The following is a 72,089-nucleotide window of genomic DNA, read 5'->3' as shown; positions in this document are numbered from 1 at the left end:
ATCCATATCAAGGCATTAATTTTCTGTATCAACACTTTCTTTCAGCAGCATATTTAGATGGCACAGAATCATTTCAGAGCTGCATTTCAGAAGTACTTCAGTCCCAGTGCTACTATAGAAGAGATATACTATATAGCTAGATATCTGCAACTTCGCGATTGGGATCCCATTCGCGATAGGTTCATGACCATGCCCATCAAAAATTTTTTTTTTACTTTCTTTTTTTGGAAATGATTTGTACGTTTTTTGCTAGCAAACACAAAAAAGCAAAATTAACTCTACTACTACAATTACACTACCACCACCACCACTACTACTACTTTTCATAAAGTGAATTTACATGTGCAATTGTACAGACAATAAGAGAAATGTCTTGTTTAAAATACATTCAAAAATTTACAAATTAAGTGTGCGTAAGGTATGCCTAATAGTGCAGCTTTTTGAAGATGGCACAGTAGACTGACAGTCATTGGCGGTGGAGATGGGGGGGGCCAGGGGGGCCATGCCCCCCCACCACCACTTTTTGGGACACTGTTTGCAAGAAAAGATTGAGATACTCTAATAGAACAGTCAGGATCTGGATACTCTAATAGAGCAATCACAGTATTCAGAGAAGTAGTGTAGCAAATTCCTTAGCTACGTATGTGTAGTTATAAATAAGGAGATGTAATTGGTGGAGAGTAGCTATTGTCAGTAGGCTGTGATTTTTTTTTTCTTTTGTCGTCAACTTACAGCTGGCCTGGCCCCCTCACTCTTTGGCCTGCTCCACCGCCCCTGCTGACAGTAAAATCTGGGATATTCTTCAAAAACTGTTTAGACTTAGTAGACATCACTCCTGTTTTACCAATCACAATAGGAACTATTACAACATTCATTTGATACATAGAGTGAAAGTCTTTAGCAAAAGGCTGATACTTGTGTAGTTTCTCACTTTCCTTCAATGACACATTGATGTCAGCCGGACATGATACTTCAATAAATAAGATGGTCTTCATAGTATAATTAAACAAAACAATATCGGGATGGTTGCTAAGATGATGACCCTCTGAAACTAAACTAAAGTCCCACAAATTTTTTGCTGCTGCATTTTCAATTACTGGTGGAGGGCAATGAGTGAACCATGAAGATGATGACAACGGCAGGGAACTTTAGCAATTAAGTTGCGATGATATAAATAAGCACTGGAGGCTAGGTGAGGGCAAGGCAACAAAAGGTGAACAATCATCTCCTCAGACCCGCTACACAAATGACAATTTAATGATGGTACATATTTATGTATCAAGACACACGGTAGTGTGTCTATTTATTTATTTATTTATTCATTTTCCAAAAATGTGCAGCCTCAGTTTGAGGATTAACGCACATATGAAACATGAATACAAAATGTTTTACAATATGATTGATTATGGGATTACTGATTGGTAGGGGAAAGCAATAATGATTTCAGTTGGTACTTAAAATGTCATGCGGCCCAAGAAGCCGACGCGCAACACCCGTGAGTATATTGACAGGAAAGAAAACGCAATTTTCGCACCTCCGTAGCTCTGTGTTGCCTTGATGAAACAAAACGATTTTTGCTGTGGCCACGCCCACCAACTTCAGTACTCCACATTCCAGATTTGAGCGAGATCGCTTCAAGCGTTCCCAAGATATGCGACTTCACAAATTGGCTTAGTTTCTTCGTTTCTTGTTTTTCTTTTTATTTTTCTTCCTCTTTTCGTACACTTACAAAAACCGCTATAAAACGCGAACGCCTTATCTGATTGCCTTGAAATTTGGCACACTGAAGAAGGGTATAAAGGCACATCTCGGTACCAACTTTGGCTGGAATACGATAAACCGGCAAAGAGTTATGAGCGATTATTCACGTAAATAACACCAATATGTTGTCACGCCTACAGGGTAAACCGCTTATGGGAAGAAGCTGAAAATCGGTGGGTGAATAGGTTAACTATTGAACCTCAAACCTTTTGTGGTTGAAAGAAATCGAGCTAAAAACCAGGACGATACAACGAAAAAACCAACAGTGTGTAACAATTACACAATCGAGATTAGCTAATATAAAAACAACTGCTCGCCACACCTACCAGATAAACCGCTTGGGGTAATGCTTTGAAAATCGTTGCACAGGTAGAGTAATCATCTTAGAAAGGCTCTTCAATGGTGTAGAAGAATCAGACTTAAAGCCACGGAGTTATAACTCGAAATCCAACTTGGTACAGCAAGTGCAAGATCGAGATACTCTAATAGAGCAGTCATCCTAGTAGAGCAGTCACCCTGAAGAGAATTCAAGAGATCAGCTAGAAACAAGTAACCTGTATATAGAGATCAGCTACAAACAAGTCACCCTGTAGAGAGATCAGCTAGAGTAGGGAGTTCATGCAACTACGGAAAGAGATAGTTCAGCTGGAAGAAATACCTTGTAGAGTTCAGCTACAAAGAAACCACCATGTAGAGAGTTCTGCTACAAAAAATTCGCCCTGTAGAGAGATCAATAGAAGAAATTACCTTGCAGAGAGTTCAGCTACAAAGAAACCATTATGTAGAGAGTTCAGCTGCAAACAAATCACTTGTAGAGAGTTCAGCTACAAACAAACCTCCCTGTAGAGAGATCAGCTAGAAGAAATTTCCTTGTAGAGAGTTCAGCTACAAACAAATCACCCTGTAGAAAGATCAGCTACAAGAAGTCACCTTGTAGAGAGTTCAGTTACAAAGAAACCACCATGTAGAGAGTTCAGCTACAAATATATCGCCCTGTAGAGAGATCAATAGAAGAAGTTACCTTGGAAAGAGTTTAGCTACAAAGAAACCATTCTGTAAAGAGCTCAGCTGCTAACAAATCACCTGTACAGAATTCAGCTACAAACAAATCACCCTGTAGAAAGATCAGCTAGAAGAAGTTATCTTGTAGATAGTTCAGCTACAAACAAATCACCCTGTAGAGAGATCAGCTGGAAGAAGTTACCTTGTAGATAGTTCAGCTACAAGCAAATCACCCTGTAGAAAGATCAGCTACAAGAAGTCACCTTGTAGAGAGTTCAGTTACAAAGAAACCACCATGTAGAGAGTTCAGCTACAAATATATCGCCCTGTAGAGAGATCAATAGAAGAAGTTACCTTGGAAAGAGTTCAGCTACAAAGAAACCATTCTGTAAAGAGCTCAGCTGCTAACAAATCACCTGTACAGAATTCAGCTACAAACAAATCACCCTGTAGAAAGATCAGCTAGAAGAAGTTATCTTGTAGATAGTTCAGCTACAAACAAATCACCCTGTAGAGAGATCAGCTGGAAGAAGTTACCTTGTAGATAGTTCAGCTACAAGCAAATCACCCTGTAGAAAGATCAGCTAGAAGAAGTCACCTTGTAGAGAGTTCAGCTACAAAGAAACCACCATGTAGAGAGTTCAGCTGCAAACAAATCACCCAGTAAAAAAATCAGCTACAAACAAATCACCCTGTAGTAAGTTCAGCTAGAAGAAGTCACCTTGTACAGAGATCAGCTACAAAGAAACCATCATTTAGAGAGTTCAGCTGCAAACAATCACCTGCAGAGAGTTCAGCTACAAACAAATCTCCCTGTAGAGAGATCAGTTAGAAGAAGTTACCTTGTAGAGAGTTCAGCTACAAAGAAACCATTCTGTAAAGAGCTCAGCTACAAACAGATCACCCTGTAGAGAGATCAGCTAGAAGAAATTACCTTGTAGATAGTTCAGCTACAAACACATCACCCTGTTGAAAGGTCAGTTTTAAAAAGTTACCTTGTGGAGTGTTCCAGCTACAAAGAAACCATTCTGTAAAGAGCTCAGCTGCAAACAAATCACCCTGTAGAAAAAAATCAGCTACAAACAAATCACCCTGTAGTAAGATCAGCTAGAAGAAGTCACCTTGTAGAGAGTTCAGCTACAAGGAAACCACCATGTAGAGAGTTCAGCTAGAAGAAGTTACCTTGTAGAGAGTTCAGCTACAAAGAAATCATCATGTAGAGAGTTCAGCTGCAAACAAATCACCTGTAGAGAGTTCAGCTACAAACAAATCTCCCTGTAGAGAGTTCAGCTAGAAGAAATCACCTTGTAGAGAGTTCAGCTACAAAGAAACCACCATATAGAGAACTCAACTTCAAAGAAATCACACTGTAGAAAATTCAGCCACAAACAAATTGCCCTGTAGAAAGATCAGTTAGAAGAATTTACCTTGTAGAAAGCTCAGCCACAAAGAAACCATTCTGTAAAGAGCTCAGCTGCAAACAAATCACCCTGTAAAAAAAAATCAGCTACAAACAAATCACCCTGTAGTAAGATCAGCTAGAAGAAGTCACCTTGTAGAGAGTTCAGCTACAAAGAAACCACCATGTAGAGAGTTCAGCTAGAAGAAGTTACCTTGTAGAGAGTTCAGCTACAAAGAAATCATCATGTAGAGAGTTCAGTTGCAAACAAATCACCTGTAGAGAGTTCAGCTACAAACAAATCTCCCTGTAGAGAGATCAGCTAGAAGAAATCACCTTGTAGAGAGTTCAGCTACAAAGAAACCACCATGTAGAGAGTTCAGCTGCAAACAAATCACCCTGTAGAAAATTCAGCCACAAACAAATTACCCTGTAGAAAGATCAGTTAGAAGAAGTTACATTGTAAAGAGTTCAGCTACAAAGAAACCATTCTGTAAAGAGCTCAGCTGCAAACAAATCACCTGTACAGAATTCAGCTACAAACAAATCACCCTGTAGAGAGATCAGCTAGAAGAAGTTACCTTGTAGATAGTTCAGCTACACACTAATCACCCTGTAGAGAGATCAGCTAGAAGAAGTTACCTTGTACTACAAACAATTCAACCTGTAGAGAGAGCAGCTAGAAGAAGTCACCTTGTAGAGTGTTCAGTTACAAAGAAACCACCATGGAGAGTTCTGTAATAAATATATGTATTCTATATTTATTTTGTAAATTTACTGATAAAATCAGAAATATTTAAAGTACATCTGCTTCTTCTTTTCTTTTTCCTGTGGTAAAGAAAAAAAGATAGGTTAAAAAGTCCCAAAGCCGGCCATAGACCGGCTTTGGGGTATACAAATACAAAAAGAAACGAAATCTAATCCAAAACAGCCAAGCTGTATGAAAAGAGTGCGGCCCTCAAAAAGGCTATGATGAAAAAAGATTTGAAATCTAAGGTGGCGGCCAAGAAATGGCTGTGATGGTAGGTCAATGGTAAAAATTTTATAACGACAATTCAGGTGAATTTTGGTGCCGCTTGGTCAATTGGCACAAAATTCACCTGAATTGTCGTTATTAAAATTTTTACCAATAACCTACCATCACAGCCATTTCTTGGCCGCCACCTTGGATTTCAAATCTTTTTTCACCATAGCCTTTTTGAGGGCCACACTCTTTTTTTACAGCTTGGCTGTTTTGGATTAGATAATCTTAGCTTCATAAACTCTAGTAGCAATGACCTGATCTTGTATAGCTAGGATGGTAGACTCTGTTTCTGAATGTAGATGTTGCTGCAACCATCTAGTACTAGCCACCTTGTCAACATCACTGGAAGCCAAAAGTGAGAAATACTTTCCATGAAGAGGTGTGGCAGACAAAGAATTAATCAGCAAACTTAGCTGCCTCTCACAAAGGACAAGAAGCAACATCAACATCAATTGACAAGGATAAAGAGTAGGCCTTAGCTCTTGATAGAATGGAGACACGAGGAGGAACAACTGGTCCAAATCTGAACACAGTTGAACCAAACTATCAGTGGAGGAAGAGAGATGGCGTGCTATTAAAATTAGCTTCCGATAAAACAGGTTCTCAATATGGGTAAGCCCATAACCTACCTCGCAGCGGGGTAAATACAGACGTTCTACAGAGGAATGTGGATGGTGGCTATTGTACCCTGTGAGAAATTTTCTTGTCATAACATCAAAGTGTTCAACTTCTTTCTTAGACCATGTTATGATGCCAAAGCCATACGTCAAAACTGGAACACAAAAAGAGTTGGTTGCTCTCACCTTACATGGGCCACTCAGTAGGGATTTCCATATTAATCGTAATCAGTGTGAATAAATATCTAAAATAAGCTTCTTACTACTGGCACAATCCACACCTCCAGATTCATGGAACCCCAAATACTTATAGGTCTCACCAACGTTCAATTCACAGATGCAGGAGTGATCACAAAGCAGAGCCTCACCCTTCTGAGAGACCATTCCTCTAGTTACCGAGAGCTTGGAACATTTGTCCAGACCAAAATTAAGGCCAACATCATCTCAGAACATCTTTACAGTCTGAAGCAAAGTATCTATTTGAGCATCACTTTTAGCAAATAATTTCAAGTAATCCATGTACAACAGATGATTTAGAATCTTAGCCTGATATCCACTAATACGATCCAACAACAGACTCAGAGGATTCAATGAAATACAGAACAATAAAGGGCTCAGTGTGTCACCCTGAAATATTCCACAATTTACTGATACACTCAATAATTTTGTGGCAATCTTATTTGATAATTGGTGATACAAAGTAGTTTTCCACAAAGCAACCAATTTTTCAATACATTCAACGATTGTCGGGTGAAAATGAAACATCTTTAAACAATGAATAATCCAGTTGTGTGGGTGGAACTGAACTGTAAGCATTTTTATAATCCAGCCAGGCGACAGACATTGAATGGTTCTTTAATTTTACTTGATGCCAGATGCAGTTGTTGAGCAGTAAATGATCGGTGCACCCGAGCTGACCACGAGAACAACCCTTCTGAGCAGGGTGTAACACATCATTAACAGAACAGTGGTACATCAGTAGCTGGGTTAAACAACTTGTCTACAATTTATAAACAGTATTCAAATATGTAATAGGCTTGTAATTCTTTGCAGAATCTGAGTTTCGATTCTTGGGAATCAACATTGTTCTACCAGTAGGAAGCCATGATGGAATGGTAGAACTATCACTCAACATATCATTAAAACACCTTACCAGACCTTCATGCAAAGATGGAAACCTTTTTATCCAGAAGTCCTGAACTCCATCAGGCCCAGGAGCAGCCCAATTATGCATCTTCTTCAAGCATCTAATAAAACAATAAGTATCCATACTGGGAGGCTCTACCACAAAACTCTTATCAGAATTCACATATGATTATAACTCTTTAAGCCACACAGTTTGCAGTGTGGCCATGGACTTCTTCTCAAAAATATCCTTCCAAAATCTTTGTAATTCTAAATCATCGGGATCTGGATAACTGACAGATTTATCATCTGTTAGACTGTAATAAAACTTCTTCTCATTTCTACGAAATAAAGAATTTTGCCAGTACCTTAACAAGTGGGTCTTATACTTTTTTAAGTGAGCTGCATAACTGGCAATCTTTTGCTTCAACATTTCCACAGCTACTTGATAATCATGCAAGGAGAATATCTTGTACTGAGAAAACAAATGACACATATGGTGATGTAACCAGCCGGTGCTACAGTGAAAAGGGTATTCAATAGCAACCAGCCTTGAGAGATCCTTTCTCAATTGAACTATTCTTGACTCTAATCTGGATCTCCATGAACCATTGCAAGTGTGACCATGGTGAGTATACAAAAGCCCACATACCGTATTTGTAGCAGCATATAGATTGATACACCAAATAAATGAAGGTGGCATCTCGTTGGACAGTGCAGATTCAATGCACTGATCAACTGCACCGCAAAGTTCTTGAAGCTTCTTATTGGAGGTTACTCTAGGTAAGTGTTCTCTGGAACACAGATCCATAATAGCCACTTCAGCAAATGTTTCTACAAATTGCCTAACAATATCATCACTAACCATGTTGCTACCCAAATTGAGATTGAATGAAGACTGAGTAGGGTTTCAGACACTGGTGAAATTTGCTGCGGGTGAGCAGGCACTGAGGGTGGAGTTGTGCCACTCTGAACTTGCAAAACACGGTGAGAGTCATCACTGCCATCTGACAAGGTGGAATCTTGAAGTATTTTCATGTCAAATTCTGCTAGCATTCAAGCAGTTTGTACGTTGCGGGCGTGACAACACAGAGTGTTAATAGATATACGGACTTACTTGGATTTCTAGTATCCCACAAGTGTTTCAAGCGTTCATGATATCCTTTACCATCTTTCTTAGTGAGAAAATAGCAGTACATCAACTCCTTGTTCTCACTGTAAGATCACTTGCATCACCCACAGTTCGTAGAAGACATGCACTCGGCACTCAACAAATCACTGGCAGCACTCTCACAAGGAAGATGTATAGAAGGCACGTCACCTGTGTCTGTAGACAACAAGCAATGAGCGTCTTCTCCATCCCGGCGAGCCTAAATGGAATCGGAGGTGAAATTGACAAACTGTCACTTGATATACCAGTCACGTTTTGGTTTCTCAACTTCATACTAATGGTGTCTTGTAAATTTCTCGCAAAAGCACACTGGAACTAAGCTGAAGCCAGCAGCAAAATTCAGTACCTCCACAATGCTGCTACTACTACTACTACTACTACTACTTTTGATGATTAAACTCACATGTACACACAGTTGTACAGAACATTTAAGAGTGGGTCATGTACAAATACATAAGACACACAATTACAAATTTAGTGTGTGAATTGTTCCATTTAAGGTTGCTTTTTGGAGGTGGTGAAACAAACTCTCATGACATTCTGGAATTTTCTTCAGAAAATGTTTACATTGTGAAGTCACTACGTCAGTGTGGCCAATAACAACAGGTACAGTTTCAACAGACATCCCTTTATAGAGCTGGTGTAAATCATTCACAAGAGGCCAATACTTCTGGATCTTTTCCGTTTCTTTAGAAATAACATTTATGTCTGCTGGACAAGATACCTCAAAACACTGTATAACTGATCTCCTACAATTGAATAGCACAATGTCAGGATGATTAGAAGGATGGTGGCTCTCTGTTACTAGACCAAAATCCCAGAGCAATTTTGTTGCCGAATTCTCACAGACTGGCATGGGTGAGTGGGTGTACCATATGATTGCGATGAAAGTGGTAGAGAGTACACTTGCGACAAATGCCAATGGAGAACTTGTGCCACCAAACTGTGCCGATATAAATAAACAGAAACCAAACAGGAGCAGGCACACAGTAAATGTACTAATGTCTCTTCAGCCTGCCCACACATTCTACATGAAAGAGTACCAACTGTTTTCTTCATAATTTTGGCTTCATAAATCCTTGTAGCAATAACTTGGTCCTGTACAGCACACAATGAAGATTCAGACGCAGAATGTAAATGCTGGCGTAGCCAACATGTACTTCCACTGGCATCTATTTCCTCAGAAAAGAAAACACATGTACATTGTACAGAACAATAATGGCAATACAAGCAAAAACTTAAGTACAACCGATGTTAACAGATGTTAAAATGTTAATGGTCCCCAAAATAGCTGCCTTCTGGAGGTTATTGAACAAGTACCACCACCACCACCACCACCACCACCACCACTACTAAACTAAGGCTAAATGGGGATTGTTAGTATGTTACTGTGATCATTCTAGCATTGTTAGTTTATTAGGTAACAGACAGTTGCTGGAGGAGATTTCTCTTGCTAACTTGGGAGCAACACCACTACAGGGGGTGGTTCGGTCAGCAGTGATGCTTAAAGATCGCAAAGCAAATGGGGTCCAGACTATAAAGTTTCCACTACTAAGGGAATAAAATCTGCTCCCACATTCACTACAGCTGCCAGATGTTTCTCGTCCTTGGCCAACTCTCCAGCTGTAGCAGCCACCCCAGCACAAGAAGTAGATGAGGAAATATAAGCAGGATAAGTATACTGCATATGGAAACATCAAAATAGGTAGAGCGACCATGCTGGAAGTTGCTGGAGGTCAGGATGGAAGATATTCCCCCGGCATAAGCCATCATTATAGGAAACACGCTGCTCCTTTAGAACACCAGGGTAATCTTGTCATAGAGCATTATAAGGATTTTGACCAGGGAATCATGACAACGGATTCTCATTGGACCATGAGAACAGCCTAACAAATGATCACCAAAGCAATCTATAGGTGAGAGGCAAGTACACAGTGGAAAATAAGAAAATAAAGCAACTCCTAGCCACAGGTGCAGGCCCACAACAAATTCAGGTCCAGGGATGACTAATCCAAGACAGGCTCGAGGAATATCCTTAAGTAAACCATTACTGGTACCAGAGGAATGTGCCAGGGCAGTCAAACGAGTTTGATCCCAAATACTGAAAGATGCATACAAATCACCAAATAAACGTTGATCTAAAAATGCTTGCAAATCTTGCTGAGATGCTGATGATGTGGAACAATCACTGGGAAAGTCAGAGAAAACAGCGGCAGCAGCCCATTCATCAGGGAAACTAAACTGGTTTGCATCAATAGAAAGAAGGGTTGAAGCTAAATCATGGTTACTGTTACACGAGCCTAAAAAACTGCCAAAGCAGAAAGGACAGATTTTCATAAACCTAACCCACCTAGGCAAAAAGGTAGATTGGCTAGGCACCAAAAGTGATCGGAGCATTACACTGCATGATATGACTAAGACAAGTGCAAAGATTATGATCAAAATGACAAAGAAAAGGCCTCATAACAGTTCAGAACAAGTGAATAATTTTACAGCAACTAAGGCAACTACATAAGTGATGGAGTTCTACTTGAGGGTCATCTAACACAGCCAATTTATCCTGAGTTACAGCCACCTTATCCAAACAAGAGGAAAGAAACTCCTTGAAGAAGTTATCATCACCCAAAAGTGAAGAACCCAATAGTTCCAAGCCAGTAACCCACTTAAAATTGGGAGGAAATTCAGGGTCAGCTGAAGGCCAAAACAGCTCACATTTGGACAGATTCAAATGAAGCCCAAAATCAGGTCCATGAGATGCGAAGAAAGACAAAAAGGAAAGTAAAGAGGACCGTGTACCCACAAAGGTATCAAAGTACCAAAGATTTAGCTTAACAAGGTCACAAAGGTGAACAGCTGTAGAGAATAGTAGGGGGCCTAGAGGATCACCCCAGAGGAAGCTAAAACACGTCTGCTACCAAAGTGTCTGAGAATAACACCACTTCAGCCAGACACTGATCTCTGGAAAATCCTTAGATACACAAACAAAAAAGGCAGGGCAATCACATTCATTAAATAAAGGGCAATCACATTCATTAAATAAAGGGCAATCACATCCAGAAATAAAGATCTAAATAGGTGGACTAATAGTGATAGAGTGAAGACTGCATGTATCTATTAACAATATAGATATTTACTTATCAGACAAGATGACCTCACCCCAGCCCTTATTGGTCTAGCTAGCTGCATACCCTTTGGCTGACTCAAGATATACTCTAATACAACATAATTCTAATAGAACAATCACAAGTTACATTGTAGCTAGCTGTGCTACAACAAAATACTAAACAAACTAGTATTTTAAAAGTTGTTAATTTAAAAATGTGACTGGATTTTGGAAAAACGATCCAAATCGCACATTAGAAGTTCCGAGATAAACGGTTTTAAAGAATTGAAGCCAGCATAACTCTCCAAGGATGGCAAGCACGCGTATGAAATTTACACAAAAGATGCATCAATCTGTTACCTTTCAAGCCACTTCCAGTACTTGTAGCTGCTTGTACAGTTTCCCGCCAAATAAGATAGAAAATCTGAGCAGTTGGACGAGCGAAGTAGTATCACGAGTGCTCACAAAGGGGTGGAGGCTGGGGGGTGGCGGGGAGGGCAAGAGATAGACCTCAAAATGGAGGCAGACCACGATTGGAGTCCAGACACGAGATTACAGGGCTGTGCTGGCTCCTTATAGTGGCTGATATGTAGCAAAATCAACAGAGAACACGTCTGGCCAACATTATAAGGCTGTCCACCAGTAAACCACTGACTCTTGCCAAGCCAGGTCCTTCACAAGGCCTGAAACCGCCATCTGAGCACTCCACACCACCCAGAAAAGACGTGTGTGAAAACCAGCCTCGTGTAGTTTGAGTAGTGCTGAGGGTCAAAACTTGTAGTACGATAGTGTAGCTATCCACTGGTGGTGTTAGTTTGATTTTGCCTGATGTGCGATTTGGATCGGTTCTGTAAAATCTGGTCACAAATGAAGTAGGGATCTGTGCAACAAAAATAGTGAAATAAGAGATGAATAATGCATGCTATTATAGCATAACTTGATAGGAAAGTCCCTACTTTGGCACATTAGCTATAACAACTATTTTGTTCAGTGCCAAAGTAGTGACTTTGCTATAATAGCATGCATCATTCATCTCTTGTTTCACTACTATTACTACATAGAACCCTACTTCATTGTTAAATTAACATTTTTTAAATACTAGCACTTGTATTATTATTCCTGATTTCGTTGTGTAAGATGATGATCCCTACTTAAACAGTATTATATACCACACCACACTGTTTGATGCATGTCTGTGGAGTACACTTACTACCTCTTCTCAGTTGCTTGTTGAGATCAGCTGCAACAGCGTTCATACCAATCCTTGTAAGTGCAGTAACTAGTTGACTCCAAGTGGCATCAGGTTTCATCAATAACCACTTAATAAACATCTTATTACAACAAGCGTTAACATCATTTGGATGGTCAGCCTTTATGGCATCCAGTACACCAGTACCATCTTCATCATCTAGTAGTTGTATTCCAAGATCATACCACTGTACAACTACTCCACTAGCTTCAGGTTTTAAAATGTTGCGTATTTGTTTTGTAGTAGGATAATCTTGACCTGTGTATAGCATAGACGATTTCAACTAACCAATTGAGCACTTCACTGTTGCAAATAATGACCTCACCTCTTGGTATTGGAAGTTTACCCATTACAGATTCTCAAGGACTAAATAAAGCTGTCTGTAGCTGTAAAGAAGTGAGACATCAAATACAAATGAATTTATTTCCAAACAATACAGCAACAGTACCAACTATATTAATATTTTCCAAAGAATTGAAGGCAAACCTTTTTTTATACAGTACAGAGGTACTGTACTGTATAGTAGTGACCATGAAATATTGTGTTTCCTACAAATACTATTGATCAGATACTTGTTACTCTCTTAGCAATATTATAGTTTGGGACCTAAGTTCCCCTTATGAGAGTTTCTACAGTATTCTTCTTTAAAAATTAAAATGGAATATTTTACTACTTAAATACATAAAATTCATTCCTATGTGTCCCAATGGCAAATTAAACTAAGTGTCATGCTTGTTCCAACACCACCTGTGCATGTATAAACTGTTTGTTGCAATAGACTAGCTAAATTCTTTATACTACATAGTTGAAGCACTCTCAGTCAGTACCATTCATAAATATATCATTCAAAGGATGGTCTCAACATAAAAAGCACTCTGAATGACTATTTTATCATACAGTACAATAGTAGTGTATATATTTGGGATCATGAAGGTTCTGGCCAAAAATATCATGCTTCATGGTGCCTGGGCAGTATTGTTCAGGCACAAAAGTGCCTTCAGTAGAATCAGTACAACCTGAAACAATCCCTACAGTATAAATTGCTCAAAATTTAAATTTTTTGATCTAGTGGAATTCATTTTACCGCTGACTGACTGATGTCTTCACACAAACATAACTCAATAACGACTCAGTATACTAAATGATAGCTACAAGCTTGATTTTTTCACTGTTTGATGTTGCTTCAGCCTGATAGGTACCTTTTGGCATACCTCAGTATGTACAATGCATTCTTCATGGACTTACCTGTGTCCTCCTTTGTGTCCCATTCATCTTTGCTGACAGCACAAGGTGTCAAACTCATGATAGTGCCTTGTGATGACTTTAATGGGAATTGCCCAACTTTCCGTTGTGACTAGATTGCTTGCAGATGTCCTTGCTTGTAGTGTTCTTCATTTGTAATGCTGTGTAACAGGCTGAACATAGCTGAAAACAAAGCATACCCTTTTCCAGTAATTGATGGTTGGGGAGAGCATTCAAACGCAATGGTGCCTTTCTTACTTCTAATGTGGTACAATGTTGCAAAAAGTAAACAAATTAGCACAAATAACAATCAGAAATTTATTAGGGATCACATAATTAGTCAACAAAGGAGATCACCTACACCTGAAGAGGATATTTAATCCCAATTCAGACATGAGTTAAAGGGATTAAATGTCCACTAGTATATCTTCAGATGTAGGCAATCTCACTTGTTCCAATACTTTTTTTATTTCTTTGATCCCTAATTTTTCCTTGTATTTTTTATCAGCAACACAATACTGCAACTGTACAGTATATAAAGGCACAATTCTATTATTGTCTGGATGAGGTTACAACTAAAATGAGCTACACACAATGTCAGAGTATAAGCTTGCCCAAAAGCTGTCGTAGAAAGCTGTCATGTCTGATGCTACTATTTAAGTACATAATGGTTAGATTCAGACCACAGGGGTCTATGTTATTTAGTTACTTAATGGCCCTGTGTCGTGGCACCTGAGCAAAGCAAATACTACAGGGCCTGAGGGTTACTAAATGATGTAGACCCCTGTGGTCTGAAGTCTAACTTATTATGTAGTTGTTTTATCTTAACACTGTTGACAGCTGCTTGTAAGAGAGAAATGCATTATAAACAAGCCCATTACTACATCTGTAACTTTTTTTACAAGTAAAATCAATCCACACAAAAACAGCCAAGCTGTGAAAAAAGGTGCGGCCTTTAAAAGCCTGGGTGAAAAAAGTTGTGAAATCAAAGGTGGTGACCAACAAATGGCTGCAATGATGCTAATATTAATAAATTTTAACAATGCACAGTCATTATTAAATTTAGCATTAAAATCGTTGCAGTCATTAGTTGGCTGCCACCTTTTTCACAACTTTTTTCACCCAGGCTTTTTAAGGCCGCACCTTTTTCACAGATTGGCTGTTTTTGTGCGGGTATCACTTGTTTTGTAATTGCAAGTTCCAAGGCCAGCCTCTGGTTGACCTTGATAATTTCTTTTAACTTTATTTCCCTTTGCTACAGGAATCATCGAAGACTGCATGGCTATATTATGTAGAACTGAAATAAGATGAATTTTGAAGGTGCGTATACCCCAATGATAGCTGGGCAGATTGGACTCAAACTGGGAATGGGAGATGCCTTACCCTGAGGAAGTTTCCATTGCAGAAATGGTTAATTATACCGTTCAAACACTATGGAGCTACAGATACATGAAACTTTTTATTTAGATCTTTTACTATTATTTCCAGGGTTACCAGCACCCCTTACCACCACCCTGACATCACAGAACTATATGACACTACTCCTTCTGAAGAGAGACAAGGAGAGCAAGTCTTCTGTAAAATACAGCACTGAACAGCATGACCCATACCACCCCTTAATGTTGAAAATACAAGTGGGGTAAAAGAACCCATCTCAATTTTGTTGTTCATACTTCTGTTGTTTCGCACATTCAAAACATCGATAAAATACGGTGAGGATAGCTACTTGGGTAGCTACCACGATATGAAGGTGCAATAGCCTTAACTTTGACATTAAAAAAAATGCCTTCAAATATTTGCTTACCTCCTCAGAGTCCTGAAGCACAAACATCTACACAAGCTTCATCCTCATTATTAGCTGTTGCATATCGAAGGCTGGGTCTCACCTGTAAGAGGCTGCAACGGATGCATGAAAATGGCATTTCCTGGATTTCGTAAAACAAGTATGTAGCTCACCCACACTGGCTGTACTTGGCCACACGACATGGCTATATCCTTTCATAATTTTTGTAGAATGTTCTACAACAATCTAGATTTTTTCCATTCGTAGATCAATGAAATTATGAACTTGACTACTGAGTAGATTTTAGCTAGAAATTTCATTTATAAAGTAGAAATAAAGTGAGCCATGATAGCGACGGCTCAGTGGCTAAGGATTTGGGAATTCAGTATGGAGGTCCCTGGTTCGAATGCTGGTCAGTAACCTTTTTCGACATTTTTATGCACTTTTTTTTACCCCACGGTGACTGTTCTATTAGAGTATTTCGAGACCGTATGATTTACAGTTGTTTGATTTTTGCCTTGTAACTCTGTAGCTGTCAATGCGATTTCTTTTAAACTACAAAAGGTTTGAGCTATGATGGTTAACCTATATGCATACCGATTTTAAAGTTATTCCCATAAGTGGTTTACCCTGTAGGCATGACAATAAGTCGGCCTTTTTTAACACAAATATAACTGTCCATAGCCCTATGAATATTAATCAAATTTGCACCAAACGTGATAAGTGATTGTGCCACAATACATTCTTAAAGTGTACCAAAGATCAAGACAATTGAGCTACACATTTACATTTTATAATAGTTTTTTACAATAGTTTTTGTAAAGTGTGTGAAAAGAATAATCTAAGCCCCCTGAGTCCCCTAAACAAAGAAGGGGAAAAACTGAAGAAATTAAGTCGAATTTTGAAGGCTTATATATATTTCACGATTGCGTTAAGCAATCTTGCTCAAATTTGGTATGTGAGGTCCTAAAGGTGGAGGGCATTTGCAGTATAAAAATGATTCCAATTCGAGAAGGGAACACAGAGCTACATATGCGTGAAAACCACGTTTTGTTTCTTCCTGTAAATATACTCACAGTGTGGCACGCCGGCTTTCTTGGCCGCATCAAACACTACCGTGTGTCTTGATTTTCAGGTGGTGATGCATTGCCAGTGTTACCAGTGTTGGCATGTTATCATAAAAAAGGTTTAAGTAAGCATGAAAAGGGTCTATGTAACTTATAAACCTCCAAAATTCACCACAAAAGGGTCTAAAGTTTTAAGAATTTAATATACATTCCCACTCAATATCTGCCAGTACTATCTCCCTCAGGAACTACAACTCTTCTGCAATTGTATGCCAGAATTGTATGCAATTGTATACCTTTTGATGGTTTGAAAAGCAACAGTGTTACAGCTACAAATTTATAAAGCAAAAACCAAATAAGTGTATATAAAATTGAGGGATCGAAATACTCTAATATAAAGGTCACCGCTGGGAAAAAGGTGCACAAAAATGTTGAAAAGAAAACTTACCAGAGTTCAAATTAGGGTCCACCATACCTAGCATCTGCATCCTTAACCACTGAGCCACGATCACCTCACTTAATTTCTGCTTTATAAATGAAAATTTAAATTTAAATTTGCTTATAAACTAGTATACTAAAAATTAAATGAATCAAGCAAGAGTTCATAATAATGCAAAAGGAGGGAGAGTATCCAATGCTCAATTGCCCCTTCATAACACACTGCATTATATTATTATTATGCAATAGTGATCGTGTTAACTTGTCTCAAAGGGCTATAAGCGCACAATATTGTGGTTAAAGATGCCTGTTACGCAGGCACAATTAATTTTATTTTTCAGTGCGTTAGAAAAGATGTAGGGACCTTGGAAAATGCTCAATGAAGAAAAGGACAGTGAAGACAGTTTTAGCACAGACACCAGTAAAAAAGTGAAGAATACTACCGATGACCCTGTCGGTGAAGGAGACACCAAAACAACCACCAGGACAAAACTTGCATGGGAGAACAAAGCAGGTGATTTCTTTTTTTGGGGTGGTTTCTCATAAGATACCATGATCCACAAGCTCGTCTGCAAGCACTGCTGACAACACAGCTAGCAGAACTCTAATCCAACCAGGCTCCATTTAATTCATGCAAGCTGGAAGGTTACGAAGGAAACCTGAGTAACGGTGGTTAAATAACATGCCCTATGAACAAGCGCAGTGGGTAATACCATACACTTTCAAGTGATTGCAGGTCTTTTCTTTGATATATCAATGGTTCTTTCGTGGCAAAGTCTTGTGATGCAGTTTACTGAAATTATACTGAAATATTCAGATATGATGCAACTATGATGCAACTATGATGTAACATTATAATGCAGTGTGTTTTTAAAGGGCAATACAGGCATTGGATACTCTCCCTCCCTTTATATTATTATGAACTCTTGGCTAGACCAATAATAAGGCGGGGTGTCATCATAATCAAGTAAATAGATTTTTGAGAGGTGTGGTCTTGGTGCTCAATCTTTTACTGATCAACTAAGATCGTGTTAATATAGATGTGGTATTGAACCTGTTGGGAAGTTACAAGTATGTATCTACTGCACATAAGCACTTAAATAAGTTTGCAGCATCCAAACATGCAGCTCAAGGAAAGTGTTGAAAACAACCCTTAAGACGGAGCCAATCTAAGGAAGTGCTAGCAATTGGCAAACACCTGCATAAAGTCGACATTTCAATAATGAGAGAATTTGTTGTCTGAATATCATGTTTGATATCTTTTATGCCTAGCACTTTGGTGCCAACCTTCTTCTAGGTGTGAAATTCTACACTTTGGACTGCCAGTAGCTCAAAATTTCCCATCTGTGATGCCATGCATGGATCAATATTTTTGGCCCATTAGCTAGTTGGTTGGTTAGCAACATTTGTCCTCTTGGTACCAGCACTCGCTGTCTCGCATGCTAATTCTATCGGTGCCTCCTATAACCCCCATTGCTACAGTTATCGATACAAGAGGCAGCTGCATTGCAGATGCTTTTTACTAACTGCTTATGTAACAAGACCACAAACAGGTGGCCTGTGGATTTGTGGTGTTCGAAATAAGGCAATGTTTCACCGTAGAAGTCTTATATAGTTAGTTTCATGCTCCTTGAGCCTTCGGCACTTAGAAGCTTCTGATATCAGGTAGTTAATATACACTACTTTGTGCCAGGACCTATTTGCAGGCTAATAACCTGCATTGAGTGAACAATCACCCATTCTAGCCCATACAACCAATCAACCAAGCCAGTCTAGACTAATTGTCTGCACCAGTCAACCCAACCAGTATGACTAGAAACACAGAATTGAATCTATAGACATACTTAAAAATCCAATGATGGCTGCTTGTGGTTAACAGCAGTGAACATTCTCACATTTTGTTTACATAAACAGATGAGTCCTAGTAATATGGAATATGCTCATTAAGTTTCACAATAGAAAACTTTTAGCTGACAGACTAGTCTCATCCAAGTCCAGAACAAGACCAATGCAGCTGTAACAAGGTTGCAATGCCAAAGATAATCGGATTTCAAGACTACTCCATGAGTTTCTAATTGCTTTATGTAAACTTATACCTCACATTACGTTAAAGCACTGCCTAGGCTCATGCTATACGTACATAAATATAGCACTCAAAGTGATCTTAAGACAAAATATAGCAGTCAGCAAAGCCTCATGCTATATTTGTCTCTCGCCCACTCTTTTCCATGCCATATTTGGCATATAGCACTCCCACTCACTGTATATCACTTTGGATGAATGGTGACATATTAACCACAACCCATGGAGGCATTGTTCTCACTAAGAGCTATCAACAACATACACTATTCCACCCTATAAACATAAACTAATCTGTAGAAAGGAATCAACAATGTAACCATAGAAGTTTGATTAAAGGCACTATGATGCTTTGAAGTCATACAATCAACCATACACTGATAAATCACAAGTTAGTTAGATATTACAGTATCAAGACACATGGTAGAGTGTCATGTAGCCCAAGAAGCTGGCATATCACACCATGGATACATGTATATACATTGACAGGAAGAAAACAGAATTTCAAACATCTGTAGTTATGTGATCCGGAACCAAATTTGCTGTAGACTTGTCTGCCAGGCAGGGGAGTACACATACCAAACTTGAAGGAAATTTTCCTGACATAACAGTGGCCTTTCCATTTTTTCTTCATTTTTACTTCTTTTTTGCACGCTTCGTAAAATCTGCCATACCATAAAACACAATGCATACACTAATAAAGCTGAAATTTGGTTAACTTAAGGGAGTTAATAAAGTGAATCTCATTACCAATTTTAGTGGAAATTCGATCAAGATTCACGGAGTTATGGCCAATAATTATTATTATTCTCATAAAATACTGTCATGCCTAAAAGTAAACTACTTTGAGGAATCAGTTGAGAATTGGTCTGTGGATAGATTAACCATTGCAGGGGTGCTTTTTGGTGGTTTAAAAGAAATCAAAATGAAGATACAATTCACAAACTAACAGTGTGTAACAATCACTCTACTGAGTTTTGTAATAAAAAACATTTAGTTGCTATGCTACTAGGCAAAGCACTTATGGGAATGAGTTGAAAATTGGTGTATAGGTGGATTATTCTTTGTAGAATAACCTTTCAGTGGTATAGAAGAATCCACCATAGAAACACTGTGAAAACCAACTACATGTATATAACAAATGCTTGTTCGAGATACTCTAATAGTGCAGTAAAAACTAACATTAATTTTAGTAAGTAACAAGTCATCCTGTACAGAGTTCAGCTACAATCAAGTGACTAGAGCTATGGAGGATCCCTTTGAAGTGTGTAACAGTAACACTAAGACTATGGTAAAAGGCAGTGTAGCCAATATCAGTGCAGCATCAACGATAGAAAGTTGTCCGCCAAAGCAAAGTAAGCTGTCAATGTCTCTCAAGAAAGAATAGAAGGCTCGTGAAACGACTACTCTATTGTTGAAGTACTGTACTAATCAAGGCTCCATTGGCAAACAGCAAACCTGCTTTTATCTCCCATTCATGACAAGGTCAGTAAACATGTAGCTTGCAATGGGCTTTAGAAACTTTGGGCTGACAACCATAGCTTGCTTGAGCCAGGCAACCCTGTGCCAAAGGATTAAGTAAAATACCATGATGCTGCACCATAATTCATTTTCACCATCATCTTTGTTTGCAGCAGTTACTTTACTTGCCATAAGCATATCAAAATAATATACTATTGAGATTTGGCAAGTCAAAATCGCAACAATGCCAAAATCAAAACTACAACAATAATCATTTAATCTGCAATATTGTACAGTACCAGTGTCTTTTGTTTATTTCTGTCCTTAGATCATGAAATGGACTGATTAAACTCTAATACTTTGAAAGGTTTCAGACTGGATAAACCACTTCTTTGGTTTCTCCAATACACATTTTACATCACTTTGGAAACTGAATATGACAACAAAGCCAATAGAGTACTTTAACAGTTAAAATAGGGGATTCCCTCACTAGGAAACCACTAATGTGGTTTGCACAAAATTGTCTAACATATGTAAAACAAAATTATTAATGCTGTATATAAAACACTACACCGCAACCTTTACCATCAAATAGCAAGCTATTAGAATACAAGGAAGGCTTTCTACCACAAGGTAGGAATGGTAAAACCCTATATGTGATCCAGTCTGGGAAAACTGGTCTTATCACCCATGTCAGCAGATTCAATTTTTCACCAAGAACACAAAGCTACATGAATAAACTATCTAGACTTGAGTGGTCTGGTTTTGCTGGCTGCTTTTCCCAAGCCCAGTGATGATCTGTACATGTGGCATTGGGCCTTAATAGAGCTCTGGTCAGCCTGGGGATGGTTGTGTGTACAGCTCAGTGGAGTTGAATAAATAATTTACCTGTACTGTAAATTTCCTTACATTCTAGCCAGTTTTGAGACCTGAATGGCCCATAACTAGGCCTAATTCATCCGTACGATTTCCTTTTCAAATTTTTAGACAGCCTTTTGCCCTCCTTCCAGGGCCCCACCTCCCTCTCCTTTTGGAGCTTGCCTGATGCGGTCAATCATGGTTTAAACCTATCTAAAATGGCAGGAAACTTAGCTGTTGGCTACTCACACAGTGGATCATGCTCTGGAAGGTAAGGAATTGGTGTAAAACATGTGAAAATTTGGTACACATAACTCCAACCATTGGTGAGCTACAACACACTAAATACTTAAAAACCAACATTTCTCGATACTTTTAAATAGGCGATAAGATCGGTTTGGGTCACATATATACATGGGATTTGGTGTCTCCAGGTGGTCATGTAGTCGTTCCTGTTGCTGATGGCTGATCATGCAGCTGTTCAGTTCTCATTCTCTGTTTATATTGTCAGATTGCATACCTGTGATCGTTCCTTGTAAATTTCTTTAACAAATGTGGAAAGATTTGTTCTTCTCAACAGTTGATCATACTATTCCTAAATTCAAGTGGAAACAGAGAAAAATCAAGTACTGGTTTTCATCCGATACTATCTCTCTTATTCATCATCAATGAAAGGCCTAGCTATCAGGTTATGGAACAATGTGGGTCTCCTTTAAGTATCGCTAAGTATAAGTATCTTAGCAACCTTGTACAGTCTAGAACCATATCTGACACTAAGCGCAGATGGTAGCATCTTAAACAACCTTGGAGGTGTTAAAGGGTATCCCACCTTTTGCCTCCCATCAGAAGGAGAGTAGTTTAATTGTGGATAATGATGTTAAGGCCTCTGATTTTAGTCAGTACTTTCAATCAGTGTTTACCAATGAGAGGTTGTCTGATTTGAGTTCACTGCAATCGTCTCTTGTTCAAAAGTTATCGATTATACATTTCATCAGTTTCACTCCAGATAATGTCTATCAGGAATTAATTACTCCCAATATTTCTAAGTCTTGTGGTCCTGACTTTATTCTTCCATTTTTATTGAAGAAGGCAGCTGCTTACACTTGTTTTCCTTTACCTAGATTGTTTAATCAGTCAATATTAACAGGAAAGTTGCCTCAGGATTGGGTCACTGTTAATGTTGTACCTGTATTTAAGAAAGGTGATCCGCATCTTCCTAGTAACTACAGGTCTATTAGCCTTACATCTATTAATGGAGAGGATTGTTCGTTGTAAGATTGGGTATGCCCTTTCTAGTAACTCTAGACTTAGTGAACATCAACATGGATTTCATCCAAATCATTCCACTATTTCTTTGTTATTGACTGTGATTCACAAATGGGCCCTTCATCTTGAACATCAAAGAACTACCCACTGTATATACCTTGATTATGCTAAGGTCTTTGACTCAGTCCCCTATGAGTGCCAGCTGCTTAAACTCGAGCCCTCATTTCTTGTTAATCACCCTTGTTACATGGACTAGCTGCCTAATCATTTAGTAGCACTGTGAAGCCCTTTAAATGCTGGAACTGCTTATCAAAAAGCACTTTGATACATGCAAGAAAAGTGAGATACAAGGCTTTAAAAATATCCTATGCATTTAGTACTCCAATTGTGTGTGAAACATACATGTAATAGCAGTGGCCCAGAGAGAATGCTCGCTGCACAGTTTGATGAAAGCTCTAGCAGTATGTTTTTTTTTAAGTTTAAGTGAATTGTTGCCTCAGGTCTACAAATATGGAGCATCTGGTGGGAGCAATGGCAAGCACTTTTCCATAAGTATAACTAGGCACCAAGTAAAGTAAATGCTTTTACAACTTTGTTTTTGGTACAGTGAAACCTTGTTAATAGGGCCACCTTTGGGACTCATAATAAGTGGCCATATTAGAGAGGTGGCCTTATTAACGAAACCTCAGTCATAAACAAAGTGGCCTTACTATCAAGGTTTTCAACAAATCAACACCTGGCTGTAGTGCTCTAACACCTATATACTATACTATTCCGAAAGTTTCACCGCAATCCCTACTTAAACAGTACTACCATACCGTTTGATTACCACAGAAAAAATTGATGAAATGCTGGTGAAGTTAACTCCAACATTGCTCTAGTACATTTTTATGGATTATTATCATAGTAGAAAATCCTTGTATTCTAATAGCTTTTGATGGTAAAGGTTGTAGTGTATCATTTTATTCAGCATTACTTTGTATTGTGCATATTAGGAGACTTTGCGTAAACCACATTAGCGACTTCCTAGTGACTTCATTTGGTTATGGCAAATAAAGTAACTGCTACAAATGAAGATGATGATGACAATTACTTTTGATACACCATTGGAGCTATGGAAGATCTTTCAAAGTGTGTAACAGTGAAACTGAGAAGGCAGTGTACAGTGTACCCATGCAGTACTATATAGTGCAGCGTCATGATGGAAAGTAGTCTTCCAATACAAGGTAAGCTGTGAATGTCTCTCAAGAAGAAAAAGAAGGCTTGTGAAATGACTACTCTACTTTTAAAAGACTGTACTAATCAAGGTTCCAGTGGCAATCAGCAATTTTCTAAACCTGTGTTTTCTACCATTCGTGAAAAGGCCAATAAAAGTGTAGCTCACAATGAACTTCAATGATTGGGCTGACAACTGTAGCTTGCTTAAACCAGACAACCCTGTGCCAAAGGATTTATTTATTTATGTATTTGTTTATTTATTTTAATTTAGATTAATTTTTTTAAAAGGAAAGTTTTACCTTTCTCAACTCAAACAGTGGGCAGAGAAGCAAACTCTGCCCAATCCTGTGATGATGAAATTGCTGTCATTACCGATACAGCATTACCACGTTGAACATCAATAGCAACCTTCCGAAATCCGAATCAAACATTGGGTGACCCTATTATCCCCAGACTACTCCATTACCCGGGAACCTATTTACTGCACCAACAAATGTGCACATGTTCCCCAAGCACCCAGGGTCTCAACACACAGAGGGGAGAAGTAAAAGATGGAGTTAAAGCAGAATACATCTTGATATTAGCTGACTCTACAGAGTTTGCCAGCCGGTTGGCACCACTTGTGGAAGTAGACAAATTTAATGGTACTAGGGTGTCCAAACAGGTAAAATCCCAGAGCAAGGGTAAGCCCCACCGCCACGGAATCAATGACATGCCATCCGGTCTCTTACCATCATCACGGCACACTGCAGTGTGCCAAGGAATACGGCATCAACTACACCTGCAAGACAAACTGTGAGTACCAAAAACATTAACTTTACTACCACAAAAAAAGGATTCATTAAACACTATGATACTGATACGGTCTGTAATTGATTTTTGTTGGAGACTATGAATACAGATGGTTCACAGTATCCCCCTGCTTCCTTAGATTTGTAATGAGTGGTCTCAATCAAAAGTAGTGGGGTTCCCTTGTGTCTTTTAAATAGAGATGGTTGACCTCTGCTGAAAACCGTGGACTGTAGTAGTAATGAGCTACACAGCAATGGTATTGGTGTTAGTCTGTGTTACACAGAACAGTGTAGAAGTCATATGCATTGAACTGGAACATGAAATGTTATTTTGGGTAAAATAGGTATTCGACACTAAAGGTTTTGCAGCAGTGTTTTTAAATTTTGTCCTATGGGGAATTGCAAGAGCACAGCACAACCTTATATTGTGTAGCAGTGCACTTGTGTACCTCCAGAGACAAGTATTTATAATAAAGCGGTCTACTATAATTACAGAAAACTGATTTCCAATTCCAATACAGATTGAAAGACATCAATACAGTGAAACCTCACGTAGTGGCCGCCTTATTAATAAGGCCACCTTGTTATAGTGACCAGGTCCAGAGTTCAGATGTATCTTCCATATTTTTCGATTACATTAATAGGGCTACTCATTAATAAGGCCAGTAGCCACTTACCGCAGGACCAAACTGGTAAAACTAACACAATATTCCCTTAATAAAGGGACCAGCTGAGCAGACAGTCAAGGTAGTTGCTTCCCCTGAATACCTGTCAAAAGCTATGCCAATAGTTTCGGCAATGTTCTCCATGCTTTTAGCAGCCATTATCCCTCAAGCAATGAATAATCCTATCTGTGCATTATGATGAAGCAAGCACAATATAAAATTAGTATTCAGTATTGTTCTAAAGGAGACAGGTACTCCTCAGCAACAGCAAGGTCGACGGCTGGAGGCACACAGGGACGCTTGTATCTAGAATGTGATCCCCTGATACACATTACTGAAGAGTACAGCAAGGAAAACTCCAAACTACAGTGAAGCCTGTCCATAACCACAGAATATGGGGAACTCTACTTCTCACGGAACAAATGGGCAAGATGTTTATAAGTGATGGTATCTGCCTTTACCATACCTACAGATGCGGAAAATACAAGTGGACTAATACAAGTTACATTGTAGCTAGCTGTGCCACACCAAAAACACTAAACAAACTAATATTTAAAAAATTGTTAATTTAAAAATGAAGTAGGGATCTATGCAATAAATGTAGTGAAACAAGAGACGAATGATGGTGTTACAGCATAGCTCGGTGGTAAAGTCCCTACTTTGGCACATTAGCTATTATTATTTGTTCACTGCCAAAGTAGGGACTTCCCACTGAGTTATGCTGTAACACCATCATTCGTCTCTTGTTTCACTACATTTATTGCATAGATCCCTACTTCATTTTTAAATTAACAATTTTTAAAATACTAGTAGCTATAAGAAGAAGCTTGTGATTGTTAGGCCTATAGCTAGTTTAGTCCAAGTTAGATGTGCAATACACGGTTTGACCTGGGAATGGCTCCCAAAGGAACCCTGGATATAAAAATATTTTTGTCAAATATGCTGTACATTTTATTTGACAACTTTTTGTTTGTTATGTATCCGTCACAGCTAATCCTAACTGACAGGTGTATCCATTTACTGGACTAGACTACTGGACTGGATTACAGGACTGAACTACTGGACTCAATTTTTTTGTTTACTTGCCTTTTATAGCCAGACTTAACCACAAAAGTGGTTTAGAAATTAACACCTTTCACCATGATACATAAAACTTTCATATTACTCATAAAAACTCTCAGTGTAGTGCATTATCAAAAGTAATTTGCCTGCTGCTAGCAATGATACAAGCACTGTGCACACTGTTAACACATTTGCCCATCATCACTAACCTTCTTTTGTAAAATAGCACACATTGATATCATGACACACGGTAGCGTGTCGTGCAGCCAAGAAAGCTGCTGTGCCACACCGTGCAGGAAGAAACAAAACACAATTTTCATGCATACGCAGCTCCATGCTCCCTTCTTGAATTGGAATCATTTGTATACTACAAACGCCCTAAATATTCAGCACCACACATACTAAATTTGAGCTAGGTTACCTAACACAACAACTGTAAATTGCGGGATTGAAATACTCTAATAGAACAGTCACCCTGGGATAAAAAGTTGCATGAAACATGTTGAACAAACACTTGCAGCGTTTAAGCCAGGGACGTGAACACCCACCACTGAGCTGCTGCTATCACAGTTGTTCACCTCGCTTAATTTCTACTTTATCATTCAGTACGATGGTTACTGTATAGTAGGGACCACAAAGGAGTAGGCGTGGCCCACAAAACAATATCACCTAAAAAACAGCCTCAATTTCCCCTAACAACGATCAGGCAGTATTGGTTAGGTGAAACTAAGCCCAAACAAGCTTTCAGATCAACCCAAAATGCTTTCAACAAGTTGCTACGGAATTTTAAAAATAATTTATTTAACGGAATTTTCTACTGACTGAGTAAGTAAGTAAGTAAGTAACTGACTGACTGATGTCTTCAGACAAGCATAACTCAATAATGGCTAAGGCTACGGGCTTGATTTTTTCACTGTTTGACGTCGCTTAGGCCCGACAGGTGCCTTTTGGCATACCGCAGTGCGTACAATGCATTCTTCATGGACTTACCAGTGTCCTCCTTTGTGTCCCATTCATCTTTGCTGACAGTGAAAAGTGTCGATTTGGCGATAGCACGTGATGGCTTCCCCTCGTAACATAAATCGTCCATATTTGTCATAGTGGCTATTTTGATATCAGAGGTATCAAGCTGTCTGTCACTATAAAAAGTTGGCCTTTAAGAACTAGTACTTATGTTTTACCACCGTTTCAGAGGTGCAAGTGATATTTACTGTGCTGTAAAATGATAGCCAGCCTTCTTAGCATCAAAAGACATGTGCACATGATTGATAACAGCAATAATGAAATTAGAGGCGGTGGGGTAAAGAGGGATGTGGGTGGGGATGAGAAATAATGATTAATCAAGTTTGCCTGGCCTTTTGTAATCACTTTTAGTGGCTGAAAAGGAGATTTGAGCAAACTTTATTTGAGTCCGGTAGTCCAGTAATCCTTTCCAGTGAATGGATACACCCCTAATTGACATAACTCCAGATTCACATGCATTACAAAAAATATATATAGTTAGCACTTGGTAGGGATTTAGGGGGGGGGGGGGGGCAGTGCCCCCCTTCAGAAATTTTTCAATGTTACTTACTGAACATAACTAGGCACCTTAGGCATAATTCAAACATTTTATGACTGTGTATAATATAACAAATCTATCTGTAGCAAAATGCTACCCATATAGGTATAGAACAAGGGGAATTAAGTGGGTTAGGGTACCCTCTACATTTAGAGATCGAGATACTCTAATAGAACAGTCATGTACTCTAATAAAACAGTCAATGGAGTAGCATTATTGTGACTAGATTTTACAAAATAAATTCAAATCACAAATCAGTAGACAAACTCAAACTAACATCACCAGTGGATAGCTGCACTATCGTACTACTAGTTTTGACCCTCAGTGCTACTCAAACTACTCGAGACTGGTTTTTAAAAGACGCCTTTTCTGGGTGCTATGGAAAGCTTGAATGGCAGTTTCAGGCCTTGTGAATGGAAAGAATCAGTGGTTTACTGGCGGATGGCCTGATGATGTTGGCCAAATGATTTTTCTGTTGATTTTCTACATATTGGCCACTAAGAATCCAGCATCTCATACCTGGTCTTCAATCCTGTCCATTTTGAAGTCTATTTCTTGCCCACCCCATCACCCCACATCCTCCTCCCCTTTGTGAGCACTTGTGATACTACTTCGCTCATCCAACTGCTCAGATTTTCTATCATATTTGGCAGCAAACTCTACAAGCAGCTACAAGTACTGGAAGTGGCCTGAAAGGTTATCTTTTGTGTAAATTGCATACACATCCTTGCTATCCTTGGCAAGATTATGCTGACTTGAATTCTTTAAAACCGTTTATCTTGAAACTTCTAATGTGCGATTAGGAACGTTTCCTTTAGATAGATAAGACCAGCTCAGTAGCATTCATGCTTTCAGCATTGAATTTTCATAAACATTTACAATTTTTTAGTTAAAATTGCCACCAAATTCAATCTCAGAAAGTTGAAATTTCTTTGGAGAGCATAGCTTCATTATAGCCTGATAGCTATTATAGCAGTATAGCAATTTACAATATGACCTTCAGCTTTCTGGCTTATCTGTTAAACTCGAGATTGGTTATGTAGGACATTTTATGCCAGACACAATTGCCCAAGTGGCCAATATGCTTGTAAAGTGGCAAAAAAGACTGTAAGATCCCTGTTTGAGCAGGCTGCTCGCACTGCTATCTCCTACACCGCCACCCCGCCCGCATCAAAATTCTGGCTGATGAGAAGGAATCTACTGTGCCTGGCCTTAACAAATTTCAGTCAAAATTGCCACCAAATTCAATCTCAGAACGTCAAAACTGATTTCCTGGGGAATGGGGGGGGGGGGGCTCTCTTAGAAAGCGCATGCTTCGCATTTCGCGGAGTGGAGTCACTTCTATCTGTGCTGTGCTCCACCCACACCCCCAGGCTCCCTTGGCAAAATCCTACTGAGATCCGGTGGCGGGTCTCGAGCCACTGAAACGCGAGACAACACCTAGCAATATATTGTCCGTATTGCGCTCGCCGCTGTGGATTAACACTAGTATTCATATAAACAGTGGCTCCAACGCTCATCTTAGTTGCTCCAATTAACGCACAGTGTAGCAAGTATGTTCTCGTAACTTCGATGTTGCAAAGTCGATAACATACCGCTGGAAATAAGTCACTGGGATACATGCATACAGGTATATTAAACTAAACGTACATACAAAACTCACTGTATTGATAAAGTGCCACGCCCTTTCAAAAATGAATAGTTAGCTAATGCGCATGCACGTGTTTTAATAAAATTAATATTAATCTATTTATTTATTTTCCAAAAATGTGCAGCCTCAGTTTGAGGATTAACGCACATATGAAACATGTATACAAAATGTTTTACAATATGATTGATTATGGGATTACTGATTGGTAGGAAAAAGTAATAATAATTTCAGTCGGTACTTAAAAATTTGTAATGATTGTTGTTGGATTAGGTCAGCTGGGAGTGAATTCCACAGTCTAATTGATCTAGGGAAGAATGAATTACTGTACTGATTGGTCCTTGCATAGATATGATGAAATCTTTGGTCGTGTCCTCTGGTGTTAGAAGTGACAGGGATTAAATCAACAGGAGATATATCAGTGAGATTATGAACAATTTTGTAGAGGAGGGTGATACTGGATACTTGTCTGCGGTATTCTAAGCTGGGAATATTAAGGTCAATGAGCATGTTAGTCACGCTGCTGAAATGCGAGAAGTCAGCCATAATGAATCTGGCAGATTGCCTCTGTACTCGTTCAAGCTTATCAATGTCTCTTCTGATGTGAGGGGACCAGACAGGATTGGCGTATTCCAAGATTGGTCTTATCATGGCATCATAACATTTCAATTTGATTTGAGTTGGGCAGGATTTAAGATTTCTCTGTAGGAATGCTTTGACTGATAGAGCTTTGGATATGATGTTAGTAATGTGTGTGGACCAAGACAAGTCATTGGTGATTGTAACTCCTAAATATTTAGTAGATGAAACTTCTTTGATAGAGATGTCATTAATGGTGTAGTTGTACGTGATCGGATTGTGTTTACGAGTGATTCTCATGAATACACTTTTATCAGGTTTAAAAAACATACCAGATCTAGTGCCCCATTGTGATAAGGAGTTGAGATCATTTTGAAGTGATAAACAGTCGGATGTAGAGTGAATAACAGTATAAAGTATGGTATCGTCAGCATACAGACCAATGTTGGCATTGATTGATAATGGTAGGTCATTAATATAACATAAAAATAATAGAGGGGCTAAGATTGTTCCTTGGGGGACACCCGAGTTAACTGCATGTGACTCACTGGTTGAACCGTAAAGAATTACTTGTTGATGCCTACTGATGAGGAAGTTTTGTAGCCATGTTAGTAATTCCCCTCTAATACCATAGTAGGATAATTTGTTACATAAACGGTGATGGGGGACTTTATCAAATGCCTTAGATAGATCTAGAAAAATGATATCAATTTGAAAGCCAGAGTCAAGTGATTTAGAAATGTTGTTTACGGTAGTAATAAGTTGTGATTCGCATAATCTTCTAGGTCGGAAACCATGTTGTTGGTCATAGAGAATATTTATTGATTCTAGGTGAGAGAAGAGATGAGTGTGAATTAGGCGCTCCATGATCTTGCAGCTGATACTGGTTAGCGATATTGGTCTGTAATTGGATGCAAGTGTTTTGTCTCCTTTTTTGAATACAGGTACAATATTAGCACGTTTCCAGTCCATGGGAAGTTCTCCTTGATGAAGTGATGAATTGATGATCAGAGTTAGTACTGGAGCAATTTCTTGAGAGGCTAAAATAATCGTTGAGGATATTAGCTTTGTGGACGGAATCAGTGATGGTATGACCATTATGTGACAGTGGGGGTATTCCAACGTGATCCAATTTTTGCTTTTTGATATATGACCATAGTTTTTTTGAATTAGCTGTGGAACTGGAGTCAATGAGCTTCGAAAAGTAGTCATTAATCACAGTAATGTTGAAAGGTTAAATTTTCCAACTGGTCTAACAGTCACAACTCCAGGTCACAAAGCTGTTAACCAGCTAGCTAACTGATATAATTCCAATGAAGCAGGCTGATAGTAGCAGATAGCTCAACTAGCTATATACTGCATATTAATAGCTAAGATATGTTTGAGCTATGTGTCATATTCATTACTGTCCACATTATATCCTTTGTTGCCGTTTTATTAATTACAATTTGGACCAGTATTTTAATGATTGTTTATTCTGTAATATTAATTACTAGGCAGGCAGCACAGCGGATTATACAATATTATATTACACAGATTACTGATACTAAGTTACTATGTTACAATTGCCTACAATTTGGTCACTCAACAACCCTAACCTGGCAGTAGCTGTGGGTGTAATTACATGGTGATAGCTTTAGTAGATTAGGAGTTATGATTAGCCAAACATGGATAATTGGAAAGGCTATAAGACCCCTTTTCGCAGACCGGGTCACATATTAGCTATCACCAACTGGCAAAAAGCATTTTATACAGAGCTTCATTATAATACCAGTATCTGTTCCCTAAGCAAGTTAGTTATGCCAATACGGTTCTGTTGAATCTTGTATCTTAATCTTATCAAGGGTTGCCAGCTACAGTGTAACTATCTGTAACACTGAATTCTCTTTCTGTTAGAACCAGCTATTCAAAATGGCATTGTTTTATACGAGATGAATAAAACCTGAAGGGAATATGCATCACTGAAAAAGCCATGAAACAAGGATTGCAGGTGGTGGTATTATAAACCACAAATCCCTATTTTGACTTTCTGTTAGGAATGTGGTGATTATGCCAGCATAAGTTCGAGCATAATGGGTATGTGTGGGAATCAGGAATTATGTCTAGCATTTTGAGGTGATTATAAAGCTTTAACAGTAGGAAAATCTGCAGACTGCACAATTCCGTTAAAAAGATCGATTTACTCTAATAAAGCAGTCACGTTGACATGAAATACTCTAATACAGCAACCAGCTAAAGAATTTAAGACTATTTAAAGCTTAAACATCAATGAAAATGGTCTGATACAGTAATACACTGGCATTATTAGCCAATTATGGTGGCATAATTTTGGGAATAACAGGGGCGTAGGCAGGATTTCCAAAAGGGGGGTTCTGCCCTAAGTATAGAATCTCCACAGCGGGGGTCTGGGGCCGTGTACACGTGTACACGTGTAAACATGTGTATTCTTATAAATTCATTCGCAATAGCGAGTAGAGGTACTTGAATTCCTCTGCCTGAAGACCTGTAGCTACCCATTTCAGTGGATTTGTGTAAGTTAATTCAGTTCTAGTTAACCAGTATCACGATTTAAAAAACTTAACTCTGAAAAGGGGTTCGTCCGAACCCTTTGAACCCCCCCTGGCTACGCCCCTGAATAATTAATGGGCAATTCTCCAAAGCATAATAGGTGATTTTTTGAGCACTGCTCAAAAGCATAATGCTCAATTTTTGGGGCATAATAGCCTCATGCCTACTTTCTGTCATAATACATGTTCCATCATTTTGAAATGAGTCAAATACGTGGTTTACATTACCACCAGCCCCCTAGTACCATCCCAACCAATCTTTCCTCCACCCTCAGCAGGCCTGACTTGGTATTGGTTTCTAATGATTCCATTTGTTTGTTCGAATTGACAGTACCAACTAATACCCAGCAACATCTTCTTGCTGCTAGAGCTAGAAAGGAAGATCGATATAGCTCCTTGCAATATGACCTTCAGCTTTCTGGGTTAACTGTCAATCTTGTTCCAATTGAAATTGGTTGTTTAGGCCACTTTTTGCCAGAAACAATTGCTCAAATGGCTACTGCTTGTGAAGTGCCAAAGAAAACCATAAGATCCTTGTTTGAGCAGGCAGCTCGCATTGCTGTGTCCTGTTCTTACAGAATTTTTAATTCTAGAGCCTCCCCGGGCTGGGATCTTTTAGACCACCTTAGGTAAACTTTAAGTATTACATATATGTAGATATAGTTGTTTTTTTTGTTTTTTTTTGTGTATTGTAATTTAATTTACCTTTAGTTAATGTAAGTCTTGCCAGGGTTCCTGTACTGATCCATCAGCACATGGTACTCCTGTGTCTAGGCCCCTGTATGCTTGTAATGTATATTTTGTCTTAATCATTAAGACGTTTATTCTCTCCCAGCAATCCCTCGTTTCATGGCTATTTTTCATTCCCCTTTTTAAGTCTTCAATTTTTTTTATTCATCTAATGTATTTTGCATTCACATGCATAATATAGCTACGAACAGTCAATGTTTCAGTACACATATAGCTACGAACAGTCAATGTTTCAGTACACATAATATAGCTACGTACAGTCAATGTTTCAGTACACATAATATAGCTACGAACAGTCAATGTTTCAGTACACATAATATAGCTACGTACAGTCAATGTTTCAGTACACATAATATAGCTACGAACAGTCAATGTTTCAGTACACATAATATAGCTACGAACAGTCAATGTTTCAGTACACATAATATAGCTACGTACAGTCAATGTTTCAGTACACATAATATAGCTACGAACAGTCAATGTTTCAGTACACATATAGCTACGAACAGTCAATGTTTCAGTACACATAATATAGCTACGTACAGTCAGTACACATAATATAGCTACGAACAGTCAATGTTTCAGTACACATAATATAGCTACGTACAGTCAATGTTTCAGTACACATAATATAGCTACGAACAGTCAGTACACATAATATAGCTACGTACAGTCAATGTTTCAGTACACATAATATAGCTACGAACAGTCAATGTTTCAGTACACATAATATAGCTACGAACAGTCAATGTTTCAGTACACATAATATAGCTACGTACAGTCAATGTTTCAGTACACATAATATAGCTACGAACAGTCAATGTTTCAGTACACATAATATAGCTACGAACAGTCAATGTTTCAGTACACATATGCATAAACACACACAAAGATCCATAAAGGAAGCCTTACTACTATTTTTTTATCCTATAAACTTCGCTATGCCTGTGAAGCAAAATAATTATGAATAACAATATGATCTTTGTCTGAACTACACTTACTGTTTCCTTTTCACTTGATGCTTACTATCTAGAACCACCAGAGGGGAGTTGAAGGATTCTTTTTTTGAATGTATTTTATTAGAATTTTTACTAAAAAACATGGGCGATATCTATTATCAACCCACTATCATGGTTCATGATAAAATCCATTAAAAAAAATCCTGAGAAGTGAAATTTCCCGCCTTGAAATTTTGAGGAGTGGTAGCATATTGGCAAAATGTTTTACCCTACTAGCAAGAGTTAATAATAGTGGAGGGAGAGTGTCTAACACTGCATAGGCCTGTAAAAAATGATCCTGAGAAATTCAAAGGGATTCCTTCAGATGTGTAAAATGTTCACACAGGCAGAACAAGGTAATGTGATGATTGCACACTGAGAGAATAAAGAAATGTGATGATTGAAACAATCTTCACCTATGGAGAATACTACAAATTACAGAGTTTTACAGAAAGAATCCCTTTGAATTTCTCAGGATCATTTTTTACAGGCCTATGCAGTGTTAGACACTCTCCCTCCACTATTATTAACTCTTGCTACTAGATCAGGGGCAAATCCAGGGTTTAGCAGGAGGGGTGTGCATTAGGGTAGTAGGTGTATGGAGCAGGAGGTCTGGGCCAGGCTCAGCCCCTCAGAAGCTAAAGCTATTTCATATGTTTCAGGACAAAAATTTTGATGTACAGCACCAATATCTAAATCATTATACTGCTTTCTAAGTGAACTACATTAATCAACAGTTGTGTACAGATAAGTAACAGCATGAGTAGTTCAGCTAGTAAAAGACTATGGACCTATACACAAGACCAAGTGCATTTCATTTGGTAAAATATTCTTAGCAGTCAAAGTGTTCTCATGCATGAGATAGTGCTGCAGTTACTAGTTTTTCATACTCAGAAACTATGGAGGATTATAAATGTGGTGACTGTTCTATTAGAGTATTTTACTGACTGCTCTATTAGAGTATCCTAATCTTGTATTATGATCTTCTTTTTTTGTTGGGGGGGCACATGCCCTCAGTACCCCAAAATATATATCCGCCACTGTACATACATTCTTGAGAATGTATAGAATGTCAAGTTTGGTAGGATATTAAGCACAATGATGAAGTCACAAACGTTCAATTTCAGTTCTCACAATAGTTTTTGCGATAATTATTATTTCCTTACATGTTCTATAGAGTAATTGACTGAATGACTGTCCTATTAGAATATTTACAATTTAACTGCTTTTATAGCCTCTTATTTTTGGAAGAGCCTATATTTAATCCTCATCCATTCCATAGCTTAAGCTACAATTACACTTCTATAGCTACGTATGTTCTAATAACTAATTCCTACCAAACACACAGTAGGAGTATGATACTTCAACAAAATCTGCACCCTGAACATAAGATCTGTGACAACTTGTCAGGATGTGTAGGCAGCCATAGCCATGGTTATGTAGTCTCTAATAATGATGTATATAGCTAATATGATACACAAGTTGACTCATTGAGTTTATCATGCATAAACTTTGTGTAAGTAACTGTGTGTAGTATCAGAGTATTTTCTTGACTTGGAAGTAAAATCCTATCTTTGATCCCAGGAATCAGTCTGAGATAGGAAACAGGTTTTAAATACATTTTGTACTTTCACAGCTGGCAAACACAAGTAGCTGATGTTCAAACTTCAATAGTTTGTTTGAGGTTTAGTCCTGCAGCACCACAAATCATACCACTGCCTTGTGAGGCTGCTCTCCATGTTGGTCTGAATTGTTCAGACACAGTATTTCAAAACTGCAAGATTTACTTGCCTCATCTTAAGGTGGTTGGCACTAAGTATCTTTGTACTGACTATACCCAAAACTCCAATAGTGACAGTGCTCATTGTTCCACTACATGTATGATATTGTCCACTGTATCTTGTATTATGTATGTAGCCATAAAATGCCATTATAGTAGCTACAATTTTAACAGTTACATGTTGATGAACATACACAAAGCAAACACACACATTCTCAATAGGTTAAAGTACTGTACAGTACATGGGCTATATACAGAAAAATATAAAATCATCTAGTGATATTCACTATAACAATTCTTCCACATAAGTACTAGGGAATAGTCCAGAAGAGTTCCCAGCCATGCCCCTCATCCACCCATCACCGAGGTCTTCCTTCAATACTACAATCTGTAGGGATCACATGAGACAATGACGAGATCACATGACATTACCTGATCTACAACAAGACTCATCTCATCATGTTTTGATCCATTAAACTCATACAACACCTTCATCACCTTGTCTCCAGCTTGCAGTGGCTGTGTAGGGGGAACAATGATATCATTATTAGTATACTGTGGAGCCTCTGAAAATAATAAATGAGATTGTGTGGCTGGATCTGCAAAAACCCAAACAATATATAGTGTATTTTTCGAATTCTTTATTTATTAGTCAAGTGTATGCTCTGCTGAAGTTTCAGTCTCATATGCCAGGGACTTTTGCCCTAAAGCCAACCGCATACTATAATGTGTGACCGGATCTGCGAAAACCTGACATAATGGCGCAAGCCTAAATTTTCTATTGATTGCAATGGATAAAATATTTGCATAATTGGAAAAAAAAATTGGAAAATATTTAAACACTTTGTTCTTTGTAAAGAAAGGGTCCAAAGATAAAAACATGGATATCATCCTTATTTTCCTACAAAGAGGGGTTCGAAAATCTTTGTTTTATTGCAGTAGTCTACAGGATACGTGAGTTATGGGCGTTTGTTTGCACCCCGTCGAAGCGATTGTGTACAATCTTTCTTCACTGATTTTGTCTCTGTATAATATAGTGAAGAAAGGTAATAGAAGGAAAAGTGTACCCAGTAATGGACTCCAATATTCATGGCAAACACAATGGTGTAAGTTGCAACTCTGTATTGCATTGTGTTTGTAAGTTACAGTCATTTTGTAAGCACCTAGATTCCAAAGCATTGGTTTGAAACTAAAACAAAAACCTATAATTTATTTTCCCAATACTTGCTGTACAAATCAATCTTTCTGTTGTTGTTACTTTGCAGGGCTGCAACTCCAAATATTGTTGGCATACAAGGCTAAAACTTGGCCAGAGCATACACTTGGCTAAATAGATTTAAAATATTTAGCAATAAAGTATTTGAAAAATGCACCATTATGTCAGATTTTCACAGATCCAGTCACATATAGTAGAAAACTTTGGCAGTGAATTCTTCTTTAATTTTCCAATTTTGCTTTGCAATATGTAGTGACATGTGACAAAGTGTGGAGATTCACCAACGTTTCATTTTGGCCAATTGGATTTCGCCAATCGCATTCATAAGTTATAACATTAACAAGTGCCTGTAATTTTATTTTCCTATAGCTGTTATATGAATCAATCTTTCTGTTATTGCTATACATACTTCGCAGAGCTGTAAATACAAAAAAGGTCTCAGCATGAAAAGCTAAAACTTCGTCAGAGCATAAAGGGGAAAATTGACTATGTAGACAAATTTAATAATGAAAAATGTACAATTAAATCGGGTTTTTTTAGATCCAGTCACATACGCAGTTTGCACATGAATAGTTTTTGGAAATATACAGAACTGTTGTAAATATTCAGATGCAAAACCACAACAAACTTATAGCTTGCTCTAGTCACTATAGCAACCTCACCTGAACATAAGTGACTGGGAAGTATCCATTTACTCCTTTGAGGATACCCTAGTAACATTATACCATAATAATTACTCTAATAAGAGAGATGAAGTTATTACACACCTCCCACCACTCCTTGCCACTTGATGAGGTCACCTCTATGATGTCACCAGGTCTGGATCATGTGATCAATGATTACATCATCGTTAATACATCAACACACTTACAGTAGGTCAAGATCACCACTTGAAGATGCCTGGTAACTGAACAGCGCCACACATGATGACACAGCTGATGACGGAGACTTGGGAAGAGGGGGTGGTGATTCCGTAGGTGGAGGCATATCATTGTAGCGTGACAAGATTGGACTGCTACGATAACTAGTCGGCTTTCTAGGCACCTCCGGTAACTTTCTGATACCCTTTGATGTTGATGTGGTCCTCATTGGAGCTTTAAAAATATGTGTATAAATATCATAACTAATTGTAAAATGTAATCACCATTCAGTATAATGAAACGTCAAAACCCATTGGAATTCAATTGACTAAGTATATAGAAAATTGATACTGTATAGATGGAAACTTTGGCGGGGCCAACCTTTGGTGAATAACAAGCTAAATTACATTTAGCAAAATAAACTTAGGCAAATTCAAGCTCAATGTTTAGCTACAAAGATGCTAATCTGAGGTGCTACGAGTAATTGGCAGAATAAACTTTGGCGAATTGTAGTAAATCGCCAAATTCGCAAAGTTTCCCCCCGCCAAAGTTTCCCTCTATACGGTACATAGTCTGCCAGTATAGGGTGTATGTAGATGCAGGGCCTGTTCACTAACAACATTACAAAACAGTACAATCAAAAGAAGTTTGAAACCAAGAATGAATAGAAACACTACAGTAGTTTCTAGATAATGTTACTACATCATGATATAGCTACATACTAGTAACTACATGACTACATAGTTACACACTTACGCATTGGTGGCATATCATTCAGTTCAGGGCTAACTTCTCGAGGACACAGATATTCATCCACAGTGTGGGCACGCTGTCGATACATATTCCCTGCTCTCGCCACGGCAACACTGTCCAGTGATTCATAGTCAGCTGCCGTATGAGTAGGTGGAGCCTCATTAGCTGAAAAAATTAACAATGGATAATTAGATATAAAAAATGTTGTAACATACCATCATATTCTCCAATTGATGTGGTTGATAACACACTAAATCGTTTAGCGAGTTTTGCTCTAGTAGAGCTCTCTTTTCTCACTGGTTGCTATGGATACAGTAATCACATGAACATCACATGGGTTCACATACATACCCCAGTACAATCTGGCATGTACTGCATACACTTCTGGTGAATGTTTTTCTTACAAATCTTACAGCGATTTCCTTGTTTGTGTAACCCTGTGGTGAGTAGTAATTAGAACTTAAACTCAACAGTAAAGAGGAGATTGGTCGTAATTATCTGTGATCAAGTGGACAGATGTTAGCAACTTAGCAGCAGCTATGAACATAACATGTTGTACTGAGAATATCTATAAGGCCCCATGGATGGATATACAATTCCTTTAGTATTGACTGAGGTGTCAATGCTAAATTAGTAACATTTCTTTGAGATGACGAGATAAATTATGACACAACCAACCTCCACTGACAGTAAACTTACAACCTCCACTGACAGTAAACTTACCAATCAATAGTTCACGACAGTAGTCACAGAAAGTTGGTATACGATAAGTGAAGAGAGCAAATTCATGTTGTCGGCCTTTCTCAAGAGCTCCCACATTTGTCCTCCTGATGGTAGCCCAAGGAGCCCTGCTGTAACTGACTGTACCACCAAACAACTCCAGCTACAAGTGATTATAAACAACATCATTCCAAATATAAATGTGTCACTGTGTCACATAGACTATATTAGACCAGATCTGCAAGATATTCGCAGCTTTGTAGCACTGCAGCTTCTACAGCTCTCAGCTTCTAGGACTGAAATTTTATTCCCTATGTATGTAGAAAATGTAGTAAAATGGAACTGGAAAACGTGTGAACAAGTACTTGCAGATCTGGTCACCTATTAACAGTGTTGGGAGTAATGCATTACGTACGTAATATTATTACTTTTATGGTAACTAAGTAATATAACGAAATATGCTACAAAACAGGTAACACAACTCAAGTTACTTTACTTACAAATGTAACATGTTACGTAAGTAATATAGTTACTGTAACGAATCTAATATTAAGTAATATTATTACTACAAGTAACGAAGTTACTAATCTCGTTAGCAATCCACTGAGTAACGCCTAGCCACAATGAAGTAATGAAGCCTACTAAATGAAGCTTATTCACCAGCTTCTTACTTATAACCAAGATTTGCACACTGTCCAACAATGCAATCATGTCACGTAATAAGGTGGTAGTGTCACACGTGACAGCTTAAGGCTGTGGACACAAAGTAATATAATATGTAATATTATTATAGTTACTTTATTTTATGGGTAATATGTAACTGTAACTAAATAGTTCAGTTGCAAGTAATATGTAATAATGTAACTAGTTACTTTAAAAAGTAACTTGCCCAACACTGCCTATCAATGATAATTACAGTGTGATCCAACCATCTTCAATACACCACTTGTCTTGTCCAATATATGTGTGTAGGTTCAAGTCTAAACATCCTCATTCCTCACCTTAGAGTTAACAGCAGATTGGTCAATTTGTAGTAGTCGTAATCTGTTCTTGGTCTCCATCAATTCTTCCTCTATACTACGAGCATCACCATAGTTAGGGTTGTTGATATAACTGTGATGAGGGGTAGATGTGTAACAAGTGATTGTGGTATTCAGTTACCTTTCATAGAGAGTCTTAAGTGACTTGAGGTCCTTTTCACATTTTGCAATACTCTCCACTAACTGTTGAGCCTGTGAGTGGACCATACAAGCCATGTATACTGAAATGTGTCATATATAAACAACATGTGACCTGCTGAGGGAAAACCTAACTTGTTTCCATAATTCTGTTTTGAAATTGAAATACATTGGGTAAAAAAAACATGCTACACAATAATTTTACAAATGTTTTAATCGTTTCAGTAAACAGTGATCTCAAATTGAAATATCTAATATACCAATGGATTCGCCTCGTCATGGCAAGTAAGAATATCAATTTTGTTTTTGCACCATGAAGCAAACATGAGTTATTTGCGTTTGGCTATGTTGCCATAAAACGTAACGTTATCCCGTCGTTTCTAAGCTTGAACAATCTTCTTGCCTTGCTTAATAGTACGAGTGTATTTAGGCCAAAACTATACCTTGACAAATGCCCCACAACACAAGTCCCAACTCTGTAGGTTGTTGTACTCACGACTTATGATCGATTAGACAAGCACTTATAGTTTTTCCCATATATATACCACTTTCACACCTCAGATCAAAGGAAAGCCAGTGCATATATATATATATATATATATCACATATTGCACTGACTCAAAATGTTAACGAGATATACACACTACGTATATCTCATTAAACACTGCCTTAACGAGATATATATCTCGTTAAGCCAGTGTGTATATCTCATTAACTCAAGATACTGCACACCTAATAGGAGTGCACACCATATCGCCTGTGGCCCTTGGGCTTGTGCATATATATCAGGCAAAGCACTCATGCCCGTGGTATAACTATTACATATAGTCACTGTACAAATCAATTGTTTTGCTATTCTTGTTGTCTATCGCTATAACTCCAAAAGTACTTAAGGATGAAATTTTTTTATTTATTAATGCTTTACAGCACAAGTGCTGAAAGTCTGTAGGACACCTGGTCCTACAGCCTGCTCAAAGACTTTAGCTACTTAAGGTGTGTTTGAAAAGTTGAAGAAAGGAGAAAAAATCCATGACTGGACCTAGGTAGCCTCGAACCTGCAGCCATCCGATTTAAACAGCCCATTGGTTTTTACCTCTAGACAACAAAAAAAAGTTACATATAAAATGGAGGAAAATGCAAACAAGTCAGGTTTTCACTCAGTGGGTCAAATATGGTACAAAATCTAACTGCTATACAGTGAGAACAGGCTGTTACAAAGTACAGACCAACCCACCTCAGCCTGAAATACCTCCTGAGTGTTCAACAACACAGTTTGTGTAATGTTGGTCACCTTCAGTTCATTCTCAAACCCCTACAATAATAAGGTACAATGTAACATAGCTGACTGTATTCTGTGAGGACACCCAAGAGGATATAGGATGATGTGTGTGATATACACACACCAACAACAGTGAGAGTCATACACTCATACAAGGTCAAAGCACTGAAGCACAAACCTGACTAACTAATGGTCTCATATGCTCAGCCCTACATGATGTCTGGTCTCATGTGGATGCCAGAGGTGGATATCAAATGGTATTTTAGTTAGCAGTGATAGTTTTTATCAAACAATTTGAGTACTGTATTTCCAAAAAATAGTGCAAAATTCATACAAACCCTTTTATACAAAACACTGTGCAATGCGCAACAAGGTGAATTGGCAGCATGGAGCTACAGGTATGTACATTAATACCTACAGTTGTGTCTGAGTAAAGCTGAATACAGGGTGGTTACATCAGAGGCAAGGGGTGACTAACAATTAGGTATACTTACAATAGAGGCATGGTGTGGCTAACAACTAGGTATACTTACAGCAGAGGCACTGGGTTCAGGATGATGGAATTTCCTGCTCGGAGGTGGGGAAGGGGTACCGGTCTTCTGTGCTATTACAAATCCTGAAATGTCATTGGCTCCATCAACCGACTCTATGGTGTCCAGGAATGCTGTCAACCTGTTCTGTGAGCCAATTAGCTACAAGGGATTAGGAGAGAAATAACACATAACATTAGTGTAAAACTATTCTAATAGAACAGTCACTCATGTACTACATACATCACATCTACACATATAAGACCAGACCATTTCAGAAAACCAATTAAGTCCCCAACAAAATTCACCTTTTCAGACACTAATGTGATATACTGTTTCATAGCACTGGCCATACGTCTGGTGAGGTCATTATGGATACCCTGCATGTCCTGTAATATGGTGTGATCACATGATCCACATCACCATGACAATAACCACTCACATCTAACAAATAAGGATGATGGGTCTCCACCACACTGGAGCACACTTCATTGTATGCCTTAAGAGTGATTACATAGTCATTGTGAGCATTGTAACAATGGAGTACTCTAGAGTCCTGGAGTAATAACACAAACAATACGTATAATAAATGTCTTACTGTATCACAAATTACCCAGACGCTTGGTCTTTCATATTTTTTCACTTTCTATACACAGTACATACTGTATCAGTTAACATTTGATTACGCTTTGTTTTCAGCTACTGTATGTTCATCTTACAAATGAAGAACATTACAAGAAGTGCCACAAATGTAGAGAAGCCATCACACGCTAGCTACCGTGAGTCAACACCTTTGCTGAATAAATGGGACACAAATAAAGACTAAGGTAAAATCCACATTGTATGTACTGCAGTATGCCAAAAGGCACCTGTCAGACTCAAGTAACGTCTAACAGTGAAAAAACAAATTAGTCATTATGGAGTTACGCTTGTCTGAAGGTATCAATTAGTTAGCTAGTCAGTCATTAGAAATTCTATTAAATAAAACTTTTTAAAATTCTGTAGTAACTTATCAGAAACGTTTTTGGCCGCTCTGAAGACACTTTTGGGATTCCAGTGCTACCAAGGCACCAAGAATGTTGTTTTGAGGCTGGCTTCTTGTTTTGTGATAAAGTGCAAACCTAAAACACTACTGTATTGTATGATAACATCACAGAATGTGTCACTAAGAATTTTTCTACATTGTTACCACATACCTTCACACTATCTTTGTCTTGTTGGTTAAACTTGACCCACTGGTCACTGTATTCCTTCTGGGCCTGTAGATCATGTGATACACTTGACACACCTACCATTACATCATACACACCCACCTTGTTCACAGCAATATCAGCTTTGTCAATCTTTGCATTGAGGTCATCACGAGCTGTGAATGTCTGTATGGGAACAATACTACTGTGAATATATTGGATGTGTTTAATGATTGACATGATAAACAGCTTAAAAAGCTAACAAATATTTAGTCTGAATTACATTAGACACTAAATGTCACTAGTATATCTTTAGATGTAGGCAATCTCACTATCTTTTATTTCTTTGACTCTTAAACAAACTCCTAATTTTCCCTTGTACTTGTTAACATTAATCCGTAAAATTTTCCCAGTAGCGTAAGTCACCATTAATTTTATTGAACAAATTTTAACAAACGCTTATTTTTCCTCACCACAACAACACACTGACCTCCGGTTTGGACTATTCGATAGAGTGGCCTTTGGTCTCTTTGGGTATCAAGTTGTAAGTGAATTACACTACTACACTGTGAGCTATGGGCTAAACCACAGACCTCATCGTTTGCTATTTCTTGAACACCAGTACATATTATCAAACAACAGTACTTCACTCAATGACCAATTTTTGAACACTTGAATTACTCACTAGGGAATTACTCTACCACTATGAGGTTTTTATGGGATATCCAACTACCGGATAACAACCTGAATGAAAATTGAATGCACCATTCACAAGTTATTCAGGTTTGACTGAAAAAATGGTTGATGTAGGTACTACCGTTTTGCTCATAACTTAAAGCCTCCTGGCTCGATTTACTTAAAACTTGGGACTCAGGAAGAATAAAGATTACTCTATTGAACGGTCTAAACCGGAAGTACTGTAAGTACGTTGTTGTGGTGAAAAGTTATAGGCGTTTGTTAAAATAATTGTAATTTTGCTCAATTCGTGCCACTGAGTATCCACTAGAGCCTCTGGAGTGCTTTATCAATAAAAACTACTGAAGGGAACTATTATAAATGTTGTATTGTTGGCTGTTACAGCTCAGTAAATCTTTAGCTAGTCTTTATCTTTGTGTACCTTGCTTAGCGTATTAAGTGTGATAATACATACTGTTCGATAATAGGCGGTTTACACTACTGAGATACTGAATACTCTATTAATGTACTATACTAGGCTCAACACAATACAACTTCTCATTGTCATCCATAAACAATCAATGTATTATTGAGTCTGTGTTCCCATTATACAGAACACAATGGATCATATGATCACATTCACCCTCAGGCTACTACTGGCTAGTTCAATGGGAACTGACTGTTCAACAAGACTATTGGTTAATTTTGACTGTTTTACAATGGGAAGTTGTACAATGTGTGTGGTGTCTTTTCATGTAGTAGTTAAAACAAATCATTTAACTGAAGACTAATTATCACTTCCATGAAGACCGCACTATGGACTGGCACACTTTGTCATAATGTGAAAATGTACTATAAGTGAACAGCTTTACTTTATTTAGACATGAAGTTTGTCATTTGCTTCTGCACTCAACCATTAATGATATTATCTCGATAATGAAATATTGTCATAGAGTAATTTCACAAGCAGGCTAGTATCTCTTGAAAAAAATCATCTTTTTTCAGCATTAACACACCGCTGATTGTGTATCATGATAATCACATTATCGTTCTTTTCAAGTTACACTTGTTGCATATGAATACTTTCTTAATCAGTTTATTGCAAATAAGCCATATGTATGTATATAGTTTAGACTGGACAAATGCAATAACTTCACCAATGGTGTTTATCAATAAAATAAATCTCTAATAACGTTTCAGTTACACACCACACTAGTGGTGTTAAGGATTCTATTACAACACAAGTTACTCCCATGAAGTAATGATCTGACTGGAGTGAGTTCTATTTAGTTAATCCTATAACCTCTCTCATACCACACCCTCTCTTTTAAACCAGACACACGCCCACAGCTGGCTGTGGGCAAGCACCTGGTTCACTGAAATTGTTTTCACTTATCTACTGATCTATGTTTGTCTGTATGCACTCACATGAGTAAAATTGTTAAACGGTAAAAAGCAGCCAGGATGTAAGAATTGAAAGTTTGTATTAAACTTCCACACTCATAGACTGCGGAGGTTTCTTCTCAGTCCAAAATACGGGTATGGCGAAGGTCTTCCCTTTCAGTTTTATAGACGTTTAACAACTCCAAAACAACGTTGGAGGCCTCTTAGGCTACCAGAGATAGCATATCCTTCGAGTTGAAAGGGGGGAATTACCCATACTTATGCGAATGAAAATGAAGGGCAGCCTCAAGGCTTTCTCCAAACAATTTGCATGAGAAAATACGATAGACACAGATATTTTTGTGCGTAATTTTTGGTTTACAGTGGTTTGTTATAGTTACGCTTCATTAGCAGCACATAGCAACGTAATTACAGAATTACAAAATAATTCACGAATTATGAAATACACTAAATAGCAGTATCTACAAATCCAATTATCTAGCTGAATTAATAATAGCAATGAAATATACATGGTTGATTAAGTGCCTATTTAGTTAGAATGGGAAGTATTAACTGCATGGCCACCTGGTTTTTAGAAGTACGTAGCATAACATCAACCTGTTTATCTAGTAAGGCAATGTAATTTGTCGCCAACCAGCTTTGCGTGCTAATTCACCAGACTTTCATAGTATCTCAATAAAGTGTCTCTAAACACAACAGGAGCTTTAGTGCTATACCACTATAGTTCATTGTGGATGATGGTTTACATGATGAGATTTAGTTTAGAGGACTTTGCACCAAAATCATTAAAATCATTAAAATCCATGTTATACATACAATACCACATTGCAAAGCAACAAGAACTGCAGACAGCCAAGGGAGGTACAACACACTGCACATGAGCCTTGAGCTCATAGGATTTGTATAGAGCAATTATAAAGCAGTACCTTGAAAACTACTGTAGGTGTCAATTGAAAGCACTTCCTACATGAATGTGGTGAACCCCAGTGGTTTGGGATCAGTAAGCAGGGTAGTTGGAGATGTCATCACATGATGAAGAGCTTATCGCACGAAACGAGTAAAGAAGAGAAAAGCAGTGGAAATTCTCCATAATCTTGTAAAGCCGAATAAGCATCAATTTAGTAGTCAAAATTAACATGAATGCTTAATGCATACCTCCTCTGACATACAGCATTCTAATAGCAGTATTACATATACGTATACAGTTCAGGCCTCAATACCCTTACCAATGGCAGCTACGACTGTCAAAACAATGCATACATAACGTAACAACTATGTAGTACCACTCCTGCTCACCTTTTTCAACACTGATTTCTTCTTGATAGCAGTTTCTTGTAGAGGTTGTGATGTGGTCTCACTTAACTTGCTGGATAACTCTGTACACAACTGAAGAGAAATATGTGAATGTATTAACTGGTATAGTTTCCAAAGAGATGGAAGATATAAGTACATTATGGTAGATGTGCAGTCACCCTCTTTCTTTTTGCAGTTTTGTCTCTGCCCTAAATGTACGTACGTGTAGGAGGGACTTATAAGACATATCTTATCCAACAATGGACTCGCCTGTTCGTGGGGAGTGTGATGGTAAAAGATTCATCTCTACATTTGTAAGTTATGACCGTTTAATTAAGTACCTGTGGTATATTTTCCTTATCAATCTTTCTGTCACTACCACTTTGTAGTGTTGTAACTTTTAAAGCTATTGGCTTCTAAGGCTGAAACTTTGGTTGAACATTTGGCTATGAAATGTAGTATACATAATGGAATTCGAAAAATGCGCATGTGATTTTTTGCAGGCCCAGTCACACATACAGATGATGATACAGTGCATATGACATTGTATGGGAAATGAATGATTTGCAGTCAGCACAGAAATTGCAGAACTGTTGGTCTATACTCTACTACACACATATAGTACAGGAGATACATACAGGTACACACACATCTAGTGTTATCCACACCTTAGCTTCAGCCTCTAGTTCATCCAGTAGTTGTTCCCAGGCACTGAATGATGAGGTGGTGTAAAAGTGTCTGTAACAATATCAAAACATGTTTCCTCATATATACAGTATACTGTAATAGTACTGGTGTTGTTGTCTATATGTACGTGTGTGTAGTTTAGAGTGGGTGTAGTGAGTATATGTGCATGTGTGTAGTTTAGAGTGGGTGTAGTGAGTGTGCTCTATGCAATATGGTTATGCAGGTTTGTAGGTATGTCCTATAAGAAGAGCAATTATTCTTATTCGCAGACATGTACATACGTACAAATATACGTGAGTCTGTGTACATATTATGTACTACCTCAAGACAACAGATTATGATGTTGAGCAACCCTACCACGAAGGCCAAGGACCAAACATATTCCTTGGTCCACTACCAACAGCAGGGAGCATCAACCAATGGATGGTTTTGCACAATGGTCAATAGCATATGTATATTATATTATGTTAAAACAAAAGAAGTAGTGAAATGAAATATATGAATGATGGTAGCTATGCTCAATGTTAAAGTAGGGATTTTCCCACAAAGCTATGTTGTAATAGCTACAAGATAGCTACCACTATTCGCATATCTTGAATGTCTTACACTACTCTTTATCTTCTTCTTTCTTACTTACAACTACACAAAAAATTGTAATTTTCAACTAGAGTAGGGACCATAGCACATCAATAAAAAGTACTGAAACAAGCTGGAGTAGTGCATGATATTAAATCACAGTAAAATAAGAACTGTTATATCCCCACTGTGCTCAAAAGTAGCCTTAGCCATTGTCGAGTTATGCTTGTCTGAAGGCATCAGTCAGTTACTCAGTCAGTCAGTCACTAGAAAATTCCATTAAATATATATATTTTTTAAATTCTGTAGCATCTTGTTGAAAACGTTTCGGATCGATCTGAAAGCTTTTTGGGCTTAGTTTTTACCTAACCAATACTGCCTCATCGTCATCAGGGAAAATTGAGGCTGGTTTTTGGTGATTTTTTTCGTGGGTCATGCTCACACCTTTGTGGTCCCTACTATACAGTACTATTGTAATGTATGATACTGAACTGTGTCAGGGTTAAATAGATTGAACTTTGAGGGTATTATACACTACACACTCATACAACACACACACAATAAGCACAGTCACACATCACCACAACACTGACCCAACAACCAAGTATTCATCACAAAAATTATAATCCCAGCTGGCAATCCCACACTTTCAGGATATTGAGAAGAAGCCTAGCACAATCCTCTTAATCCTATAATAGCTGTTTAGTACACTTCATTAGCTCAATAACAAGCCTTACAATTTTTAGTGGATAAAGCACAACGTGTTAAAACATGTGTAATGTACAACCCTGGAAAATGCTCTAGCGAAAATAATTCTTTTAGGCTTTTCACTTATATATAACACAAGTTACAGAAGGGACTACTAGAGAGTGCACATACGTACTGCATAGAGTCCATAAAACATCCGCAGCTAACGTGTTAACTGCTACTACATCATGTTCAGGAGAAATATAATAACGTGAACAATCTCAACAGTAACTAAAGGATGTGACAATAAATATGTCTTACTCCAGCCTATTTTTTCTTGAGAACTCCAATTCACTAAGACATGGGATATACAGCTGTATTGCTATACAAATTAATCAATGACAACTGATAACAGAGGACCTGGAAGTCAACACAGTCTGGCACATATTTCCATATCCAATATTTGTACCACTGAAGTCTTTGTAATGCAGACATATTGAAAATTTGTATCACAGAGGAAACAAGATACCAGCTAATGTTGTGAAGCCACATAAAAAGAACATCCTGATGACCAGGAAAATTTTACACACATTATACTCCTAAAATACACTTCACTAATAACATGAATGCTATTATCAACTCTTTTAAGGACACCTCACTAATAAGGACACTTATCCACAGTCCTGAATTCAAATTCAGCAAGGTGTACTATTTGTAACGTAATGCAGCACACATTACACTACAACTTGTTGACAAATGTACAACCCTAACTGAATTAATGATGTTATGACAAACAATGCCTAATGACATAGGAACAACACATTGACAATAGTCATAGTTTGTTCCATTAAAGGAATTAACAATTAACACAAAAATGTTATGACAACTGCAACAAATTGTTGTAAAGATTTTGTCATTAGTAGCTGCCAAATATAACAAAGGACAATCTTGTATATTCCACCACACACCACTGCATCCCACACACACACACGTACATACACACAGACACACAGACACATGTACACCATCTCTCACTTTTCTCTCTTCAAGTCCATCGTCTTCCTTCGATAATTCTTCAAAATATTGTTCAGGTGTTGTGCATGCTGCTCTTCAGCATTGGCCACTCTTCCCAGAAAGTCAGCCACTGTGAAAGCAATGGAAATACATTATATTCCCGCTACAGTAGTCTAGTGAAAGAGCATTGGTTCCAAGTTCAATGCGCAATGTCGGATAAGGAATGACATTGTAATATTCAGTCCTCAATTGCTAGTATCTGTAGTATGGGTGACACCCACCCCCCTAAATGCATGTAGTGTCATGCGTGCTCTCTCACTCGTGTCGGCTAGCTTAGTCGCGTGTGAAGCGTGACTCTTGAGTGCCTCGTCCGATTGCTTGCTGCACAGATCGCTGAGCCGCCTCAATCCCGACATGTCACTCTCGCTAGCATCCATCTTACGGGGAAGTGAGGGTCTGGCCGATGCTGTCAACTCCACGATGATACAATGAGCAACTGATATAACTTCTCCGGTATTAATATATTGATCAAAGAGAACTCGCTAAAGTACAGTACTGTTTAATCACGTGAGCTTGAAATTAATAAAAATCTAAGTACTTGTAGGCGTGGCTTCTTCATGACCCCAGAGCAAAACGCGTTGTGACAGGTACAGCGTACTAAATGATATAGTAGTGGCTGCTTTGTTGTGCTGTTGTTGTAAATGATTTATCTTGATAGTTGGCATTAATTAGAGTAAATTATGTGCTGTTATTTATTCAAGGCAGCATTTATAGCTGCTGGTTACAAATGGCGGACTTGGAGAAGGGCCAGTTTCTGGTTTCCCCTACACAACAGTCAATTGCTCGTGATGACGTCACGTCTTCCGTCAAATCTACTCCCATTGGTGGTAAGAATGGCATCCCATTGTATCACTATCATGACCTGCCGCTATTCTTGAGGGGAAACCCATACATCACTTCTGGTTACCGTGCCTACCTGCCAACCGACATGTGCATTAAGAGGTACGTATGTATTACCTACAACATGTGCTGTATGATGTGTAAGGGACACTGTGTGTATATACAAACTCCAGGTTAGTCTCGCGTGCCAGACGGTTTGTGTGGGAGTGGCAAATAAACCGTCTGGCCACTGTTGCACACTTTCCGTGAACTTACTGGAATACAATTAGATTACACCACCGTATTGTTTTGTGCAAGGATGATGTAATAGTCGTTCCAATCACCTCTGATAGCAGACTAAGACGAAAGTTGTACTGGAAATGTCCTGGTGACGTATTTGAAACATTGCTGAACGTCTTTATCGACAATTCTGCCATTTCTTTACGAACACTTAAGAGCTCTGTACTAGGGAAACAGATTCTAAGCCCATGGCATTGTTAAACTTTCGTAAAAGCAATCTGTAATCTAGATTCAGTTCTTTATTACACTAAGAATTTGAATAATTGGTGTTTGTTTCATCAAAAAATCCATAAAGTGATGTGATCCTTTTGTAGCGAATATCTGCATGTATTCCAAACTAAACAGTCATGGAAATATAAACCACATTCCTTAAACTGGTGGAGTTTGAGAGCAATCAGATTGCAACATGGTCATTGCATCAATTTTTTTCAAACTATGTGACTTGCTAGGCTAGATTACTGAACTGTATTTGATACACCCACACGTACACACCCCCGTGATAGTTGTATTTTTGGGTGAGCTTGCTGATTCTTACTATATCAATAAATTACATGTAAAAGAGATAATCCCAAAGATTTAAGGTTTTGGATTGCAATGCTGTCATTGCAAGTACCACAGTACACCCAAGTGTCCAACTTTACTGTGTGTAATCACTTCTAGTAGTCAACTTCCAACCCGGCCATGTCAACATTTGTCATAGGTGGCCATGCCACCAGAATCCATTTTGGTCAAAAATTCAGTGTACATTTGAAATGAGGACCTGATTTATAGCTGGTCTCTTAATTAATAGTCTACAACTCTTAACGTATATATCTAGCACTGTACAGAGATTCTAATAGTTTTGCTTATCAATAAGTTTAAGTGTGGTAATTTTAGTACATTGTTAAGCTGTTTGATTGGTCAAAACTTTGAGCACATGACTGTCCTGCAAAAACTTCTAGAAACTCTGTTCTGTTAACCTTCATAGTTATATCACATGACCTCACATGATCCACAGCATGTTCATGAAGACCAATGAGACAGTGAACATATGGACACACTTGTGTGGCTTTGTGTTCTTCAGTTTCTTGTTAGTGGTGGACGTCTTCTCCTACCTACCTGAGAACAGTGCCTCCGTCCTCGATTATGGGATATTTATCATTATGGATGTGTGTTTCCAGGTGAGTTGTGCATGTGAATGGATTTGTGTAAAAGAGCATAATTTCTGTAACTATGAACTTGTAATTGAAGTATGTTAGTGTTTTGTTGGGGGTGCCAGCCAGGTAATTAGACTGATGTATGTCACCATATTAGGAGGTCTTTGTGGGTATGTTGCCATTTGGGTGATAAGTGTAATATTACGATGTTGATGTACAACGAACGGCACCAAGTTTTGATCATGCTAAGATATCAAAATTAACGTTTAGCTAACATGTTCACATATTCATGTTATATTGAATCCAATTAACTGAACCTCGTTATTGTATGTCACTTCTTTGATGTCTACGAGTAGAGCTCAAACATTTTGTGAGAATGAATATCTAACAGAATGAAGTGTGTGGTTTCCATATCAAATATCATAAACATTAAACATTGAAGCCATTGAACCATCAAAATTAATTTCCTGTCTCAATACCACATAAATTTTGTAAGTGTGTTTACAGATTTGATTGTCTAAAATTTTCCCTCTAATTTCTTTACAATTGTTACATATCTGGAATATCAGTGGCGATCTCTTAAAATGATATTACTGTAAAAATACTTTGCAAAGAGAATTACGCACACACACACACACACACACACACACACACACACACACACACACACACACACACACACACACTACACACACACACACACACTACACATACACTACACGCACACACACGAATCATGTATGTACAATAGTTTTAGTGGTTTATTTTGATTGGCTACACACAGGTGTGTATGATGTGTTCAGCCGGCTATCACATATTTCATTGTCAGTCAGAGCTGGCTAGTAAGAGGTGGCTGGGACTGGACCTTGCTGGAGTGTCTGTTGGCTTCTGTGGAATACTATTCCCTGGTGCATACTATGCCTTCTATTGTAACCAGGTATGTACCCTGTTAGTAGTCACACTTTAAGGCAATGGGAATGGTTTATCATTTAAAACGTATGTAGTGGTCCTAATACATTATGTTACTTTCTTATAAGTAAAATGTCACTATGTAATAAGGTCACTTGAATACCCAAATGTGTCATTCATATACACAGTAACCTGCAAACCTTATTCAGTACATATATTTGTAGTTTAGTACAAGGACCTGTTGCAGCTACATAATTTATGGGCTCTTTTTATACATTTGTTAGCTTAGTACATGAGGAAAAGCAGTAGTGGTGTCCTATATACATGTACCTTATTACATCACAGAATAGAAATGGTGGCAGTAGTGGGGGTACTTTATACAGAGAGGTATTGGGAGAGATGGCGGTTCATTATGGTAACTCTAACAAAGACACTGTCGAGTATGTGTATTTGATCTGCTTCCACCATGTACTCCCATTTCACACTGCCACAATATGTTTACTACCTCTTGCCATTATCATCTAATGGTGCCAAGAACAAACCACTGAAATGTTCAGTTTATTGACTACGTGATGAAGTACCTTCACAATTCCCAATTAATTGTCACATATTGAAATTGCAGATAAGGCAGGGAATGAAGTGGGGAATGAAGTGGGGAATGAAGTGGAAATAATATGACATTGAAACTACTGAGTGTCGAAAATATTCCAACATGTATAGCAAAATTTTCTGTATAGCCCAGGCTTGCCTCATGATAGTATTAGTATTTGTTTACACAGTACAAACAGTGTAGTATATGCATGTACTATACGTGTGTGTGTGTGTGTCTCACATATGTAACATGTGAAACTGTTAAGTTGTTAAGAACAGCTGGTCTTGATAGTTTGTGTTTAGACTGTTCACTCTAATTTAATCCACTCCAATAATGGAGTATGTTTAATATGGGTGTGTCTATCACCTGCTATTGTCCACCACCTCTAGGATATGGCTTTAGTTAGTGGTTTGTTGAGGCTGGCAGGTATGGCCATTGTTGGCTACACTCTGTATACAGTCCTGCCATTAATAACACTGTTAGTTGTGCTAGTTGTTAAACAGTGTGGTGTGTAGAATGGTGTGATGTTACCACTGTACTACAACAAGTGTGACCAATGAATCGATAATTTATTAACTGTTGTTGCTGTAGGATAGGATTCTGCCTGTGGTACTTATATTAATCTGTGACTACATGTGAATACTCTATATGTACATAGTGTATGTGCCCATACGTACTGTATGTACCATGAGCATGAGGACATGTAAAAGTTGTCTTTGTTCAAATTTTCATTAGCTCATAAATTTATGTGTATATGCTGTGGCCATGCAATTTCAGCTCTTATTAAGCATTTAATCAGCTTTGTTATACAAGTTACACAAAGTAGATATTCTATCCCTGTACTGAGATATGACCTGTGATTACGTGTAACTGATTGTGTCTGTATTTTCTCTGGCCATAATGGCGGCTTACAATACCGAGGCTAAAATGGAGACATCTTACGTATTTTGTATTCTCAGGGAGATACCAATAATTTTATAATAATTGTATATCTAAGAGTCATGAAAAACTTTACTGCTGTGTAACCACATTCCCAGCATACACTGCACCTCAGTGTACATTGCAATACACACCTCAGTCCTAAATTTGGAGAGTTTGTAAACAGAGGCTTGAGTGTATATGGACATGTAGTCATATATGAAATTTCAGTGATTAATTTTTTTAATACTAAAAATTTCACTGAGAATTTCAGAGCATACAATTTTCATGTACCTGTACATGGCCTATGTGTACTGTGGAATTCTATTGATCTGAGGTGTGAAGGTTTTTCATTAGAAAATTTGGAAATTTATCAATTGTTGAAATATTATCTGCATGACCGTCAATGTGAAGTGAAACCTCTTGAAACGAAATATCCTAATGGAGCAATAAAAACACTTTATATATAGATTAATGTGTTCCATAGTATGCAGTTACCATGGATACTTCTCCAAGATACATACAGTTTAATATGTTGACTTGATAGGTATCTAACTAAACATATTTTCCTATCAAAGGTATACAGTCTAATACTTTTTATCAAATGATTCGTATAAACAGCCTGACATATTTAATGTAGTTTGCAGGAAGCTTCACGAAATCATGAACAAATCAGGTGCATGTTTGTAAATATGTCCTCCATGAAGAAACCTATTACAATACGCCATACAAGTCATCATTGTACACTATTAAGGGTTCATTAACAAGATACTTTACCATTGTATGTGGTAGGACTGCTACAAATATTCAATTTATTCGGATATTCATTCTTTAATATTTTATCCAGATACTAAATTTACCATTCAGATATTCGTTTACTAGTAAATTACAAGTGTCTACAGTTGAAATGGATTTGGTTACCAGCTATATTTCTAAAAGATAGAATGTAAAATTGATTATAAAGACAACCACCGTTAATTTTGTATATATATTCAGAGAGAAAGTGGCAATGTATGTGGCAATGTGTAGTTGAATTCTAACACTTTTACAATTAATCAAAATGTTACCAATATAGTTTGGTATTCATTCGTTAAGATATCCAAATATCCGGATACTAAATTTGACATTTGTTAGTACACGATTACTGGCTTTAGTACACACGTAAACTGTCAATGATACGGTAGGTGTGTGAGTTTGATTATTACTGGGTGTATCAAAATTGATTGAGTGGTGATGCTGTTTACGACAAGGCAAGGCATCTAGTGTATTTCATAAAAATATAGTCTTTGTTTTAAATTAATTATTAATTAGTATCAATTGTACCAAATCAATCTATCAATAGGGATATATTTTCCCTTCATTAAATGTTACCTTTTAAAGTACTGGGAGTTCTCCAAAATATAATTGTTTATTAGTGGATTGTGTAGTGTGTACTCAACATGGGTAATATGTATGGGAGTGGGATATTGGCAATCAGAAGCACTTGAACTTTAACAGTATGGCTTGACAGAATGAATTTTTTTTGTATGGAACGGAAGATTAACAACCAGCAGTGATTGAACCCTGCTGAAAATGAATTTTTAAGTCTCCAAGCAACCTTGCAATCCTCCAATAACCATTACGTAGGTGTTACTTTAAGACTTACACATGCGATAACATTGGCTAGCAACAGTTGTCAAGCAGCCAGTTCAGGACAACTTTCTGCACATTGAGTCAGGCCGTATGATGAAGGTAATAGCATTTATTCACTAAGGGCTGGACTGGAAAGTAGGATTAGGTTTGCAATAGAATTCCTCAACATTGGCTATGTGAAATAGGTGGCTACTTAAATGTCAATGAACAATAATATAATCGCCAATTTACTCTTTGTAACGAGCAGGGAATTATTCAACAACTCAATACTCAATCTCTTCATTATGGACAATCACAAATGGTGAGAAGGCGCTTTTCAGTCACAACATTGTCCTAAAACATGGCCGACAGCTGTGGTTGCTTAGCAATTATGATGAATTACATCACTAACTCACCGTACAAGTCCTCCATTTAACAATTCCATGTACTGTGTGTAGTTAATGTGAATTTTTTCTGATATCATGTACGCCCCTATATTCTCATATCATATCTCCTCTGTGCTGTATACTTGCATGAAACTAGCACTACATGTACACCTGTATATGCATCCTTGTGCCTTAAGGTCCACTGAAATGGTAAAATACACTTCATGGCTATTATTAATCTTTGCTACCAGTGGGATAGGATGGTGCATGTGATTTAGTCAGATTTTGTTTTGTTTAGTAGATATATCACTTTTTATTGTGTTGTGGTTAGTCAATTATGTTATAACGCATCAGACAAAGAAACTTTAGTACACGCGAGGTGCCAGTAAAGCGACATAACAGCAACGACGATTTGTACTGCAGCCAGTTAAAGGTATACGAGTGAATTTACACTGGCCTTGTGGTTAAAAGTGCTTGAGAAGCCAGTTAAATTGGACTGTAAATCAACAGTACAGTGGTCGAAACACCTCTAAGTTTTTGTGCATTGCATAATACAAATAACCTATTAATTCAATAAAATGGCAAGTGAATTTTCCATTTCAGTAGACCTTTACCACCACTGTGTTAGTTTTCTTAGCAAAGTAGGACTGGCTATATCTGCAATACCTGTACTACAAATTGTCTGTACTTCAGTCTAAACCCTGTTTGCAGTAACCTACAGTGTACTATACAGAACACATTTCAGAATTCTAAGGTACATATATCTAATGTATACCAATATACAGTGTACTAGTACAGTAATGTAACGCTTTCACACCTCAGATCAAAGGAGCTGCCTGAGCTACATTTCGTCTGTAGCCCAGCTAGCCGGACTACATATGAAATGTAGACCGGGCTACGACTGGGCTGTGATTATATAGACGATGAGATCGAAATCAATTGTAGGGATCAATTAATACTCACGTGATTAGGATGCGTGACTTGGATTTCACCATGGAAACCACTTAGATGGAGAGCATTTTGTTACCCTCGCCATCCTACGAGGGTTGGGCTAAGGTGAGAAGGGGTGCTTTGGCTTATTCACCGATCATTTTTGCGCATTTTCTAATACGGACATGCACTCATCACGAAGCTACTACTCTGCATGGAGTAGCCACTCTACAAGCAAGCTTACTAGTCCTTTAGTGAACTTCGTAATTTTCCATAAATGATTCAATAGCACTGATTAAAACATTAAACTCGTGTAGTCGAAATTCTCCGTGATATCTCTAGGATATGTCCATTCATCGTATCCAGAACATACTAGCTGCTGACCCGTATTCAAAATTTTAGGTATGCATATATAATGCAGCCAGTGGCTGCACTCGTATTGGCTTGGGTGATTGATCGCCCTGTACAGGCTATGCAGCCTGACAAGTGTTACATATTAGCTGTAACACGGGGCATTCGGGCTTTGTCTGATATGTATACCCTTGGGCCTGCGGCCCTCGGGCAGTCGGGCATATATATATATCAGGCAAAGCCCTCATGCCCATGTTACAACTATTACTTGTACAATATATGTGTTTAGGAGGAGGTTGATCACATTGTCTCACATGATCAGAACATGACACATCAATATCAATACAGTGGTATGCACTGTGTGCCATGTCATGTGTGTCTAGAGTTGAAACAGATTCAGTGGAATCTGGCTTAGTGGCTAACTGTTTTTGGATGCCTCCTCTCTGTGTCATAAATTTGATGTGACCATTGTAATTATGTAGGTGGGTGGGCAGGTTTCATTATCCAGTCGTCTACTGTTTTGACTTGATAATAATATTTCTCATGTGATCCATAGCATCTACAGACATTCTACCTGTTGCTGTTGGTGATGTGTTTGACGATATCAGCAGTGTTACAGATGCACTCCGCCTTCCTATCCGCCCAATGGCAGATGAGGAGACTACTACTCTACTCCATCAGTGTGTTCTTGGGTCTGGTACCTGTACTACACTGGGTGGTGCTGCAGGGAGGCGTGTACGGTACTGTTGTCATGGTGAGAGATAGTGTTAACTGTGTAGCAGGAAAATATGTCAGGTAAGAGTCATCCAAATTTGCACAAACAAACAACAGATCCCCAAAGCTCTTTGCTGACAAAAGTACCACCAAGTAGTTAAAATCAGTGACTTTCTTCAAGTGTAATACCAGTACTACTTTGTAGGTATAGAACGTACACCTGTATGAACACTCACAGCCTGATGATTGTTTTTTCTTGCCAAAACCCTGTGCTAGCTATACATTGTAATTCACTTAGCTTTATCCCTCCATACATACTTTCCTGCTGTACAAAATGTACGTACATACATACTAGATGAGATGTATTTACAAACATGCTCTCTCTTTCTGTAGTTATTTATGCCGTATATTACCACAATATTTCTGTTGATTGTGATTGGTGGAGTATTCTATGCTACCAAGTTTCCAGAGCGACAGTTTCCAGGTGAGTCTATAGTAACACATTGTTAGGGGCCTAATCTGATACACAGTGTAAATTGCATATCAACAAACAGAAAAATGTTTACAATTGGTACAAATTACAAATCCTCTAAACCTGTTAAGTACACACACATCAGACTGATACTGTATAAGGTAGTTGGAAATATGTTGATTGCCTTATTTAGTACTTACCCTTAATGTCATCAACCTTGTAACAAATACATACACCCTCCTGTACCAATTACTTGTAATTAGTGTCAATTAAATAATGTACTACTCCACCATGCTTGTCATGTGAACTACATAACACAATTTTGTGTTCCAATCAGTAGTGTACCTTAAGGTGGTTAGTGACCAATTGTAGCGATTTTGGTTTTTTCGCTAAATTTAGTACGCACTAAACCTGCAAAATTTATGCTTAATTCATTACATCAATTCACAAATTCATAAAATCGCTAAATTTTGTATGCACTAATTTTGCTTATATACAAAATTGCTAAATTTAGTGTATCGTTAAATTTAGTCATCTTAAGATATCTCAGCTCCTATTGAAATTTTGTCCATTTAAAGAAGAAAAACAAAAAGATAATCTATACATAACACTTTGTTAACACTTGTCAAGTTGTTCAACAAGTATAAATCACTGTAAAACTTATGCCCTGTATCTAGTGATGTGCGATACTTATCGATATATCGGAATATTGCGATACTTCAACTATATCGTGATACCGATACACACGTACACGTATCGATATTTTGATTGCACAATCACGGAAATATGATGGTCTGGCTTTCTTCAATTTAAGAGTGTAGCTGGGTTTTTTACCAGTTTCCTAGACTCCTTAAGCTTGTTATATAATAGTGCAATGGTGTAATGGCTGGTATTAAGCAATAAAAATTTACCGGCCTCCCACGCACTTAATTAAACTTGGCTTCTTTGTACAAAGGATGCACTGTATCGCATATCAATATCATATCGTGACTACACAGCTGTTAGATACAGATACACCATTTCAGGCGTATCGCACATCACTACTTTTGAGGTACCGTATATATGTACAGGATATGTACATGAATAGCAATGACAATGGCTAGCTGGCAAACTCACTTTTTGGTGACTTAATAGTGATAGAATATTGATACGTGTAAGTAACTTGTTTATGTCTTCATAAACCACATTCTTCCCTTAATAGCATTATCTACCATTAGGAAGTGAACACACGTTCATTTCTTTGGTGGAACTTCTAACTGCAGTTGAGCTTTCTGAATAGTGGCCATGTCAAGTACCAAACATAGCTAAGGTGTACTTTATGGCCTTATTAATAAGACCACCTCATTATAGTGACCATGCTAAGTAGGTCCCAAACATAGCTAAGGTGTACTTCATAACCTCATTAATAAGACTGACCATGTTCCGAATAGGGCTAGACAGTATTGAAATTTAATGTCCAGTGTATTGTGTAAAAAATACTATTTGCCGTGATATTTATGATTATATTGGAGTGGTTGACTGTTCTAATAGGGTATCTCAATATTTTGCAATAGCAAGTACCAAGCGCTTGTATCCAGGAGAATCACGTGTTTGTTTGTGGTACAATATAGTAATCTTCTAACCTCAAGAGCTGTCACAAACACTTATCATTGGTGAAAATTGCAGTAATATTGATATTGTGGTATTATTGTTTCAATGACATCTAGATGATAGAGGTATCATTTCATAATTTGTGACCCAGTCTGAGAAAACTGGTATTATCGCCCATGTCAGGAGATTCAACTTTTCACCCAGGACACAAAGCTACATGAATAAACTATCTAATTCCACAATAAAAATCAGCTAGACTTGAGTGGTCTGGTTTTGCTGGCTGCATTTCCCAAGCACAGTGACGATCCGTACATGCGGTGTGGGGCTTTAATGGAGTTCTGGTCAGCCTGGGGATGACTATATGTGGCTGTTCAGCTCTGTGGTATTGAATAAGTACCTCTGCTGTGAGTTTCCTTTCATTTTAGCCAATTTTGAGACCTCGATGGCCCAAAACTTGGCCTAATTCACCCCTACGCCTTCTTTTTCAATTTTTGAACACCATCTTTCCCGCCTTCCTGGGCCCCCGCCTCCCACCCAATTTGCAGCTCACCTGATACAATCAACCTCAGTTTAAAAACTATCTAAAATTGCAGGAAACTTAGTTGTTGGCTACTTGCACAGTGGATGCTCTGGAAGGTAAGGAATTGGTGTAAAACATGTGAAAATTTGGTACACATAGCTTAAACCATTGGCAAGCTACAACAAACTAAATAATTAAAACCAGCGTTTCTCGATGCTTTTAAATAGGCGATAAGCCCGGTTTTCCCAGACTGGGTCACATTTTCATTACAATATTGCAATGTTACTAGAGACTAGTAGTTCGAAGCTTCGCTTGGTTTCTGTTTCGAAGTGGCTATCTGTCTCAACTTCAGTCGGATACACTATCGGATTGGCCCGAGATAGAAGGATTAAGCTTCACTTGTTAACACGCCATTGACAACAATTATCAGTTTTTCATCACGTGATCATTTAAGAAAAAGTTCTATATTTACAAAAAGAAAGTTGTAAAGTTTCTTACACTCCCAGCCGTGGTTCACCAGAAAGTGAATCACCAAAATCGCCTAACCTAAAATTATATACAATTGATCAAAATGAAAGTAAATGTCCTAATAAGTTTTGTTTACTCTACGGTTCAGTTCTCCCACCACTGCTGCCTGTCGTCGTGGTCTCCTTGTAGTAGCTACTTCTGGAGTGGGTGTGGTGCTGTCATCAGCGGATGGTGGTGGTGACATCTCTTCAGTTTCACCATCTTCGATCGGGATGAGATGTTGGGTACTTCTTCGCAGTAATTGAGATTTGTTTTGCTCATTAGTTGTTTTGATGATTGCAGCTCTAACCTTCCCATCATTCTCAGTTAACAGTTCTTGGACAATGGCAATCTTCCAAAAGAGCCGCTTGGTGGAATCATTTTTGAGTATCACAACATCTCCTACATTTATCCTTGGTCCATTGTGAGATTGCCGTTTGTCACACTTATGTTCTCTAAGGTTTGTTAGATACGTCTTCCTCCAGATAGAGAGAAATCGATTCATTGCGTGTCTTTGCTGCTTGCTCTTCTTCACCAAAGAATCATGGGTACTTGTTACCTCAAAAGCTTCACTATTGGGCCATCTGGGGATTCTTCGGCCATAAAGCAAGTGGGATGGTGAAATGGAATGGAATAACTGACACCTTCCATGTCATCGTACACGTAAGTTAAGGGTCTTGAGTTCACAATGGCCTCTACTTCAACTAGCACAGTGTTAAGCTGATCAAAGGTCAAGGTGTTTCTGCCAACAGCCTTTCTCAAACATCTTTTGACAAGTTGTACCATCCGCTCCCAGAATCCCCCCCACCACGGGGCTCGTTCAACAATAAAATGCCAAGTAACACGGTGCCTGGTCAAATGTGAGGAAATCTCTCTTGAGCCTACAATGTTACGGATCTCCTTACTGGCAGATTTGAAAGTCTTCGCGTTATCCGACAAAAGTGTTGTAGGCAAGCCACGTCTACTCACAAATCGGCGTAAAGCAAGCAGGAATAACTCAGCATTGAGATTGGGAACCAGCTCCAGATGCACTGCCCTAGTGGAAGCACAAGTGAATAAGCACACATAGGCTTTACCAGAATTGGAGGCTTGACTTATGTAGAGTGGTCCAGCAAAGTCAACACCTGTGCTCGTAAAAAGAGGATCATCAGATACTCGTGCACTCAGCAAATCAGGCATGTTCACTGGGGGGTAAGCACAACCATCCATCTTCTTACAAATAATACAGTGTCGTATGACATTCTTAACTGTCTGCCTTCCCCTCAATATCCAGAACTCTTCACGGATTGTTGCAAGAGTATCATTGACTCTGCTATGCTTTAATCTGTGGTGAACATCAGATATGAGTAATTTCACATAGTGGTGATTGTGAGGTAGAAGCATTGGATTCTTTGTCCCCAATGGGAGAGAGCTGTTGTTGAGTCTACCCCTGCACCTGACAATTTGATGCTCATCAATGAACAGGCCAAACTGGTCAACCAAGAGAGGTTTGGGCGTTCTGTTTCTCTGTAAGTAACTTATCTCCCTCTGAAAATACTGATATTGGATACCCCTAATCCAGTGCCTTTCAGCAGCAGTAATCTCCTCCACTAGGGAATCAGGGCAGGGGGGTGAGCCATCACTACTGTTTCGACACTGTTTGATAAATCGGAGTGTAAAAGCGGTCACCACTAGAAGACGATGCAGATTGCTGAACTGAGTACAATCAATCACATCTGATACTTTAACTAGACTACGTGCACCACTTGCAACTGAGGTGGCCAGTGTATGGGCCACTTCCGGAGGGTTTGATATGAATTCATCTTGGGCCGCTTCACAAACATCGGTCACATCTGAGCAAGGCCATTTCTCTTTAGCTAGTTTAAGGAACGGAGGTCCTTCCCACCACACTCTACTGCCCAACAACTCGGACCCTTTCACACCTCTGGATGGCATGTCAGCTGGATTTAGTGCTCCAAGGCAGTGGTGCCAATTCTCCTTGCCCGTCAATCGATGAATCTCGTTTATTCGGCTGCTAACATACTGTTTGCGGGGTTTGTTGCTACGAAGCCAGCACAACACTACAGTTGAGTCTGTCCACAAAAACATGTCCACAGGCTTTAACGATGACAAACAGTCTCTAATTGTTGTGACAAGTCAGGATAAGATAACAGCTGACAGTAATTCAAGCCAGGGTATAGTTTGAACCTTCAGAGGTGACACTCTCGTCTTCAATGCCAAGATCATTGATGTTACGTTGTTGTCAGAGTACAAGACTCGTAAATACACCACGGCAGCATCAGCCTCAATTGAAGCATCACAAAATCCATGTAGTTGGACAGTCACAGGTGAGGAATTTTTAGTGAAATAGCATCAGTCGATTCTGATCTCGTTTAGGGTCTCAAGCTTCATGAGTATCAATCTCCACTGTCTTAGCAGGTCGTCCTGTACCACTCCACCTTCTCAACACACAATTTCATAAACATTATCTTAAGTCGGATGACAAAGGGACTGAGATGACCCAAGGGATCAAATATATTTGCAGTTATCTTCAAGACCGATCGTTTACTGAGTGGAAGGCTGTTTGCATAATTGATGAGTTCGTCAAATTTAAACATCAATTGGTCTGTATGACTGTCCCAAATTATGCCTAGGAGTTTTGAATGTTCTACTTCATTTACAGAATGTAGCAAGCCTGTACATGATTTGGAGTAAGACTCCTCTTCCTCACTAAGCGATTGTTGCGATCTTGGCACACTATCACTACCTTGGGGCGCTGCTTCTTTCTCAGATATCTTACTCAATAGTGATTTAGAATTAGAGTTCCACTTGTGCAAATTTAACCCCGCTTCTTTCATGATGTGCTTGGCATTCTCATACAGTTCCATCCCTTGCTCTACAGTGGTGGTGCCAGTGATCAAATCATCCACATAAAGGCAGTCCTCTATTTGTTCTTTGACATTTGCGCAAAGGGTTTTGTATGACTGCAGATGGTGTGATATAACTGCCCCTAAGATGGCTGGTGAAGATCTTAGCCCAAATACTAGCCTGGTGAATCTAAACTGTGTAACATTACTTTGGGGGTTCAATGGATCCTCAAGCCACAGGAATCTGAGAACATCTCGGTCCAAACTGAAAATGCCCACCATGAGAAAAGCTTTCTCAATGTCCGCAGTGATAGCTATTGGGTGTGATCGGAACTTGATGAGGATGTTGAACAACTTTGGGATAAAATTTGGTCCGACCTGTAGACAGTCATTTAGTGAGCATTCATCCTTCCCTGCCTTGGCTGAGCCATCATAAACGATGCGGAGTTTGGTAGTGCTGCTGTGCTGCCGCACCACTCCATGGTGGGGTAGGTAATGAACCATGGCCCTTTGTGCAGAATTATATCTCGTCTGTGATTCTGGAACTCTCTCAATGATGCCCTTAGACAGTTGTTCCTGGAGAATGTGGTTAAACTCCTTAAATATTTGAGGGTACTTTAACAAGCGGCAGTGCAGTGACCTCAGACGATTGAGACTCAAAATGTAGCCATCAGAAAAATTCAAGTTTCCTTCCCTCCATGGTAAGTTGACTTCATAGCGTTCACCAGTAAATATTATGTTATCAGAAATTGGTTCACTAATGGTTGGGCAGCTGGAATATCTGTTATGCCAATCGCTTCGACTTCCCAAAATCTTTTCAGGGTATGTATAAGCTCATCATTCGCAGAGGCAACACTACTGTCACCATAGGTTAGTATCAGGTTGGTAGAAGTAATGTTCTGATAGTCTACAGAATTCAAGGGCCCCTATGGGAGCCAGCCAAGCTTACTATTGATAGCAACAGGGCCGCGACCAGCCTGACGGACCTCACTTCCCACAAAACTCCAATAAAAATCTGACCCCACCAGTACATCAATTGAATCTCGGGTAGACCTGGAATTATCTGCCAGTTCTAGACCCATTAAGTGAGTAAATTGGTGGAGATTTGAAACAAGGGGTAAAGCAGAACAAATGACAGGAAAGCTCAGAGCAAGAATCTCAGTTTTGTCGGACAAACCTGGTTTGCACAAACACATCTTGAATAATTTACTATTCCTAGCCCTGTGTTGCTCATCCCCAAATGTGTTTATATAAAGTCTCTCAGACTGGACAGGGGATAATCCCAGTTTGGAACAAAGGCTCTCTGTCACATAGGACCTTTGGCTGCCACAATCAAATAAGACACGGACTAGCTCTTGTTGTGTACCAGTCTCATCAGAGGCAATGGCTTGTGCTGTTTGCAACAAAACACCACCCTTGAACACTTGTGTATTGGTGGTATTACTTAAGGAAGTGGTCGTAGTATCCTTATTACCAGTTGTCGCAGTTTCATTAATTGACTGTGGTACAAATGGTTCAGCTTCAGCTGACAGGCTGTTGCAGATCGACTGGTGGTGTCGTTGATGACAATTGCGACAAGTTTTTGGGCTAAGGCAGTCTCTAAGCCTGTGATTGCTCTTTAAACAATTAAAGCACCGGCCACTCTTAAGCAATATGTCCTTACGAGCCTTAATGTCCCTAACCTTGTCACAGGAGGCTGAATAGTGTTGCCCTTGACAATAAGCACATCGAATACTAGCACCCTGTGTGACAAATGTACCAGCGGTTGGGGGATGGCATGCAGGAATGACATTAGGTTTTCCTGGGGTTTTGGCCCTCAAGCCATCACAAGCTTCTCTGGCTTCTACCTCTCATTTAATAACATTCATTAAATCGTCGATTTTCCACACCTCCTCTGTAGCCTCTCTAGCTACCCTCAGTTTCACGTCATCTGGAAGCTTAGACATGATTATTGTAATTAGAAAGCTACCATATTGGTCCGAGTTCACATTGAGAGCAGCCAACCCCCTTATATGTACATTAATCTGATCATAGACTGACCTGAGCATTTGGGGTTTGTCTGTAGTACAATTAGGTATCTTGATGATCTCCTCCATGTGAGATCAATAATTTTCTGGGGCTTCCCAAACTGTTTCCTTAAAAGATCAATTGCTGATTCATAATTCGCTTCGGTAAGAGTCAACCCCTTGATTGAACGAGCAGCAGGGCCTTCCAACAGACTGTGCAAGTAGTTGAACTTATCCACAGTTGAAAGTTGAGTGTTACTGTGTATAGCAGAGTCATAAGAATCCCAGAATGATGTCCAACGGGTAACGTCACCCTTATATGTGGGCAAGGTGAGCTTTGGGAGACGTGGCCTGATGACAATGGAAGAAGTCTCAGATGGATCCAAGGTGACTCGTGTAGGATCAGTATTATTAGCTGGTCGCATAATAGATTCGAGTTTTGCCTTGTATTCAATTATTTTAGCTGCGATCACATCAGCTTCTTGTACTTCTCTTTCAATCTCGCCAAGTTCACAACACTTCATTACATCATTGTCTAATTCGGCTAACACCTTGGCTTTCGCCTCCAGCTGTCGATGTACGATATTCAGCTTATGACGGTGTTCTTCGTTCAGAGTTCCGGACACTAACACTTAGTCGATTTCCTTCGTGAGTCTAGTAAGTGCTCCTCTATGTCCGGCTCTAATTGCCTTGTAACGGTCGTGGTTTGCTTCCTCGGTCATGACTCTCCAAGTGTCGAAGGCCTACAGTATTGAAACACACAAGCGTATAACTAGTCAATATATCGAGGGTTCTTGCCTTCTTGGGTACCGTTTCCAAGTGCTATGCCACGGTACAACAGCGTTTAAATGTGAGAGAAAAGGCGTTCGTCTCAGGAGGGTTTGCTTATCACCAATAAATCTTGAGATAAATCATGAACAAATCAATCGTACTTGAGTTCAGTTCGGCGTGTCTTCGGGCCCCACGTTGGGCGCCAGATGTTTCGAAGTGGCTATCTGTCTCAACTTCAGTCGGATACACTATCGGATTGGCCCGAGATAGAAGGATTAAACTTCACTTGTTAACACGCCATTGACAACAATTAGGACATGCTAGATTAACCTCTGTAATTCTGAATTAGATTTCTAGAGCACGTAAACAACACTATAATGGTCTTTATAGAGTGCTAGTCAATCCTTTGCACATGCACTTATAAATGGATAAGCGCTATGAAAAGATCGACGCCTGGGTCTGTAAGCGAAGACTGCTGTAAAAACAGCGTTAGGTATGAAAAATAACTGTTACATAAATGTAAAAGTGCTTTTTGAAAATGTCTGTGTCCGACTGTATCCGCCTTTTCCAACTACCCGGCAAGAACAAGTGAGTTATGAGGCTTTAAAAATATCCCATACATTTAGTATGGCGATTCAGGCACACAAACATGTTTACAACATGAAAACATGCTTGTTCCAGTACAAAACCATTGGGAGTGAACACATGTTCTCCTCTTTGATATTACTATATTTGGTGGGGGCTCAGGTGAACCCTTATGGACTATAGTATACCATAGAGTACATGCCCCTACACTAGTAAATAGCTGTAGGTTTCAATTATAACTACAGTAAAATATGTAAATGGTAGCTGTCACAAGGAGTAACAATATTTGTGCAGATGAAGTTTTAGAGTGGTAAAGCAGTATCTGAATGTAGTGAAACTGTAAGAAACTTTACAACTTTCTTTTTGTAAATATAGAACCTTTTCTTAACTCTGTATTAGACGTTACAGCATGTGTATAACACTATATGGTCTTTGGCATGTTGTTGAGTGCTGGTCTAGTCCTTCGCACACGTGCTTATAAATGGATAAGCGCTATGAAAAGATCAACGCCTGGGTCTGGAAGCGAAGACTGCAGTAAAAACAGCGTTAGGTATGAAAAATAACTGTTACATAAATGTTAAAGTGCTTTTTGAAAATGTCCATGTCCGCGTCCGACCGTATCTGCCTTTTCCAACTACCCGTTCTTGCCCGTATCAAAGTGCTTTTTTGATTAACATTTCCAGCATTTGAAGGGCTTCACAGCTCTACTAAATGTTTGAGCAGCTGGCCCTTATAACAAGAATTATTAACAAGAAACAAGGGCTCAGGTGAATGCGAACAGACTATAAGTATTCACACACAGCATTAAGACCATCTCATTATAATGACCATGTCGAGTAGATCATGGTTAAGGTGTACTTCATGTTCTCATTAATAAGACCACCTCATTATAGTGACCTTATCAAGTAGGTCCCAAACATAGCTAAGGTGTATTTCATGACCTCATTAATAAGACCACCTCATCATAGTGACCATGTCTAGTAGGTTCCAAACATAGCTAATGTGTACTTCATGACCTCAGTAATAAGACCACCTTATTATAGTGACCATGTCAGGTAGGTCCCAAACACAGCTAAGGTGTACTTCATGACCTCATTAATAAGACCACCTTATTATAGTGACCATGTCAAGTAGGTCCCAGACATAGCTAAGGTGTACTTCATGACCTCGTTAATAAGACCACCTCATTATAGTGACCATGTCAAGTAGGTCCCAATGCATTCTTCATGGGCCTACCAGTGTCCTACTTTGTGCCCCATTCATCTTTGCTGACAGCGAAAGGTGTCAATTTGGTGGTAGCACATGATGGCTTCCTTTCGTAATGGAAATCGTCCGTATTTTTCATAGTGGCTATTTTGATTGCAGAGGTGCTTTTCAAACAGTTCTTGATTCGTACTGCTGTGTAACAGGTTGAACATAGCCGACAACGAAGCGTAATGCATACTTCACTTTTCAGACGATAATTAATATAATTGGGGCACACGGCACCATTTCTTTTGGTATGCGTAGATTGTAGATGTGCTATCTGAACAGTTTTTGATTCGAAATTCTGTGCAACGGGTTTAACATAGCTGACAACGAAGCGTAATAGATACTTCACTTTTCAGACTATAACTGATATAGCTGGGGCGCGCTGTGCCATTTCAGATGTGGTATATATGCGTGGGTTCACGTCATAATAAAATTATCTACAAAAAAAAGTTAACAAACAAGTACACGAAAAAATTTGGAATTTTCAACTAGAGTAGGGTAGTGGTATGCAATATCAGGATTTTTATTTTGATACGATATCGATACGATAATAGGGTAAATATCAAAATTTCAATTCGATTTTCAATAATTTTTAATTGTGTGGGTGGTGTAGGTGTAATTGCGTGGGCGGCCGATATTTATAAATTTGTTTGAAATACAATTTACACACTAAAACTATTGCATAGAACTAATAATAAGCCTAGAAAACTAGTAGACAAGCTTTTAAAGTGGCTAGATAGTACAGAACCAACCTTCTTTTCTAGCGTGATTGTGCAGTCACACACTCAATGCTGTAGGTTTATCGAAATATTCTTCGATATTTTGATAATTATTGCAAAATATTACTTTTTCGATAAATTTCACAATCTGATAAAGCAGTATCAAAAATCGATACGATAACGATATCAACAAAATTATCGCGATATCAATATTTTTTTGATATATTACATACCACTAGAGTAGGGACCATAGCACATCGATAAAAAGCAAGTTGGAGTGGTCCATGATATTAAATCACAGTAAAACAATAAGAAGTGTTATATCCCTACTGTGCATTTCCGTTATGGTATCTTGAGCACAGTAGGGATATTATTGTTTTACTGTGATTTAATATCATGGACTACTCCAACTTGTTTCAGTACTTTTTTATCAATGTGCTATGGTCCCTACTCTAGTTGAAAATTCCAAATTTTTTTGTGTACTTGTATCGAATAGCCATACCACAGTATGTAAAAATACCGGTATACTGTCCAGCACTACTGTAGGTCCCAAACGTAGCTAAGGTATACACCATTGCCTAATTAATAAGACCACCTCATTATAGTGACCATGTCAAGTATATAGGTATCAGACACAGCTAAGGTGCACTTCATGACCTCATTAGTAAGACCACCTCACTGTTTTGAAGCCATGTTGTTTGGTCCTACAGGTGGCCTTTTACTATACTTTTGTGTACAGTGTGTGTGCTAGTTATTAGGATGTGACTATTATTTTGTTACAGGAAGGTTCAACTTCATAGGCTCCAGTCATCAGTGGTGGCATGTGTTTGTGGTGCTCAGTTTCTCAGCTACTCATCATTTTGCCACCTTCGGCTTCAACTACCTGCAGAAGTATGGCTGCATAGATCATATAATCTCTGAACATGTCCGAGTGGCCAGATGACACACAATGCTACTTTGTTAGGAATAAGTTCTATTTATAGCATATTTATACCAGTGAATCATAATTGATGAACAAGGACGGATCACATGTCCAGATTTAGTAATTTTTATTGTAACCATCATCAACATAATTATGTTATGATATTATCATTTATTTTTTCATATTGATTACTGTAATAGAGTACACATCAATATAAGTGTTTATTGACTGACTGATATTCCACAAAAGGTGCAAAACACTATTCATTTGATACACAAAAATCAACATCAAAGAAATGGACATAATTATGATGTGCTTGTTTAATGATTTTCTGAGTAGCTGCTTTAAGAACAAGAGGCAAGCAAACTGCAGTAATTGTGATTTAAAAGTGCTAGTTTACCATTAGATGTAACTATACAGCGGCCACTCACTATCGACAATAGAATAATGTGAAGTCTCAAACAGTCACACATCTGTACAGTGACACCTCACTAAGTAATCTCTCCAAAATTAATGCAATAAGCAACATAGAAATGGGTGATCCTTGAATCAACTATATCTTAAATTTTTGCAAAATGCTTTCAGAAATTTATGCATAACTCTTCAGTGTTCCCATTATGCTCCTAAGTTAATTTCTTGAAAGATTTAATCAGTGAATGCTTTTGATCTGAGAGTTATGAAAGAAAATGCTCTGTTGCGATTATTTTCCACTGGATGTTCTATTAGGGAGCATTGCAAGCTCCATAGTTTGAGATATCCACCTAATTATTATGCTGGCACAGCATTCTGGCCTATTGTACTTTTAGTTATGCTGGCATATTTACGCAGGCCTATATGCATTTGTCCAC

General features: G+C 38.4%; 2 protein-coding genes and 1 long non-coding RNA gene across 6 annotated transcripts; 2 read left to right on the top strand and 1 right to left on the bottom strand.

Annotated features, from left to right (window-relative positions):
* Nucleotides 1-30,279: 30,279 nt before the first annotated feature.
* On the top strand, nucleotides 30,280-31,211 carry LOC136254427 (uncharacterized). 2 transcript variants are annotated; one of them, XR_010700476.1, is made up of 3 exons: nucleotides 30,280-30,585; nucleotides 31,001-31,055; nucleotides 31,114-31,211. It is a non-coding gene; the product is annotated as an uncharacterized lncRNA (long non-coding RNA). The 2 variants fall into 2 exon arrangements; XR_010700475.1 differs by having other exon boundaries at nucleotides 30,280-30,637.
* A 5,213-nt stretch (nucleotides 31,212-36,424) lies between these two features.
* Nucleotides 36,425-50,915, bottom strand: LOC136254527 (uncharacterized). Its single transcript, XM_066047248.1, has 21 exons — nucleotides 50,646-50,915; nucleotides 50,348-50,456; nucleotides 48,031-48,100; nucleotides 47,366-47,455; nucleotides 44,114-44,176; nucleotides 43,997-44,059; nucleotides 43,243-43,356; nucleotides 43,109-43,189; nucleotides 42,804-42,962; nucleotides 42,226-42,303; nucleotides 40,975-41,045; nucleotides 40,815-40,926; nucleotides 39,817-39,976; nucleotides 39,445-39,530; nucleotides 39,309-39,396; nucleotides 39,097-39,258; nucleotides 38,352-38,574; nucleotides 38,248-38,299; nucleotides 38,143-38,190; nucleotides 36,697-36,783; nucleotides 36,425-36,652 (listed from the first exon to the last, which is right to left on the bottom strand). Exons 1-21 carry the CDS (start codon nucleotides 50,761-50,763, stop codon nucleotides 36,551-36,553), a joined length of 2,136 nt encoding a protein of 711 aa, XP_065903320.1. The 5' UTR covers nucleotides 50,764-50,915; the 3' UTR covers nucleotides 36,425-36,550.
* Nucleotides 50,850-71,438, top strand: LOC136254528 (progestin and adipoQ receptor family member 3-like). 3 transcript variants are annotated; one of them, XM_066047251.1, is made up of 7 exons: nucleotides 50,850-50,973; nucleotides 51,088-51,328; nucleotides 52,569-52,665; nucleotides 53,426-53,578; nucleotides 58,895-59,092; nucleotides 59,446-59,536; nucleotides 71,102-71,438. In XM_066047251.1, exons 2-7 carry the CDS (start codon nucleotides 51,114-51,116, stop codon nucleotides 71,260-71,262), a joined length of 915 nt encoding a protein of 304 aa, XP_065903323.1. In that variant the 5' UTR covers nucleotides 50,850-50,973; nucleotides 51,088-51,113; the 3' UTR covers nucleotides 71,263-71,438. The 3 variants fall into 3 exon arrangements, with proteins under 3 accessions (XP_065903323.1, XP_065903321.1, XP_065903322.1); XM_066047249.1 differs by having other exon boundaries at nucleotides 52,503-52,665; XM_066047250.1 differs by having other exon boundaries at nucleotides 50,881-50,973; nucleotides 51,092-51,328; nucleotides 52,503-52,665.
* Nucleotides 71,439-72,089: the final 651 nt, after the last annotated feature.

Source organism: Dysidea avara, chromosome 4, assembly GCF_963678975.1.
Source record: "Dysidea avara chromosome 4, odDysAvar1.4, whole genome shotgun sequence".
In the NCBI taxonomy this organism is placed as follows: domain Eukaryota; kingdom Metazoa; phylum Porifera; class Demospongiae; order Dictyoceratida; family Dysideidae; genus Dysidea; species Dysidea avara.
Note: the sequence above shows the minus strand (reverse complement) of the source record. Positions and strands in the feature narration are given on the sequence as shown.

Coding starts and splice junctions, on each gene's coding strand:
- LOC136254527 (XM_066047248.1), bottom strand. CDS start 50,763: ATGGATGCTAGCGAGAGTGACATGTCGGGATTGAGGCGGCTCAGCGAT. Junction 50,457..50,645: donor GACTAAGCTAGCCGACACGA/GTGAGAGAGCAC, acceptor TTGCTTTCACAG/TGGCTGACTTTCTGGGAAGA. Junction 36,653..36,696: donor TGAGTCTTGTTGTAGATCAG/GTAATGTCATGT, acceptor TGATCCCTACAG/ATTGTAGTATTGAAGGAAGA.
- LOC136254528 (XM_066047249.1), top strand. CDS start 51,114: ATGGCGGACTTGGAGAAGGGCCAGTTTCTGGTTTCCCCTACACAACAG. Junction 53,579..58,894: donor ATGCCTTCTATTGTAACCAG/GTATGTACCCTG, acceptor TGTGATCCATAG/CATCTACAGACATTCTACCT. Junction 59,093..59,445: donor TGTACGGTACTGTTGTCATG/GTGAGAGATAGT, acceptor CTCTTTCTGTAG/TTATTTATGCCGTATATTAC.